The sequence below is a fragment of the Oncorhynchus masou genome, chromosome 24 (genome assembly GCF_036934945.1).
Source record: "Oncorhynchus masou masou isolate Uvic2021 chromosome 24, UVic_Omas_1.1, whole genome shotgun sequence".
NCBI lineage: Eukaryota > Metazoa > Chordata > Actinopteri > Salmoniformes > Salmonidae > Oncorhynchus > Oncorhynchus masou.
Window position 1 is genome coordinate 92,778,969 of NC_088235.1, and position 72,089 is coordinate 92,851,057.

The 72,089-nt window shown below is 41.1% G+C and overlaps 3 protein-coding genes across 3 annotated transcripts in view; all 3 read right to left on the reverse strand.

Moving 5' to 3' along the window:
• Nucleotides 1–12,702: 12,702 nt before the first annotated feature.
• Nucleotides 12,703–23,488, reverse strand: LOC135513042 (regulator of G-protein signaling 5-like). Its single transcript, XM_064935694.1, has 5 exons — nt 23,347–23,488; nt 20,738–20,851; nt 19,459–19,520; nt 14,766–14,932; nt 12,703–14,655 (listed from the first exon to the last, which is right to left on the reverse strand). The coding sequence occupies exons 1-5, from the start codon at nt 23,388–23,390 to the stop codon at nt 14,494–14,496; spliced, it is 549 nt and encodes a 182-aa protein (XP_064791766.1). The 5' UTR covers nt 23,391–23,488; the 3' UTR covers nt 12,703–14,493.
• Nucleotides 23,489–56,040: 32,552 nt separating this feature from the next.
• On the reverse strand, nt 56,041–58,153 carry LOC135513043 (regulator of G-protein signaling 5-like). Its single transcript, XM_064935695.1, has 4 exons — nt 58,042–58,153; nt 57,620–57,765; nt 57,053–57,219; nt 56,041–56,890 (listed from the first exon to the last, which is right to left on the reverse strand). The coding sequence occupies exons 1-4, from the start codon at nt 58,083–58,085 to the stop codon at nt 56,690–56,692; spliced, it is 558 nt and encodes a 185-aa protein (XP_064791767.1). The 5' UTR covers nt 58,086–58,153; the 3' UTR covers nt 56,041–56,689.
• Nucleotides 58,154–68,905: 10,752 nt separating this feature from the next.
• Nucleotides 68,906–72,089, reverse strand: part of LOC135511757 (regulator of G-protein signaling 8-like) — an 18,974-nt gene continuing 15,790 nt past the window's right edge. The window contains exon 6 of the mRNA XM_064933231.1: nt 68,906–71,395. Coding sequence (XP_064789303.1) covers nt 71,201–71,395 — 195 coding nt within the window. The 3' untranslated portion in view covers nt 68,906–71,200. The remainder of the gene's footprint in view (nt 71,396–72,089) is intronic.

The window sequence follows — 72,089 nt, forward strand, 5'->3', positions numbered from 1 at the left end:
TAATGAGTGGTTTGGAAGGAATCAGTGGCTAACTGCAAGCATTGCAAAGCAATCACTAGTCTGCTATTCGGTGGAGTGGATGTGAATACATGATTTAATATGCCAGGGAGATGTATACTGTAGCTAAGAAGGTAATACTAAGTGTATATTGTGTAGTAAGATATTAGCAGCCCATGTCCCTCACCCTACTAATTGGGTCCCTTTTCCCTTATATTTTAGCCTATTGTTCTGACTTGGTGGTGCACATGTAGCCTATAGCCTGTTTTAGAGAAATGTCATCATTGAATACTGTAAGAGCTTTCATTGTCTGCTTATATGCCCCCTTTATTTATCCTACGGTTCTGAATTGGTGTGCAGGGAGAACACTGTAAGAACTGCCCATGTTCTGAATTATGTTGTTGTACATTTCAAAAGTGCTGAACAAATAGTTATATAGACTACATCCGTCCTAGCTCGCTCATTAATGTCGTAATCCAAATAACGGATTGCCTCATTTCCAATCATCGCCCCCTAATGTCATAGTTTGTACATCTCAATTGTCAGTAAAAACCACATTTGTTTAAGCAAGTCAGTCATATCAGCTACATTTTTTAAAAAGGCAGTAAAATGAGGCTGAATGAACTGTTTCGCTGCCAGACAAAGCTTTGCTGATAGCCAGGTATAACAGTTGTAAGGTGTTGGGACTGCTGTTGGGACTCTGCTGTTGGGACAGCTTTATGTAGGCCTTAACAGTTTGTGGGCACAGTTTGTCACCATTATAGTCAAATTAATGTATTGTTTAGTATTGTGTTGTGCTGTGTAGTGGCTTTGCGGGCATGCATAAAAACAGACATATATTTATTTCCACCATGATTTACATGCTAAAACTGTCACTTGACTTCTACAATGTTCCCAGAACATTCAGAAAATGTATGGTACTGCTTTCTGTCAGTTCTGGCAATATTCCTGGAATGTTCTAAAAAATGGAATTCCACACATTAACATCAATAAGCTCAGTGCCCACACTTGTTATTAAAGAAGTCTCTAGGATTTGCTCACCTGAGGTAGAGTACCTTATGATAAGCTGCAGACCAACACTATATACCAAGAGGGTTCTCATCTATATTATTCGTAGCCATCTACAGACCAATGTTGGCACTAAGACCACACTCAACCAACTATATAAGGCCATAAGTAAACAAGAAAATGCTCACCCGGTGTGCTCCAGGTGGCCGGGGACTTTAATGCAGGCTAACTTAAATCAGATTTACCTAATTTTTACCAGCATGTTTACATATGCAACCAGAGGAAAAAAACTCTAGACCACCTTTACTCCACACACAGAGATGCATACACAGCTCTCTCCCACCCTCTATTTGGCAAATCTGACCATAATTCTATCCTCCTGATTCCTGTTTACAAGCAAAAACTAAAGTAGGAAGTACCAGTGACTCAATACGGAAGTGGTCAGATGACGAGGATGCAACACTACAGGACTGTTTTGCTAGCACAGGTTGGAATATGTTCCGGGATTCATCAAATAGCATTGAGGAGTACACCACCTCGCTTCATCAATAAGTGCATCGACGACGTCGTCCCCACAGTGACCGTACGTACATTTTCCAACCAGAAACCATGGATTACAAGCAAATTCTGCAGAGCTAAAGGCTAGAGCTGCCGCTTTCAAGAAGCGGGACACTAACCTGGACGCCTATAAGAAATCCCTCTTTGCCCTCAGACGATCCATTAAGATTGAATCCTTCTACACCGGCTCTGATGCTCTTCAGATGGGGCAGGGCTTGAAAACTATTACGGACTGCAAAGGGAAACCCTGATGTGAGCTGCCCAGTGACGCGAGCCCACCAGACGAGCGAAATGCCTTTTATGCTCACTTTGAGGCAAGCAACACCGAAGCATGCACGAGAGCACCAGCTGTTCTGGATGACTGTGTGATAACGCTCTCGGTAGCCGATGTGAGCAAGATCTTTAAACAGGTCAACATTCACAAATCTGAATGGCCAGATGGATTACCAGGACATGTACTCAAAGCATGAGTGGAACAATTGGCATGTGTCTTAACTGACATTTTCAACCTCTCCCTGACTGAGTCTGTATACCTACATGTTTCAAGCAGACCACCATAGTCCCTGTGCCCAAGGAAAAGAAGATAACATGCCTCAATGATTACAGCACCGTAGCACTCACGTCGGTAGCCATGAAGTGCTTTGAAAGGTTGGTCATGGCTCACATCAACAGCATCCTCCCTGATACCCTAGACCCACTCCAATTTGCATACCGCCCCAATAGATACACAGATGAGGCAATCTCAATTGCACTCCACACTTCCCTTTCCCACATGGACAAAAGGAACAGATATGCTGGAATGCTGTTCATTGACAGCTCAGCGTTCAATGCCATAGTGCCCACAAAGCTCATCACTAAGCTAAGGAGCCTGGGACTAAACACCTCCCTCTGCAACTGGATCCTAGACTTCCTGACAGGCTGCCCCCAGGGGGTAAGGGTAGGCAACAACACTTTTGCCACACTGATCCTCAAGGCTGGGTGTGTGTACTTAGTCCCCTCCTGTACTCCCTGCTCACCCATGACTGTGTGGCCAAACACAACTCCAACACCATCATTGAGTTTGCTGACGACACAACAGTGTTAGGCCTGATCACCGACAACGATGTCAGGGAGGTCAGAGAGCTGGAAGTGTGGTGCCAGGACATCAACCTCTCTCTCAATGTAAGCAAGACAAAGCAGCTGATCGTGGACTACAGGAAAGGCGGACCGAACAGGTCCTCATTAACATCAACAGGGATGTAGTGGAGCGGGTCGAGAGTTTCAAGTTCCTTGGTGTCCACATCACCAATGATCTATCATGGTTCAAACACACCAAGACAGTCGTGAAGAGGGCATGACAAAACCTTTTCCCCGTCAGGAGACTGAAAAGATTTGGCATGGGTCCCCAGATCCTCGTAAATTTCTAGTGCTGCACCATTGAGAGCATCCTGACCGGTTGCATCACCGCCTGGTATGACAACTGCTCGGCATCTGAATAAAAGGCGCTATAGAGGGTAGTGCGTACGGCCCAGTACATCGCTGGGGTCAGGCTTCCTGCAATCCAGGACCTATATAATAGGCGTGTCAGAGGAAATCCCATAAAATTGTCATAGACTGTTTTCTCTGCTTCCATACTGCAAGCGGTACCGGAGCTCCAAGTCCAGGACCAAAAGGCTCCTTAACAGCTTTTATCCCAAAGCTATAAGACTGCTGAACAATTAATCAAATGGCCACTGGACTATTGCATTAACCCCCCCCTCCAATTGTTTTCTACACTGCTGCTATTCGCTGTTTATTGTCTATGCATAGTCACCTCACCCCTACCTACATCTACAAATTACCTCAAAGCTGTACCCTCACACACTGACTCGGTACCGGTACCCCCTGTATATTGCTTCGTTATTGTTATGTTATTGTTTTACTTTCGATTAGTTTTTACTTTAGTTTATTTGGTAATTATTTTCTTAACTCTTCTTGAACTACACTGTTGGTTAATGGCTTGTAAGTATGTAACAAATAAAGTTGATTTGATTTATTGAGAAGTGCCTGTTACTTGAACTCTGTGAAGCATTTATTTTGCCTGCAATTTCTGAGGCTGCTAACTCTAATGAACTTATCCTCTGATGCAGAGGTAACTCTGGGTCTTCCTTTCCTGTGGGCGTCCACATTAGAGCCAGTTTCATCACAGCGCTTGATGGTTTTTGCGACTGCACTTGAAGAAACTTTCAGTTCTTCAAGTTCTTGAAATGTTGTCGTAAAGTGATGATGGATTGTCGTTTCTCTTTGCTTATTTGAGCTGTCCTTGCCATATAATACAGACTTTTACCAAAATAGGGCTATCTTCTGTATACCACCCATACCTTGTCACAACACAACTTATTGGCTCAAATGCACTAAGAAGACACACCTGTTAATTGAAATGCATTCCAGATGACTACCTCATGATTGTTGTTGAGCTGTCATCAAGGCAAAGGGTGGCTACTTTGAATAATCTCAAATATAAAATATGTTTTGATTTGTTTGGCACATTTTTGATTACTACATGATTCCATATCTGTTATTTCATAGTTTTGATGTCTTGATGGGGCCTAAACCCATTGCTGTGTGAATGGAATATGAATGAGAGTACATGCTGTATATGCTGTAATAGAAATAAGGCCATGGTCTTGAAAAAATCACTCTGACATCAATGCAAATGTAATTGAAAATCTAATCAAACACTTAATCAGAGCCCATGAGTTCATGTTGCGCAACCTTTCTATAGGCTATGCCTGCAGGGGTACGCGCAGTTCCATCGGGGGTACGTCAAATAAAAATGGGATTCACATTTTCAAACAGTCCGTTTAGATTTTCCAATGGGGCTATACATTTGCGTGATGTTTTTTTCTCACCTGAGTAGCCTCGTTTCACTGCCAAAAATGAAATTAAACCATCTAGTGTTGAGCAAAATAGGTACAGTAGCCTAGTCAAATAAGTAACATCCAATCACATTAACCGTTACTCTCTCCCGGGAATTCCACTAACGGCCGTATGTAGCCAAACGTAGCTGCTGCTCATTCTATTTGCTCGAAAATGTTTAAAAAGAAAATATTTTGAAAATAGGGCCCTTGTCCATAGAGACACATACCAGCTGTTCTGGTAGTACTGCTACTACCAGCAGTACTACACCTGCACCTGTTGATGACACAAGTTGTTCTGCTTCCACGAGCACATCCAATGCTATCATCAGTAATTCTACATTTGTTGCTAGCCCAGCTAGCAAGGACACTGACAGTTGTGAATCTGATGCAGCTGAAGAGCTACTGCCCCCTTACCCCGGGAAGCACGGAACAACAGACAGGGATGTTGGACCATCGAAGAGGCGCAAATATGGTTAGAACTACATTGACTCACAACTCGATGAAATCTTCACTCTTGCGCAGACATTTAGAAACAAAACATGACAACTCGGAAAATAAGGAGTTTTCTGAGCGAGAATTAAGACAACTTTCGAGTAGTAAGACATGTATAAAAGCAACAGATACCATTAATAAGAAGGGTCTAGAATCGTCTTATATGGTGAACTAATGAGTGGCTAGGACAGGCAAGCCCCATACTATTGTGGAGGACATAATTCTTTCTGCTGCCGCGGATAAGGCTGAGACAATGCTGGGGAAAAAAAAAACTACACAGACAATGCCTTCATCAAACAACACTGTTTCACGACGCATCAGGGACATGGCAGGAGATGTTTTAAAACAATTATTGCTTCGCATACAAGCCAGTGATTTCCATGTGTTACAGCTGGATGAGTCAAAAGATGTGGCGGTTCTGGCACAGCTCCTGGTATATGTTTGTTACGTTTATGCGGGGTCAATTAAGGAAGACATCCTCTTCTGGAAACCACTGGTAACCAGGACAACAGGAGAGGATATTTTTAAAGAACTGGACATCTTTGTGACATCAAATGAACTTTGATGGTCAAGATGTGTTGGTATCTGTACTGATGGCGCAAATGCCATGACAGGGAGACATAGCGGAGTGGTAACCAACCAGCAGTTGCTCCTGACGCCACTTGGGTACACTGCAGGATCCACCAAGAGGCTCTTGCTTCCAGGGGAATGCCTGACAAATTAAAAGACGTTTTGGACACTACAGTGAAAATCTGCCAGGGGAATGCCTTACAAATTAAAAGACGTTTTGGACACTACAGTGAAAATGGTTAACTTAGTTAAAGCAAGGACCCTGAACTATCGTGTATTTTCTGCATTATGCAATGATATGGGCAGAGGCCATGTAACGCATTCCAACATATAGAAGTGCGCTGTTTATCAAGAGGCAAAGTATTGACATGTTATTTTGAAATGAGAGATGAGCTTAAAGCTTTCTTTATTGACCATAATTTTCACTTGTCTGACCGCTTGCAATGATGACGAGTTTCTCACACGACTGGCCTATCTGGGTGAAGTTTTTTCTCGCTTGAATGATCTGAATCTAGGATTAGAGGGACTCTCCGCAACTATATTCAATGTGTGGGACAAAATTGAGGCTATGATTAAGAAGTTGGAGCTCTTCTCTGTCTGCATTAGGATCGGTGTTCCGCTAGCGTGCCACTATGACAACATCCGGTGAAATTGCAGAGTGCAATTTCAAAATACAAAAATCGTAATATTAAACATTAATGAAAATACAAGTGTCTTACATCGTTTAAAAGCTTAACTTCTTGTTAATCCAACCGCGTTGTTAGATTTAAAAAAAAGCCACATCAAAATACTTTTTCAAACCAGCAGAGGCGTCACAAAATCACAAATTGTCACGACTTCTACCGAAGTCGTTGCCTCTCCTTGTTCGGGCGGTGCTCGGCGTTCGACGTCACCGGTCTTCTAGCCATCATTGATCCATTTTTCATTTTCCATTGGTTTTGTCTTGTCTTCCCACACACCTGTTTTCAATCCCATTCATTACCTGTTGTGTATTTAACCCTCTGTTCCCCTCATGTCTTTGTCAGAGATTGTTTTATTGTCAGTGTAGTTTTATGTTGTATAGGTGCGCGTCGGGTCCTCGTACCCATGTTTGTTTATGTATGTACCTTTTAGTGTTATGGAGCATGTTACGTGGACTTTATTAAAAGACTCCATTTTACACTCCGTTTGACTCTCCTGCGCCTGACTTCCCTGCCACCTATACACCTATGCCTGACACAAATAGCGATAAAATAAATCACTTACCTTTGAAGATCTTCCTCTGTTTGCAATCCCAAGAGTCCCAGCTAAACAATGAATGGTCGTTTTGTTCCAAAAATGTCAGTTTAGTTTGCACCATTGATTTCAGTAATCCACTCGTTCAACATGCATACAAACTAATCCAAAAAGTTACCAGTAAAGTTAATCCAAACAAGTCAAACGATGTTTCTAATATCTAAATAAATTATACAATTTAAGACGGAGAATAGTATGTTCAATAGGGAAGATAAATAACGAAGGGCGCACCTCATTCACGCGTGCAACAAGACGACTTTTCTAATGAGGGACACCTTGGAAAAACTACAACTACTCATTTGTTTTTCAAAACACAAGCCTGAAACGCTTTCTAAAAACTGTTGACACCTAGTGGAAGCCACAGAAACTGCAATCTGGGTCCTACATATTTGTTCTCTCAATAGGTTAGCATTGAAATGGCCTGTGACTTCAAAAACATTTTCCTGATGGATTTTCCTCGGGTTTCACCTGCCATATCAGTTCTGTTATACTCACAGACATTATTTTGGCACACCTGTATTTGGAGAGTTTCTCCCATTATTCTCTGCAGATCCTCTCAAGCTCTGTCAGGTTGGATGGGGAGCATCGCTGCACAGCTATTCTCCAGAGATGTTTGATCAAGTTCAAGTCCAGGCTCTGGCTGGGCCACTCAAGGACATTCAGAGACTTGTCACGAAGCCACTCCTGCAGCATTGTTATGTTTGTGTGCTTAAGGTTCGTTGTCCTATTTGAAGGTGAACCTTCGCCCCGTCTGAAGTCCTGCGCTCTCTGGAACAGGTTTTTATCAAGGATCTCTCTATACTTTGCCCCATTCATCTTTCCCTCAATCCTGACTAGTTTCCCAGTCCCTGCCACTGATAAACATACCCACAGCATGATGCTGCCACCACCATGCTTCACCGTAGGGATGGTGCCAGGCATCCTCCAGACGTGATGCTTGGCATTCAGGCCAAAGAGTTCAATCTTGGTTTCATCAGACCAGAGAATCTTGTTTCTCATGGTCCGAGAGTCCATTAGGTGCCTTTTGGCGAACTCCAAGCGGGTTGTCATGTGCCTTTTAATGAGGAATGGCTTCCGTTTGGCCACTCTACCATAAAGGCCTGATTGGTGGAGTGCTGCAGAGATGGTTGTCCTTCTGGAAGTTTCTCCCATCTCCACAGAGGACCTCTGGAGCTTTGTCAGCATGACCATCGGGTTCTAAGTCACCTCCCTGACCAAGGCCTTTCTCCCTTGACTGCCCAGTTTGGCTGGGCGGCCTGCTCTAGGAAGAGTCTTGGTGGTTCAAAACTTCTTCCATTTAAGAATGATGGAGGCAACTGTGTTCTTGGGGACCTTCAATGCCGCAGTACATTTTTTATTACCCTTTCCCAGATCCCAGGCCTGTAATTTTAATCATAGGTACACTTCAACTATGACAGACAAAATGAGTAAAAAAATCCAGAAAATCACATTGTAGGATTTTTAATGAATTTATTTGCAAATTATGGTGGAAAATAAGTATTTGGTCAATAACAAAAGTTTATCTCAATACTTTGTTATACACCCTTTGTTGGCAATGACAGAGGTCAAACGTTTTCTGTAAGTCTTCAAAAGGTTTTCACACACTTTTGTTGGTATTTTGGCCCATTCCTCCATGAAGATCTCCTCTAGAGCAGTGATGTTTTGGGGCTGTTGCTGGGCAACACAGACTTTCAACTCCCTCCAAAGATTTTCTATGGGGTTGAGATCTGGAGACTGGCTAGGCCACTCCAGGACCTTGAAATGCTTTTTACGAAGCCACTCCTTTGTTGCCCGGGCGGTGTGTTTGGGATTATTGTCATGCTGAAAGACCCAGCCACGTTTCATCTTCAATGCCCTTGCTGATGGAAGAAGGGTTTCACTTAAAATCTCACGATACATGGCCCCATTCATTCTTTCCTTTACGTGGATCAGTCGTCCTGGTGACTTTGCAGAAAAAAAGCCCCAAAACATGATGTTTCCACCCCCATGCTTCACAGTAGGTATGGTGTTCTTTGGATGCAATTCAGCATTCTTTGTTCTCCAAACACGACGAGTTGAGTTTTTACCAAAAGTTCTATTTTGGTTTCATCTGACTATATGACATTCTCCCAATCTTCTTCTGGATCATCCAAATGCTCTCTAGCAAACTTCAGACGGGCCTGGACATGTAATGGGGCACATGTCTGGCACTGCAGGATTTGAGTCCCTGGCGGCGCAGTGTGTTACTGATGGTAGGCTTTGTTACTTTTGTCCCAGCTCTCTGCAGGTCATTCACTAGGTCCCCCGTGTGGTTCTGGAATTTTTGCTCACCATTCTTGTGATCATTTTGACCCCACGGGGTGAGATCTTGCGTGGAGACCCAGATCGAGGGAGATTATCAGTGGTCTTGTATGTCTTCCATTTCCTAATAATTGCTCCCACAGTTGATTTCTTCAAACCAAGCTGTTTACCTATTGCAGATTCAGTCTTCCCAGCCTGGTGCAGGTCTACAATTATGTTTCTGGTGTCCTTTGACAGTTCTTTGGTGTTGGCCATAGTGGAGTTTGGAGTGTGACTATTTGAGGTTGTGGACAGGTGTCTTTTATACTGATAACAAGTTCAAACAGGTGCCATTAATACATGTAACGAGTGGAGGACAGAGGAGCCTCTTAAAGAAGTTACAGGTCTGTGAGAGCCAGAAATCTTGCTTGTTTGTAGGTGACCAAATACTTATTTTCCACCATAACTTGCAAATAAATTCATTAAAAATCCTACAATGTGATTTTCTGGATTTTTTCCTCATTTTGTCGGTCATAGTTGAAGTGTACCTATGATGAAAATTACAGGCCTCTCTCATCTTTTTAAGTGGGAGAACTTGCACAATTGGTGGCTGACTCAATACTTTTTTGCCCCACTGTATATGCAGTCAGACAAGTGTGGATACAATTTCATTGCTTTAACTAATTATGACAAATGTTAAGAAAATATTGAGCAATGTAATAAAGTAATGACTTTTCAAATAAGTTACGTTACGTTGGCTGCCAATTTGTTAGCAAAGCTACATTATCCTTACCAACTGCAGCCTATCATTACAGCAGACTTTCCCCCCATTTTTTTCTCTCTCTATCCCGCTATTCTCTCTTTCTCTTTATCTCCCTTGGTTCTCTCTTCCTCTCTTTCTGTTCTCTCCCTCTGTTTCCTCTTCTCTCTGTGTCTCTGTAGCTGCAGGCAGGACAGGAGCCATGCATGTCTGGTCTTTACAGAGTAACAGAGAGGACCTGGTGTTACTAATGTCATCACACTGAGTCCTCCAGGCTGCAGCTCTGCATTTAACGTTTGCCACAAGCCACCTGGGAGACACACCAAACATTTGGAAGAAGGTGCTCTGGTCAGATGAAACCAAAATTGAACTTTTTGGCAACAATGCAAAACGTTATGTTTGGCGTAAAAGCAACACAGCTCATCAACCTGAACACCCTATACCCACTGTCAAACATTGTGGTGGCAGCATCATGGTTTGGGCCTGCTTTTCTTCAGCAGGGACAGGGAAGATGGTTAAAATTGATGGGAAGATGGATGGAGCCAAATACAGGACCATTCTGGAAGAAAACCTGATGGAGTCTGCAAAAGACCTGAGACTGGGACGGAGATTTGTCTTCCAAAAAGACAATGATCCAAAACATAAAGCAAAATCTACAATGGAATGGTTCAAAAATAAACATATCCAGGTGTTAGAATGGCCAAGTCAAAGTCCAGACCTGAATCCAATCGAGAATCTGTGGAAAGAACTGAAAACTGCTGTTCACAAATGTTCTCCATCCAACCTCACTGAGCTCGAGCTGTTTTGCAAGGAGGAATGGGAAAAAATGTCAGTCTCTCGATGTGCAAAACTGATAGAGACATACCCCAAGCGACTTACAGCTGTAATCGCAGCAAAAGGTGGCGCTACAAAGTATTAACTTAAGGGGGCTGAATAATTTTGCACGCCCAATTTTTCAGTTTTTGATTTGTTAAAAAAGTTTGAAATATCCAATAAATGTCGTTCCACTTCATGATTGTGTCCCACTTGTTGTTGATTCTTTACAAAAAAATTGAGTTTTATATCTTTATGTTTGAAGCCTGAAATGTGGCAAAAGGTCGCAAAGTTCAAGGGGGCCGAATACTTTTGCAAGGCACTGTATATATTTTATATACCCGTGCGGGGCTTTAAGAAGGAAGTTCAAGTGTGCTGTTTGTTCTGTCTATTATTCATTGTTTTTTTACCATCAGTCTTTAAATCAAAAATATTTTCAGAGAATTCATGAGAAAGTTCTGGAGTTATTGCCACAGAGTTATTGGGTATGAATGACCTCAGTGTGTGTGTGTCTGTGCCTGCATATGTTACAGGCTATGTCAGTGAAAGGGACAGAACATTCCAGTCTTTAAAGTGGAGCCAAGTGAGTAAGAAGCTCACAATGCTCTCAGAAAGCTATTGTGAACATCAATCATTTTGGTCACACTTTATTTTAATAGTTCATCTGTAGATGCTCTACAGATGGTCATACTATCAACCAACTATCTGTTGATAAGCAACTGCTTGCTGAGTTTATGGTTAGGGTTAAGTTTAGGGTTAGGATAAGGGTTAAGGTTAGCGTTAGTAGAAAGTTAGTTGAAATGTCACTGATAGTCTATGGAGCATCGACAGATGGGCTATCCAAATAAAGTGTTGACATTATATAGAGCTTTAGGATCACCATCCATCAGTGGGATCTGAACTTAGAGACCCTAGGAAGTGTAACAGTATAACTTTAGACCGTCCCCTCGCCCATACCCGGGCGTGAACCAGGGACCCTCTGCACACATCAACAACAGTCACCCACGAAACATCGTTACCCATCGCTCCACAAAAGCTGTGGCCCTCTTTTTAATCCACAATCTCTTCTTGTTGCATGGTATAACAATATAACAGATGACCATAAGAAGCATTGAGGTGCTATCTGCCTATCTACACAGTGTGTGTGTTGTCATCTCCGGGCTAGCATTGAGTGTACTCTCTGGTTATATATTTGAACATAAGGCTAGTGGCCTGCATGGTTCATGGAATTGTAGTGGTGTTTCTTGGCCAGGCAGTATAAAGAGATATCAGCTATTTCTTAACATTATAAAGTAATGTTGTCTGGTCTGGCTTTTAATAGTATTTACACCCCAAGGGGCCATCACAACCCTTCTGTGATTCTAGGAACTGTGACCGTAGTAAGGAGTGAGTACATGTTAGGACTTGACACTGTTTGTGTTGGCTGTATCTCCCAGAGTGCATCTGCTTCCTTTCTGTTTCCCCTCGCTACTCCAACATTTTCATTTGCTCGCCAGCAAACGATGCACTCCTCCGGGGTCCGACTGACGCACTTTGTTCTGAAGAAGAAAAACACCCTCACTTGTCGTGTGGGAAAAAGAGAAGTCAAGAGTAAGGACGTTAGCTAACTCAGCCTCATAAAGCTGCGTGTTTTGTTGTTGGAAAATTTCCTAGTGGGTGTTTATTTTCAATGAGCTTTATCATGCTCAAGGTTTAAAATGTTTTATTTTTATTCATTTTGTATATGTATCTGTTTAATAAATATCCCTTATGTCATCACACAAAGACACATAATTACTTATCATGAAACACTTGTTTATAAGATACAAATATGCTTGTGTAATCCTTGAGTATGCCTTCTCTTGGGTACTATGTTGAGAGATGTTTTCAGTTTAATGATAAACTTGTGATCACAAAAAGGGGAAAAAAATCCTCCGATATTGGATAATAAAAACAGAGTGACAATAGATAGTCTGATGTTTTCTCTTTTATGACAATGAAAAGACAGACCTCACCTAGATACTCCTGGACCCTGGTGCTCTCTTGGCCACAACTCCCATTCATTCCAATGGGGTAGTCATGAATAACTTAATCAACACAAATACTACTAAATACTGGTAGATACTGTATTTACAGAGAAAATAAATACATCTTCAGGAATTTAATGTATTGATGCCTTTTATGTGGGTGACTACAAATAATACATGCACAGACTGTATGAGTCAGATATTAACTTAGCACCACATAAGTCCTTACTGATGTTTTCATCAAGTGTTTTCACTAAAGGCATGACACCTTGGGCAATAGCAGTAGATTGGCCAATCTATGCAACTGGATACCCTTATCAATGACACTTTAGAAACATGTTTTTTGTGTTGGTATTGTTACTAAACTTTAAATTACTATATGATGTCAAGTGATTACAAAGTATGTGATCTAACATTTTGTCACTTTAGCTTCAAGTGAAAATAAATGGGAAAATTAGTTAATTGAAATGACCACAATTGTCAACTCCTGACCTGCAGTGTTGCAGAAAGTCAAATAATACTGTATTGGGTAACAATAAGGACTTATTAAGGTATTGAGTATTTGTGTAATAGTACTTCAATGATATGGCTATGACAGCTGCACTTCTTAAATACATAAAAACACAGAAGAGCATTATAAAAACACACTGTAAGGTAGTGATATATTATTGCTACATGGGACTGAGAGAACCTTTGCATAACCAAAGACCTCCACCCTCAAAACCATATACTTCTCTGACTATAAAAGGTGTGAAAGCTAGTTATTATAGTGAATGGTTAGTGACAAACAGAAATGCTGAAAGCTGTATTGAAATACCGGATAAGATTAGTTAGTCAATAATGGAGTGCATATCTTTCTCTACGGTTAGGTTAGTAAAGTCCCTAAACATTAAAATGTTATTGTATTGCGTGTCCTTTCCTCATCTCCTTTGCTTCATGACCATCTGTAGGTAAAATGAATGGCTGAAATGACCTAAGATGGAATAATTTATGCCTACTTAGTTCAAATGGGTAAAAAATAATTATCTGGAGAAAATACTGAGTTATTTTCTTTTCTGAGATCCACCCCTACTTGGTATTCCCATTTTAGCAACTTACAACGCAGTGGCCCGTGAACCACTGAACAAACTGCCTACCACTGATCCCAAGGATGGCCTGAGAGCATGTTGGAGCCAACTCACAGCTACTCAAGACACTTGGTCTCTATATCTGTTGTTTTTAAACTGTTTATCACTTGGCTGTGTGAACGCTAGTGTGGCCAAGTCCCTCACCCGTTCTCCCCTATTTAGAACACTTGATGGGTACTGGATGTGTCACTAAGAGTCTCAAGGCAGAGGTCAGATTGTTCTCTCCAGAAACTCTGAAAGCCACTTCAGTTTTTTTTCTGGGAAAGCTATGATGTACAAATATGGTGTGTCTATTTGTCTGTCTAGGATCTTCCTTTTTATTTAGACTATGGGACAAAATGATTGCGAGAGATTTTGTCTGCAATATTTATGACCTTTGGTAAATCTTCCCAAGAGATTGTGATTTTCCAATGTATTTGTTTAAATCACTGTTTAATTGATTGTTGCTTAGTTTGTCTATCATTGAACAAATACTGTCATGATGCATGTTCCACACTCTACTTTTTGAATTGACATGTGACATTTTGATTGGCTGCAGGTAGATAAGACAAATATAGAAGTAATTTGAAATATATATTTAAGTTGGTATAGAATGAGATAAATCTTTATGATGGCCCTTAGTTATGAAGACTGCAGTCTCGCTTGTGTCAATTGCATCAAATTATTTAAAAAAGGCCTAATTCCATCCACTTCAAATGACATCCAATTGGTTATTATTTGGAATTGACCCTTATTCTGTGATCATCTCCTTATTTGACCAGCTCCTGGTACTGCTCAGATCTCAGGAAGCGGCCAAAGGAGTCCTTCTCCATCAGAGCATAAATTCTCTTCTGGGCCAGGTCAAAGGTGACAGGGGAAAGATCAACCAGGTTCCTCAGGGTCACATCCTTGGTGTAATGATCAATGTTCACCTGGAGGGAGGAAGAGAGAGCGAGAAAGAGACACAGAAAGGCAGGCAAAGGTAAGTCTGGGCTTCCACAACAAATACAACAACAGATTTGATGGCCACATTTTTTGTCACCTCTCTGGGTCCCTCGGTCTGGATGAAGTCCTCATAGATCTTCCTGGCCTTCACAGCCATCTTCATGGGAGACTTGGTCTTCTTGAAGTCCTCGCAAGCCACCCAGAACTCAATGTTCTCCTCACTGAATTCAGAGCGCAGGAAGCTACGGAACATGGCCAGGCCATCTTGGAGATAAAGAGATAGATGGAGAGAGAGAGAACAAGTGGTCCCATATTTTCCTGCCACACAGAGAGCATTTCTCCAATCCTCTAACATCTCCCATGAGACCTGAATTCCAGAGACAAACTGCCACTGTGCCTCTGTTTTAAACTGTTAGATGATGTGATAGGACTAGCTCTGATAGCTTATGTGGTTGGTACAGTAGCACAGTGTTTACAACAGCAGAGTTTAGGTTGGATTCTTATATGGCCCGCTAATCCTCAATATATGTTGCTGTGAGTCATTTTGTATAAAAGTGTTTGCTGAAAAGAGAACATTATACTGGGCCTGACTATATATAAATAAATAACCAGCATCCAGATTCAGCCAGTACACTTTATTTATTTCCATCAAATGTGATTGTTTGATGGTTAGTTCTTGGAACTCCTCATCTGTGCCAAATGTTCTTTAGTGTACACTTTAAAGTAAAGGTTATTTGTTGCTTGTGGGTCCCAGGCAGAATTCCCACATTGAATGTGAAAAGAAACTGTACATGTATCATTGCCACACAGGAAGCACTTCATGTCTAAATTAAAATGCACAGGAAGTGCATGGCGGCCATAAACATTTTCAAGAGAAGTTTTGGAGAACAAACAAATGATTTTTTAAAACCTGAAACTGCAAAACAAACATTAGGAAATTATTTGTTTTGTTAACCACTCCCTCCAATGTCACAAACAAAAATTTATACAATTTAGCAAATGAAGGAACACTCAGGTAGTGGTTCAAAGGTCCTATGTTCATTTAGATTTTGGCGCCAGAGGGGCAACGGGGAAACTGAGGAACCAATAAGTGGAAACCTGTTTGAGAAAGCAATTTAGCTAGCGGATGTGAGGAAATCGAATATTTGACACATTTTACATGACTTGGTGGTTACGTTTTTCTCTAGCTAGCTAGTTAAATAAGTAAGCTAACCTAAATGCTAGCTAGCTAGCTAACATTTTCTGATATCCCCAGAGGACTAGAGTTTGAAGTGTAGCTAGCTAGCTTGGTTGCCTGAATGCAAGATAGTAGCTTAGTCTTGAGTCAAATGAGGAGGTAGCTAGCTACCTAGATATTTTACAGCCTGTTGTTAGTTGCTTTTGCCAGAGTACCTGTTTTGTATAAGTTATGTGTGTTCGCGCGGGTGCCTTCATGGCCTTCCAGCAGGACGCCAATATTATGAATGAGTGTGAATTGTGAATAAAATTTGGAAGTTCCTTTATGAATGAGTTCTGATTATGATTGTTTGCTTAACACTAATATGTGATTAAGGATTTTGAACTAGGCCTATGCCTTTTGCATTTAACACCAGTTACAGTATGTGGCTTATTTGTCATTTCGAAAGCGGTATGTCCCAAGGAGGGGCAGAGGGAATTTAAATTCCTGGTTTTGGCTTCTTTGGCAGAGTGATCTTGGTAGTTGTAAGGGGAGGCTTATGTAAGCCTGGTATACCCCCAACCTGAGTCTTTATGGAATAGACAGGTTGCCTGCAAGGTATTTCTTTTCATTTAAATAAATGTAAATTTGATTATTTTGTAAATATTTCAGATTGTGGGTCTAGACCACATTGGTGTCACCTTGTCAGTCAGTATGTGTTATATCTGTGCTGGTTTCCATCTCGTTAGTAGGAAGGTGTTTCACCTGTGTTGGCCCAGGTGCTATTCAGGAGTGGCTGGCCGAGTGCTCCAGTTGAGCATGAGAGATGTTGGGGAGAGCTGCACTTTATGTCAGCTGTGATGCGATTTCGAGCACACCTTATTTAAGTTTGAAAGAAGCCAGAGTTTTGGTGTTTCCCATGTTTGTTTTGCTCCATATTGTTTTCACTCTCTACCCTAAGTTGTTGTGGGTTTTTCTTTCAGTTGGTCTTTCCGGAGGCAATCCAAGTGGGCATCCATGGTGGGTGTCTTTCAGAACCCCTTTTGAATGCCTTTCTCTTTGTCAATCATTTTTTTGTTATGTCCCTTTGTTGTGAGTGACATTTTGAGTTTGTCTTGGTGGAACGTAACACTTTAGAGTAAGTGATGTGGCTGTATGAGTGTTTACAGTAATACAGTAAAGCATTTGGTTGAGAATAAATATGGAACATTGAACAACACCTATTTAAACCCCATGAGGGAAACTCAGGGGGAATCCATATTAACTGAACTATTAATGTCAAAGTTCTTCATTAGACAATCAGAGCACAGCAGTTTCCAGTTCCCGGGTAATTAATCACTTTAATTTTGAGCTGAGCTCTATCTTGGGATGTTACAATAACATCCCTAACCTCTTATAGCTACTCTACAAGCTATGAGTTTTGCTGGAGCGGAGACTGATGGGGCTGCTCAGAGGAGTTGCACCACTGGGTTAATCTGATGGTTGTGTGTGTGTGTGTGTGTGTGTGTGTGTGTGTGTGTGTGTGTGTGTGTGTGTGTGTGTGTGTGTAGGCTACTACCATACACTAAGATCAAAGCATGTGGAACCATTACAACCCACTAAATCATGTATTTATGTACGTAAGCACTGTACATATCTGATCCCAGATGAATATATGATTTACACATGTACAGTGCATTCGGAAAGTATTCAGACCCACTTTTTCCACATTTTGTTACATTACAGCCTTACTCTAAAATTGATTAAATAAATGTTTTTCCTCATCATTCTACACACAATACCACATAATGACAAAGTGAAAACAGGTTTTTAGGAAGTTTTACAAATGTAATATAATGTATGTATACAGGTATATATATGTTCATTCATTCAGACCCTTAGCTTTGAGATTCAAAATTGAGCTCAGGTGCATCCTGTTTCCATTGATCATCCTTGAGATGTTTCTACAACTTAATTGGAGTCCACCTGTGGTAAATGCAATTGATTGGACACGATTTGGAAAGGCACACACTGGTCTATATACAGTCCCACAGTCGACAGTGCATGTCAGAGCAAAAACCAAGCCATGAGGTCGAAGGAAGCCTCCGTAGAGCTCCGAGACAGGATTGTGTCAAGGCACAGTGGCCTCCATAATTTCTAAATGGAAGAAGTTTGGAACCACCAAAACTCTTCCTAGAGCTGGCCGCCCAGCCAAACTGAGCAATCGGGGAGAAGGGCCTTGGTCAGGGAGGTGACTTAGAACCCGATGGTCACTCTGACAGAGCTCCAGAGGTCCTCTGTGGAGATGGGAGAAACTTCCAGAAGGACAACCATCTCTGCAGCACTCCACCAATCAGGCCTTTATGGTAGAGTGGCCAAATGGAAGGTACTCCTCAGTAAAAGGCACATGACATCCCACTTGGAGTTTTCCAAAGGGCACCTAATGGACTCTCAGAACATGTGAAACAAGATTGTCTGGTCTGATGAAACCGATATTGAGTTCTTTGGCCTGAATGCCAAGCATCACTTCTGGAGGATACCTGGCACCATCCCTACGGTGAAGCATGGTGGTGGCTACATCATGCTGTGGGGATATTTTTGAGTGGGGGGGACTGGGAGACTTGTCAGGATCGAGGGAAAGATGGAAGTATAGAGAGATCCTTGATGAAAACCTGCTCCAGAGAGCTCAGGGGCTCAGACTGTGGTGAAGGTTCACCTTCCAACAGGACAACAACCCTAAGCACACTGCCAAGACAACGCAGGAGTGACCTGAATGTCCTTGAGTGGCCCAGCCAGAGCCTGGACTTGAACCCAATCAAGACCTGAAAATAGCTGTACAGCGACACTTCCCATCCAACCTGACAAGGCTTGAGAGGATCTGCAGAGAAGAATGGGAGAAACTCCCCAAACACTGCTTGTAGCGTTATAACCAAGAAGACCCAAGGCTGTAATTGCTGCCGAAGGTGCTTCAACAAAGTACTTAGTAAAGGGTCTATTTTTATACATTTTCCAAAAATTCTAAAAAAACGTTTTTGGGGTTGCCATTATGGGGTATTGTGTGTAGATTGATGAGGGGGAAAAATAACTATTATTTTTTCTTAATCAATTTTAAAATAAGTTTGTAATGTAACGAAATGTAGAAAAAGTCAATGGGTTAGAATAGTTACAGAATGCACTGTATGTTATGAGTAAGGAGAGATTCCTGGCATTCACACACACACACACACACACGCACGCACGCACGCACGCACGCACGCACACACACACACACGCACACACGCACGCACACACGCACACACGCACACGCACACGCACACACTGGAACATTTAGACCAGGCCTTTGAGGAAGGCATATTTAACAGCTGTTTAATTCTAGACGCAGGTTTAATTTATTACACAATATAGACATTATGCCCACAGATGGATTATGAAATGTTACTTCTCTGGATCTGGATAACAAGAGTGAATACCATCAAAGTTACTGTAATCTTATACTAGTCTGTCTGCTCTGTATTTGGCATGACTCGTAAAGTTCAATACGACGGGGTGAAGAAACATCGTTTTACACAAGACCTCATGGCTTTTCGTAAGGACTTATTTGTTGTGTGTGTGTGTGTGTTTGTGTGCACATGCCTGTAGATCTGGGCATACTCACAACTGTTGGTCAGCACATGGTCCAGGGACTCACGCCACTGAGAGGCCTCCTCAGGAATGGGCCTGTACAACACACAAACACAATACAACACTCACATATTATAGTCAATCACCGTAAACTTGATTTAACATGAGACAAGCAAATGAGCACGGTCAGTCCTTACTAACCAAAGAAGGAGAAGAACTTACGTATCTACTGGAAAGCCCAAACAATATTAGCCTTTGATTGGACTATATTTCCTGCCTATGCATCTTCACCAAGTTAGCCCATTATCAGAAGGCCATGTTGTTAACAGCTGGATTCAGAGAATCCCACTCGGAGTGTTTCAACCCCAGGGTCAGAAGTTTGTCACTCACAGCTTCTTCATACTGCTCCATGTAAGGTCATTGAGGTCCTTGATTGCCCTCCCCCTAACACACGCACACGTGCACGCGCACACACGCACGCACACGCATACGCACACACACTAGTCAGAGAGAGAGCCCTTCAGCATCTCATCTTTATTGATGGCTGTTCTACTGAGCTAGTGGGGGAAATAGCTTGCAAACATCCATTATCTAAGAGGTTACACAATTAAGTGGAAGACACAGCCTGCAGTATGCAATGCTTTTATGGTCAATTTGGAAATGATTTAACATGTAAACATCACTGTGACACTTCACAGGATGTTCTCTACCCCTCATTCTCTCTCCCCTGCATTCTCTTTCTCCTCTTCCTTCAACACTCACTTTCTGTAATCATACATACAACTGATTATTTCCCTGTAGAAGGTAGTGCATGATAAACTGCAGAGACTGAACACATATAGTACAGTATATACATTTTTGTGATAACAACCATTATCTTGGTCTGGTCAGTTCCAGTGCCTGGGATGGAGATGTCTCAACCTTTGAACTCTTCATTTGATACAGTACATGCAATGGTCTCTGTCCATGCACGGCTATCAATTATGAGGCTAACGTGCATACTGACATTCCACAGGCATGGAGAACGGCTCTCCCTCTCTTTCTAAGTGAGATCTGGAGATGAAAGCCAAGCAGTAAATCATGGAAGCAATTTACAATTGTCTATTTTACACTGTTTGAAGTAGAGTAAGGCCTAAACGTTTCACTCCATTGAGGAGCACTTGAAGTAAAATTATCACTTGAAAATTTACTGAATCTGAGTCAGGGATATAACTGACAGACCATGTTGCGATAAGGTGTGTTCACGCACTCACGCGAGAGAGAATACGTTCCTGTTAATCTTTGTGTGTGCGAGGACTGTCTGTGCTACTCACTTCTGAAGCTTCTCTGGCTTCTTCTCTTGTTTCTCTGGGTATGGGATGATCAGGTCTATGCCATTCTCAGGCTTCTGGAGGAGAACCCCCAACTTAGACTTGATCTCTTTAGCCCTAAGAAAGGAAAGTCATGAGGAAATAAGGCCATTTAGGAGCATGCTGTAATGTTTTAAATGGCACACATTCATGAGTTAGAACAGTAGTAACACTAGTAATGACTTTGGCTAATGCAGATTGTATTCAGAAAAAGTGAGACACAGATAGCTATAACTAATCAATCAAGTTCAATATAATACAAGTTGAACAGCAATCAGCAACAGAGCAAAATACATACCAAACCTCAAAAAGGAGGGACTAATCATAAACTAGGCCTTCACATTAATTTATTTGGATCTTAAATGTACCCTTTCAGACCCAGGATAATACAAACACATCCTCAGATGAATCAGACCCATTAGTAGAGGTCCTGTGATGTAGCTTTTGTTTTCAATGGCACAGTGTCAGGAGTTAGATTACACTATAATGTAACCATAACGTATTTAAGGGCTAAAAGGTTATGTCATTTTCATAATATAACTTTCATTTTCATCTTCAATCAGCTTATTATGTTAACTATTAATCATAATAATCAAAAGATCCACTTCTAAGCCACTTCTAAGCCATCCAAAATATTTTGTGGACACAATAACACACTAACAATTTTACTTGCCATTTGCAAAAAGGCAATAATCAAACATTTATTTTTTTACAAAGAGGACATTTAAGTGAGTAAACCAAAAATACTTTGAATAGAATTACCCACCTTTATCATTATCTACTGCTCCCATTACTCAGGTTAGAAAAACAGCAGAGACAACGAAACAAAACAAAGTCTGATCAATAATTTATGACGTGGTGAGCCGCACGTAGTTGATTCCTCTTTTTTACTTTCATCGATCCATATAGTCAGCGATCAATAGATGGGCTAAACTAAAACCACAGCTACACATGCAGACACACGTGCAGCCTCTTGTTAGCAAGACAGACCTTGTTGTTCCTGACCGGGGATGACACCCAACTACATCTACACTCTTAGAAAAAAAGGGTTCCAAAAGGGATCTTTGGCAGTCCCCATAGGAGGAACCCTTTTTAGTTCCAAATATAACCCTTTTTGGTTCCAGGTAGAATATTTTGGGTTCCACGTAGAACCCTCTGGTGAAAGAGTTCTACATGGAACCCAATAGGGTTCTACCTGGAACCAAAAAGGGTTCTTCAAAGGGCTCTCCTATGGGGACTGCCAAAGAACCCTTTTAGGTTCTAGATAGCACCATTTTTCTAAGAGTATAGATCCCAGGTAGGGTTGCAAAATTCCAGGAACTTTCAATCAAATCCCTGGTTTTCCAGAAATCCTGGTTGGAGGATTCCAGATATCCTGCTTATTTCCTCCTATCTCCGGGATCTTTCAAATGCAATTTCTGGAAAACCCAGGAATTTAATTGAAAGTTCCAGGAATTTTCAACCCTAACTACGACAGACCACACATTTCCATGGGTTTCTACAGAAGATTCATTCTAACCAGAGCTGTAATTAAGAGATTGCCCAGGAGTTCAGGGCATTGAAGTTTTAAATCAGGATAGCCCACATGAAGAAGAAAATAATGTGTTACGATTTTTAGACGTGTTAGTAGCATTGGTCTAGGTAACTTTTTTTAGGACATCTCCAAGTAACGATGTCTAATTAAAAAATAAATCCCCCATGAAAAGGATAATATACTGCATCTTAAATGTTGGGTTTTTGATCAACTGGTAACTGTTCTAATTGTTTGACTGATGAGCGGCTTTCAGGGAATGCCTGTTTGAAAAACAGCCCTGTGTTATTGCCATAAGTTATTTATGAACTTCCTACTATTTCAGAAAATACCTCTCCAGATAATAGTCTGATTTAGGAAATCCATAACTCAATATAGAAGTATACATCATATGCATGAATACTATATTAATCAACCCATTAAACTGGAATAGGGCAGTGCAGTATATCATACTGATTCCACTTTCCCATTTGGCTGCTTATGCTGTCTTATAAATTCATGATCAGAGGATGACAAAGAGCAGATAGTGAACCTCTGTTTTGCTTTTCAGCTTGGCTAAATATTCCTGTCTTGCATGTGGATGCAATTGACCTGCAGCTGAGTTGGTGCTGCAAATGGGAGTAGTGTCAGCATAATGCTATCCTTCAGGTATTAGGATCATGAAACAATACCATTTATATCTGCAACTGGAAATGTGTAACTTTTTGGACAGTTAAAAATGTTTGATCAAGTATTTAAATCAACTTTAAACTTACCACTTGTCTTAAAATGAAGAGCATACAATATTCACAATAATCGAGATTACCATAAAGCATCTTTCAATAATTTAAACCATACTAAAAACATCTCAGCATTTTTACAAAATGAGAAAAAAAAACTAGAAATACAGAAATCAGATTTTGAATATAGGTCAAACAGTTTCTGACTAAGAAATCAACTCATAAATGTTTTGAATGTAATTTCTCTGGGCTTATTTCAGGCAAAAATAGGAGAGATTACCCTTTCAGAGAAACAGAAGAGCATACTGCTTTTGGTATCTCACCTTATCCGACATGTTTGGGGCAACGCAGCTAATCCTTTACACATTTTATTAAGTTTTCCTTTTTGATGTTTTGTTGAGTGAGTCCACCACCGTAAGATTCAGAGTCCCTTTTCTTTTTGACTTTGTCCTTCAGCACTCTTGGGGAGTTTATATACAGAGAGCCTATTGGCTTTGGGACAAGAGCATTAGCCAATGAAACGGATGTCTGCGACTGCAGGCAGAGGAGTCAGGGTCGACTGCATGAGAAGTGGTCTGCTAGAACTGGTATGGCTGGAAGTAGAGGTTAATCCCTAACCACAGATCTGTGATCAGATATTTACATTTACAAAGATAAAAAAGTTGCACTGAACTCAGCCACTGATCAAGTGGTGAAAGATACATTTGTTAAGTAATTTATTAGATAAATACATGCTAGTAGATACCCATAGACTTCCATTCATTGTACTAACTCTATTAGATGTAATTCCTCGAGCCAATTCTAACTTCCTTCATACTGGACACAGAGACATGAAAAGTATATCCACGAGTTCATCTGACTCATTGCCAAAATCCAAAAGTATCCCTTTTATTAACACGCAAATCAAGATCACTTTAGTAAAACTTTATTTAAAGGGTCCTTAATAACAAAAAGGCATTTATAAATTGTGTTCACCATTTATTAATAATTACTCCCACGTTTATAAACCATTTACTAATCATTAGTAAAGTATTTTTGCAGTCCCTAATTGAAAGTGAACTCTATCTATACTTTATAAATAGAGAAAGATGAAAGACTGGCATGCCATTGCTAGACATTCCTGTGGTACCTGGTAAAACAATTATCACACAAAACAGGATGTTTAAGGAAATATATATATGTGTGAATAATTAACAGACTAATATTTACAAATGTTGGCGTAATGATTTAATAAATGATGAGCAAACTGTAAATGCCTTATATATGATTTATTATGGACCTTTAAATAAAGTGTTCCAATTCCTTTTGATTACCTTTCTCAATTAGAAAAAACAGTTGTGAATTCAAGTTTGAGTATAGACTGCAGACAGGGGGTCCCAGGACTCGCCCAAACTCCAGTGGAGCTGGAGAAACATGTTTTCAGATAAACATGAACTATTTGTGCAATGTATGCTATGCCTTTTCAACCATCACACAAAGCAAACATCATTAGCTATAAATAGGAAACGTTTAGTCACAGATATCCCATCTACAGCCATTTAAGAAAACAAGGTGAAAGACCAAACCTTCTAATCCATATGGGAGTTAGAGACAGTGAGTTTTTGTTCATATACAATTATTACAAGAGGACTGGACCTCATGTTAGAAGAAGTTCATAAAATTATGGAAATATAACAATGTAAAGTAGTTGTGTGTTGAATTGTTTGCAACATTGTGTTGATTAGACAGTGTGACAAAGGTACCTGACAATGTTGTAATCAAGAAGACAATAGTAAACAGTGATTGCATTTCCCCATTGACAAGTAATTGTATGCGTAGACATAAAGGCCACACCCACACTCTCCAGCTTTCTTTGGCACTCGTAGACTGAGGTTTGAACTTGGGATGTTAAGTTCCCATTCCCATATAGCTGATAGCCATTGCTACTAATGCACAGTAATGCAAAAAAGGCTTGTTCACTTTGGAGGTTGACTTTCCCATGCCAACTCTGTCATGAACTACTCTCAGTAGACAGAGGCTTGAACTTGAAGCCTTAAAATGTACATTATTAGCCCCCACAATAGTATAGGCATTGGTTGAAGCTCAATGTTAAATTAAATTCTCCCTACCATCATGCTTAAGCCAATATGACACCAACCTTTATGAAAATTTGCAAATCAACTTGACTGGAGGTACACAACACACTCCCCGCATCTCGTCATGAGCCGTCCAGCCATTCCCGAAAACCACATTCCAGATTTTTTTAAAGGGTTGTTAGCAATTGAGCTTTCAGATTATTTTCTGCTCCTACCTCCTAGCTCAACTTCTAAACGTTGGATAAAAACAAGACTATAGCGTCCATAAAGGGACCATTGGACTCATTTCTGTCCATTAAGAACCAACTATGTGCTACCTTTTTGGAGCATTTTTGACAATGCTAACATCTTTTCAAATAAATCACAGAGTTCTAAAACCAGGACCAGCCATTTGGTTGCTGCACAACAGCAGCTGTAGCTAGCTAACACCAGTTGGATGAGAAGCAAACTACAAGCAAAGGAAGCTAGCTAGCTAGGTATATTTGGCTATGGAAATCAGGTTCATTTTCAGGTCTAATTGAATGTTAAAAATACTTTCTCTTTTTTTGTGGAACTGCCTGGGGTCCCCATGGAGAGGTTTGAGAGCCTCTACTGTACTGTCCAAACTTGTGAAACATAGATGTCTATGATTGGTTCATATTTGGTGCAATCAGGACCAAATCTGCACCAATTATAGATGTCTATGTTTGGACCACATATAGGCCGGACCGACGACTGTGGACGTTGAACTAAAGCCCGCACCGCACCAAATCTAAACCAAATCTAGATGTCTATGTTCTGAAAACGCTCTCCTAGCCTGCTACGAAAAGTAACATCTATCGAAGTGCCGTGTTTTTAGGGAGTCCCGTCTGTGGAGTTTGAAATCAAGGATGGTCCGGACCGCACCAAAGAAAAAAAAATGGCTGGTCAGGACAGGACCAAAAAAAGACGTCCAAAAGACCTGGGCCTCACCCAGATTTTGAGAGGGATTTCTTTCCAAATGCTCACTCAGCCAACTTATTCAGTACTTTAAGAGTCACTTACAGGAACTGGTATGTGCTTAATACACTGCTCAAAAAAACAAAGGGAACTGTAACGGTTTTCTATATGCGAAAGAGAGTCGGACCAAAATGCGGCGTGGCTATTGCGATCCATGTTTAATGAAAACGAAGTAAACATGAATCAAATACAAAAACAGTAAACGATACACGAAAACCAAAACAGCCTAATACTGGTGCAAACTAACACACAATAGAAATAAGGACATAAGGACAATCACCCACAAAACACTCAAAGAATATGGCTGCCTAAATATGTTTCCCAATCAGAGACAACAATAAACACCTGCCTCTGATTGAGAACCACTTCACTTGTAGCTGGAAACGGCAGATTTTTTTATGGAATATCTACATAGGCGTACAGAGGCCTATTATCAGCAACCATCACTCCTGTATTCCTGTAATCTTTTCATTTTATTGGCCAGTCTGAGATATGGCTTTATCTTTGCAACTCTGCCTAGAAGGCCAGCATCTCGGAGTCGCCTCTTCACGTTGACAATGAGATTGGTGTTTTGCGGGTACTATTTAATGAAGCTGCCAGTTGAGGACTTGTGAGGCGTCTGTTTCTCAAACTAGACACAAGTTTTAAGCCCAGGCCCTGTCCCCGCAGGAAGCCTTTTGCCTTTTGGTAGGCCGTCATTGTAAATAAGTATTTGTTCTTAACTGACTTGCCTAGTTAAATAAAGGTTAAATAAAAATAAAAAATGTAACTTCTGACAACTTCTCACACAGTAACCATGGCTGACATCAGCATGGTTGGTTGGATCATGGTGCTGGCATTTTAGAGGTTAAATTGCCACAAGTCCAACATATATTCAATAAATGTTAACCGTTAGTTGCTTTGAACATATTACCATGATGCAGTAAATCAGTTCCTTAGTACCATTTATGCTTCATCTGCATGTTTACAGTACATTGAAAGTAAACAATCCCTCCAAATCTGATGTGAGGAATCCTCTGAGAAGAACATGGGGGAAGAAAATACAACAAATGTCAAAAACAAATGATGAACAAGCTTGGAAAATTGCAATTACACACTCATGATACTCAAAGAACAAGTAAACATGACATACAGTCTGATCCTTCTACTGTCTGAAGAACATTCTGTGTACAAAGAAAAAAAGAGAACCCTTCATTTGGCTCGGAGATGCTGGAGAGCATCTCTGAATAGGATCCAAGACAGGAACTAAAACAATACCATTCTCTGGTCGACGGAACATGATTTACAGCCGGTAGCCATGCTATAGAGACCAGGCTGCTTGGCAGGGAGGGATATTTGGAGAGAGCACAGAAAACAGAGGCCAGTTTCCTGAATAGGAGAAGGTGCCGTTCCTGTCCCAGACAAACCAGGACCACACCAGTTACATAAACAAGGGCCTTAACATTGTTCTACTGAAATATCAAACTTTCTTGATAACGTTTTCCCCTGAGTTACCAAAACAAAGGTCAAAGAATTAATATTTTGACCAGATTCGTTGAGACTTGCTAACTTGTCTTTGCTCCTTGTGTGCTGTGTTGTCTATAGAACATGTAGGCTATGGATCTAATCTGTAGACCCCCAGACATCAACAGTGACATATTGGACTATTGACAGATAATTTGTTTGTAGAAATGGAAACCGAAGAGAGGTAAATTGGCATGTTTTCAAGTGGACCATAAAGGGGCACTAAGCAGCTCGTCTTATCTTGATGACATGGTAAACAATACATTTTCCCCAATTTGCACCGCCTCAGTGGAACAGCAGCACTGTGTCAGGCAGATGGGGGGTTGAGAAAAAAAAGCAAAATAACTTTGTTAGTGGCAGCTCCATCAAAAGCTAACATGTTTGGAAAGTGTTTGTGTGCTCTAGGCAGCAGCATCAGTGGTAACGGATCAGAGACCATGTAAGCATACAAAACCACAAAAGCTTTGTTTTGATTACAGACTTTACTGGAAGCCCAAACTGCCAAAGACGATCGTTATAATGCAGTTCAAATAAACATGGACCAGTTGGCAGCCGGGCAGTTTGTTTGTTCCATGGACATATGTTCTGTGCTCAGCTTAGAGATGTAATGACCCAAAGAAAGTCTGCCAAGGGAAAACACTGCCATGCAACCCCAATGGCTGGGATGTCATTGTTTTTGTTGTTAGTTGTCATTTCACATACAGTTTGTGCTTATATGGAGAGCAATTAGACAGGATTCTATAAAATGGTCCAGATGCGTTAACTATTTGGTCGTAATGAATAAGTGGTACTACAAATGGTGTTTTTACATATTAACTATGTATTAACTATGTACTACATGGTAGTTAGTTAAACTAGCAAATACATGGTCTCGTAATGTAAAGCGAGGCCAAGTATTTCAACCCTCACATTACGCTCTATCACCAAGATGAATATTCAATAACTGTAATGTTGGCACCAGGGGATCTGAACTTCGGTTACATCATGTGAATGAGGGCATATGTTTTATTACCGCGTTATTGATTTCAGTTTGGATGAAATCTGACTTTAATCTTGGTACAATATTTGGAATGCCATTCCAATCACACTTCAGAGAGTAGGCAGAACACCTGCGTGGAAATTGTATAGCACAATAGAACTATTTCTATAATCACCTAACCTCTAAGGGATCTGAAGAAAGAACAAGTTGTCCAGTTATAATTTCTAAGACCCTTTTCCAAAAATGAAAGAATCGTTCAAATCTCCCATCTCCACTTAACATGACTAATCATGTTGTTATTTGGTCGTTTAAGTGCAATAAGCCATGGTATTTGCCATAATCACTGGTTTCCTGGGAAATCAGAATATATCAGGCTTCCTGGTGCCAGAGTGTTTGACGAAACAGGAAGGCGAGTGTAATCTCACATTGACATTTCTCCAAAAATACCACAGAGCACCAATCCTGCTGTAATCTCTGTGCTTTGTTATGACTCCTTGAGTGCCTTAGCGCGGCTCTCAGACTGCCCCTCTGACGTTTTACTTCCTCCTTGGCAAAGGTCAACAGCAAGAGAGGCTGATAAAGCAGATTACCATAGAACAAGCATCATTATGGAGGCTGTATGAATGAAACAAATGGAATGGAGACTAGGCTTGATCAATGAAACCAAATGGGATGCCAAGGAAAGGAAAGGATTTAGCTGGTCATTTTTGAACATTTGAACATCTTGGCCATGTTCTGTTATAATCTCCACCCGGCACAGCCAGAAGAGGACTGGCCACCCCACATAGCCTGGTTCCTCTCTAGGTTTCTCCCTAGGTTTTGGCCTTTCTGGGGAGTTTTTCCTAGCCACCGTGCTTCTACACCTGCATTGCTTGCTGTTTGGGGTTTTAGGCTGGGTTTATGTACAGCACTTTGAGATATCAGCTATATATAAATAAATTTGATTTGATTTAACCCAACTCCTCTGAATCACGTTGTTATTTCCAATGCTATCTCCACCAGCGGTGTAGCACAGTTTAGCAAGGAAACCCGCAATTTCCAAGCAGAGAGAAAAATGTGCAGTTTTATAGCTAATCTCATGCTATTTTAGTCATTTTGCAATGAGGTCGAGTGAAGATGTTGTTGTTTTAGAGTATTTTCTTGCTATTCTACACATTTTGCCATGAGTCTAAGAGAAAATGTTGCAGTTTGAAAGTACATTTCCTGTAATAGAATAAATAAAAACATACGTGTCGACCCCGGACTGGGGACCCTCGCTGCGGGCCCCGGACTGGGAACCCTCGCTGCGGGCCCCGGACTGGGAACCCTCGCTGCGGGCCCCGGACTGGGAACCCTCGCTGCGGGCCCCGGACTGGGAACCCTCGCTGCGGGCCCCGGACTGGGAACCATCGCTGCGGGTCCCGGACAAGAGAGCGTCGATGGAGGCTTCGTGCCATGACTCCTCACTGGAGGCTTCGTGCCATGGATCCTCACTGGAGGCTTCGGGCCATGGATCATCACTGGAGGCTTCGTGCCATGGATCATCACTGGAGGCTTTGTGCCATGGATCGTCACTGGAGGCTTCGCGCCATGGATCATCACTGGAGGCTTCGTGCCATGGATCATCACTGGAGTGAGGAGACGTATGGGCAGCCTGGTGTATGGAGCTGCCACAGGGATTAACCAGGCTGGGGAGACACACAGGAGGCTTGGTTCTTGGCGGAGGCACCAGATACACTGGGCCGTGGAGGCGCACTGGAGGTCTCGAGCGTAGAGCCTGCATAACCCGTCCTGACTGGATGGTTTTCTTCGCCCTGCAAATGTTGGGTGCTGGCACAGGACGCACTGGGCTGTGCAGACGCTTCGGAGACACAGTGCGCAGAGCCGGCGCAGGATATCCTGGGCTGAAGAGACACACTGGAGACCAGGCACACTGAGCCAGCACCATCTGTCCTGGTTGGATGCTCACCCTAGCCCGGCAGATGCGGGGAGCTGGGATGTAGCACACCGGGTCGCTCGCTGCCTCCGCTTTCCTAGCTGCTTCCACCTGTTCCCATGGAAGACGATCCCTTCTGGCCAGGATCTCCTCCCATGTCCAGGATCCTTTGCTGTCCAGGATGTCCTGCCATGTCCAGTCCTCCTGAAGACGCTGCTCCCCCTTACCACGCCGCTTGGTCCGTTTGTGGTGGGAAGTTCTGTCACGGCCGTCGTCGGAATGAGACCAAGGTGCAGCGTCGTGAGCGTTCATTTTCTTTTATTTGTTAATGTCGCCAACAAAAACAAGAAATAACAAAAACGACCGTGAAGCTTACAAAGGCTATAGTGCCCCTAACAAAGACAACTTCCCAAGACAAAAGGGAAAAAGGCTGCCTATGTATGATTCCCAATCAGAGACAACGATAGACAGCTGTCCCTGGTTGAGAACCATACCCGGCAAAACCATAGAAATACAAAAACATAGAAAACAGAACATAGAATGCCCACCCAAATCACACCCTGACCAAACCAAATAGAGACATAAAAAGGCTCTCTAAGGTTAGGGCGTGTCACTGAAAAAGATGAAGATGATCATGATCATGTGATCTAAACCAGTGATCTCAACACTTTTAAACTGTTCCAAACTGGACTGGACTTGACCCAGGACAGGCAGGCCTGCATGGATTCCTACAAAGGTGTCATGTTTCTCCAGAATGCTATCACAGGCCAGAAGAGAGAGGAAATTAAATGGCTTTTCCCACAGCACCATAAATTGCTTAGATAAAGGAGGTTTATTTGCAAAGGCTTTTCCGGAGAACCCGCCTGCTTAAAATTATTTGCTTTTAAATTACAATGCCTCTCTCTCTTTCCCATTATGCAAGTGTACCCGAAGCTAAATACAGGCCAGGAGATAAATAGATATGTGAGTTATCATTCCTCTCCTTAGAGAAATAAATGAATCCTCATTGAGAGAAAATTTAGTTTCCACCACAAATGAAAGGACGATGTCAGTCTAAAGGGTTTTAAGTGGCTCTATAAGATAATTTTTATAGAGATGTACAGTGCCTTCGGGAAAGTACTCAGAGCCCTTGACTTTTTCACGTTACAGCCTTATTATAAAATGTATGAAGTTATTTTTTTCCCTCATCAATCTACACATAGTAGCCAATAATGACAAAGTGAAAACAGGTTTTAGAAATGTTTACAAATAAAATCTGAAATATCTTATTTACATAAGTAAGTAGAAATTGAGCTCAGGTGCATCCTGTTTCCATTGATCATCCTTGAGTTCTTTCAACAACTTCATTGGAGTTGTAACGGCTTTCTTCATGTGAAGGAGAGTCGGACCAAAATGCGGCGTGGCTATTTAGATTAATGTTTAATAAAAACAACTAAACACAAACACTACAAAACAAGAAACTTAACACGAAAACCGAAACAGCCTATACTGGTGCAAAGTAACAGAGACAGAAACAAGGACAATCACCCACGACCCACTCAAAGAATATGGCTGCCTAAATATGGTTCCCAATCAGAGACAACGATAAACACCTGCCTCTGATTGAGAACCCCTTCAGACAGCCACAGACTAAGCTAGAAAACCCCACTAAGCCACAATCCCAATACCTATGAAAAACCCCAAGACAAAACACACCACATACCAAAACCCATGTCACACCCTGGCCTGACCAAATAAATAAATAAAACACAAAATACTAAGACCAGGGCGTGACAGGAGTCCACCTGTGGTAAATTCTATTGATTGTATATGATTTGGAAAGGCACACACCTGTCTATCACACCTGTCTATATAAGGTCCCACAGAGCAAAAACGAAGCCATGAGGAATTGTCCACAGAGCTTCGAGACAGGATTGTGTCGAGCAGTTTGGATCCACCAAGACCCTTCCTAGAGCTGGCCACCCGGCCAAACTCTGACAAAGCTTCAGAATTCCTCTGTGGAGATAGGAGAACCATCCAGAAGGACAACTATCTCTGGAGCACTCCACCAATCAGGCCTTTATGGTAGAGAAGCCTCTCCTCAGTAAAAGGCACATGTCAGCCCGCTTGGAGTTTGCCAAAATGCACCTAAAGGACTAAAACCATGAGAAACAATATTCTCTTGTCTGATGAAACCCATATTGAACTCTCTGGCCTGAATGCCAAGCATCACATCTGGAGGAAACCTGGCACCATCCCTACGGTGAAGCATGGTGGTAGCAACATTATTCTGTGTGTGTAACGGCTGTCTTGGGTGGAAGAAGGTGAGGACCAATGCGCAGCGTTGTACGTGTTCATCTTTTTAATAAAGTAAACTGAACACTGAATAACAAAACAACAAAGAAACAACCGGAACAGTTCTGTCTGGTGTAGACACACTAAGACTGAAAACAACCACCCACAAAACACAATGGAAAACAGGCTACCTAAATATGGTTCTCAATCAGGGACAACGATTGACAACCATACCAGGCAAAACACAGAAATAGAAAATCATAGACAAACTAACATAGACAACCCACCCAACTCAGGTCCTGACCATACTAAGACAAAAGACAAAACAAAGGAACTAAGGTCAGAACGTGACAGTACCCCCCCGCCCCCAAAGGTGCAGACTCCGGCCGCAAAACCTTAACCTATAGGGGAGGGTCTGGGTGGGTGTCTGCCTGCGGTGGTGGTGGTGGCGGTGGCGGCTCTGGCGCGGGACGTGGACCCAACTCCACCATAGTCCTTCTCCGCCTCTCTACCCGCCTCCGTGGCCTCTTTAACGCGGCGACCCTCGCCACCGACCTCAGACTGAGGACCCAGACCACGGTCCCGAATGGAAGGGAGATTCCGGCAGCACCGGACATGCGGGAGACTCCGGCAGCACTGGAGTGAAGGGAGATTCTGGCAGCTCCTGGCTGACTGACTGCTCTGGCAGCTCCTGGCTGACTGACTGCTCTGGCAGCTCCTGGCTGACTGACGGCTCTGGCAGCTCCTGGCTGACTGACTGCTCTGGCAGCTCCTGGCTGACTGGCGGCTCTGGCAGCTGAGGACAGACTGGTGGCTCTGGCAGCTCAGGACAGACTGGCGGCTCTGGCAGCTCAGGACAGACGGGAGACTCTGGCAGCCCAGGACAGATGGGAGACTCTGGCAGCCCAGGACAGACGGGAGACTCTGGCAGCCCAGGACAAACGGGAGACTCTGGCAGCCCAGGACAGACGGGAGACTCTGGCAGCTCAGGACAGACGGGAGACTCTGGCAGCTCAGGACAGACAGGAGTCTCTGGAAGCTCAGGACAGACGGGAGACTCTGGCAGCGCTGGGCAGGAGGAAGGCTCTGGCAGCTCTGGACAGGCGGGAGCACCTGTAAGAAGGAGACTGAGAGACATTACATTACATTACATTTAAGTCATTTAGCAGACGCTCTTATCCAGAGCGACTTACAAATTGGTGAATTCACCTTCTGACAGACTGGTGCGGGGGGCTGCCACCGGAGGGCTGGTGCATGGAGGCGGCACCGGATAGACCAGACCGTGGAGGCGCACTGGAGGTCTTGAGCACCTAGCCTGCCCAACCCTACCTGGCTGAATGCTCCCCGTAGCCAAGCCAGTGCGGCGAGGTGGAATAGCCCGCACTGGACTGTGCTGGCGAACCGGGGACACCATGCGTAAGGCTGGTGCCATGTACACCGGCCCGAGGAGACGCACTGGATATCAGATGCGCTGAGCCGGCTTCATGGCACCTGGCTCGATGCCCACTCTTGCCCGGCCCATACGAGGTGCTGCAATGTACTGCACCGGGCTATGCACTCGCACCGGGGACACCGTGCACCTCACGGCATAACACGGTACCTGCCCGGTCCCTCTCTCTCCACGGTAAGCACGGGGAGTTGATTCAGGTCTCCTACCTGACTTAGCCACACTCCCCATGTGCCCCCCAAATTTTTTGGGGGGGCTGCCTCTCGGGCTTCCAGCTGTGCTGCCTCCTCATACCACCGCCCCTCGGCTTTCGCTGCCTCCAGCTCAGCCTTGGGGCGGCAATATTCTCAGGCCTGTGCCCAGGGTCCCTTGCCGTCCAAACTCTCCTCCCATGTCCAGGAGTCTTGCGATTTCGGCCGCTGTTTGACCACTGCCTCTGATTGAGAACCATACCAGGCCAAACACAGAAATAGAAAATCATAGACAAACTAACATAGACAAACCACCCAACTCACGCCCTGACCATACTAAAACAAAAGACAAAACAAAGGAACTAAGGTCAGAACGTGACAGTGTGGATGTTTTTCAGCAGCAGGGACTGGGAAACTAGTCAGTATCGAGGGAAAGATGAACAAAGCAAAGTACAGAGAGATCCTCGATGAAAACCTGCTCCAGAGCAGTCAAATCAAACTTTATTTGACGGTAAGTGTAGAGCTTACCGTGAAATGCTTACTTAAAAGCCCTTAACCAACAGTGCAGTTCAAGACGAGTTAAAAAAACATTTACCAAATAAACGAAAGTAAAAAATGATAAATCAATAACACAATAACATAACAATAACGGGGCTATATACAGGGGTATCGGTACCGAGTCAGTGTGCGGTGTACAGGTTAGTTGAGGTAATTTGTACATGTAGGTAGGGGTGAGGTGACTATGCATAGATAATAAACAGTGAGTAGCAGCAGTGTACAAAACATATGGGGGGGTATCTTCTGTATACCACCCTTACCTTGTCACAACACAACTGATTGGCTCAAACGCATTAAGGAAAGAAATTCCACAAATTTACATTTAACAAGGCATACCTTGCAAAGCATTCCAGGTGACTGCCCCATGAAGCAGGTTGAGAGAATGCCAAGAGTGCGCAAAGCTGTCATCAATGCAAAGGATGGTTACTTTGAAGAATCTAAAATCTAAAATATAATACTGTTCAAAGTTTGGGGTCACTTAGAAATGTTCTTGTTTTTGAAAGAGAAGCACATTTTTTGTCCATTAAAATAATATCAAATTGATCCAAAATACTGTGTAGACATTGTTAATGTTGTAAATTACTATTGTAGCCGGAAATGGCAGATTTTTTTTATGGAATATCTACATAGGCCTACAGAGGCTCATTATCAGCAACAATCACTCCTGTGTTCCAATGGCACGTTGTGTTAACTAATCCAAGTTTATCATTTGAAAAGGCTAATTGATCAATAGAAAACCATTTTACTGCAATTATGTTAGCACAGCTGAAAAATGTTGTCCTAATTTAAAAAAGCAATAAATCTGGCCTTCTTTAGACTAGTTGAGTATCTGGAGCATCAGCATTTGTGGGTTCGATTATAGGCTCAAAATGGCCTGAAACAAAGACCTTTCTTCTGAAACTCGATAGTCTATTCTTGTTCTGAGAAATGAAGGCTATCCAATGCGAGAAATTGCCAAGAAACTGAAGATCTCGTACAACGCTGTGTACTACTCCCTTCACAGAACAGCGCAAATTGGCACTAACCAGAATAACAAGACGAGTGGGAGACCCCGGTGCACAACTGAGCAAGAGGACAAGTACATTATAGTGTCTAGTCTAAAAAACAGACTTCTCACAAGTCCTCAACTGGCAGCTTCATGAACCTTTCAGCGCACAGTCTACTTTCTTGAATTTCCGCCTGTCTGACATGCTCAAAGTAAACTGCCTGTTACTCAGGCCCAGAAGCTAGGATATGCATATTAGAGATCGGCCGATTAATTGGAATGGCCGATTAATTAAGGCCAATTTCATGTTTTCATTCCAATCGCAAATCAGTATTTACATTTTTTTACACCTTTATTTAATATTTATTTAACTAGGTAAGTCAGTTAAGAACACATTCTTATTTTCAATCACGGCCTAGGAACAGTGAACAGAACGACAGATTTTCACCTTGTCAGCTTGGGGGATTCAATCAAACATCATTATTTATTTGAGGCTTAATTGATTTTATTGATGTATTATATTAAGATAAAATAAGTGTTCATTCAGTATTGTTGTAATTGTCATTATTACAAATGCAGACTTCTTTGTCTGCGTGTTGAACGGGTGGATTACTGAACTCAATGACACCTACTAAACGGACATTTTGGGAAATAAAGGACTTTATCGAACAAACCGACCATTCATTGTGTAGTTGGGACCCTTGGGATTGCCTACAGAGGAAGATCTTCAAAGGTAAGTGATTTTATTTTATCGCTATTTATGATTTTGTGACGCCTGTGCTGGTTTGAAAAAAATGTTGTTGTGGGGCGCTGTCCTCAGATAATGGAATGCTATGCTTTCGACGTAAAGCCTATTGTAAATCGGATGGTTTGATTACCAAGATTCTAAGCTAAAGAATCATGTATGACACTTGTATTTTCATGAATGTTTAATTTTAAATTTTGTATTTTGAATTTGGCGCGCTCCTATTTCACAGGATGTTGTTGAATTTGATCCTGCTAAGTTCAATTGTACCAGCAAAACACCAGTCTCAACGTCAACAGTGAAGAGGCGACTTCGGGATGATGGGCTTCCAGGCAGAGTTGCAAAGAAAAATCCATATCTCAGACTGACCAATAAAATAAAAGATTAAGATAGGCAAAAGAACACAGACACTGGACAAAGGAACTCTGCCTAGAAGGCCAGCATCCTGGAGTCGCCTCTTCACTGTTGACGTTTAGACTGGTGTTTTGTGGGTACTTGTTTCTGGCCATTTTGAGCTTGTAATCAAACCCACAAATGCTGATGCTCCAGATACTCAAATATTCTAAAGAAGGCCATTTTTATTGCTTTTTTAATTAGGACAACATTTTTCAGCTGTACTAACATAATTGCAAAAGGGTTTTCTAATGCTCATTTAGCCTTTTCAAATGAACTTGGATTAGCTACCACAATGTGCCATTGGAACATAGAAGTGATGGTTGCTGATAATGGCCCTCTGTAGGCTTATGTAGATATTCCATAAAAATTATGCCATTTCCAGCTACAGTAGTCATTTACAACATTAACAATGTCTACACTGTATTTCTGATCAATTTTATGTTATTTTAAAGGACAAAAAAATTTGCTTTTCTTTCAAAAACAAGGAAATTTCTAAGTGAACCCAAACTTTTGAACGGTAGTGTATTTAGATTTGTTTAACACTTTTTTGGTTACTACATGATTCCATATGTTATTTCATAGTTTTGATGTCTTCACTATTATTCTACAATGTAGAAAATAGTCAAAAATAAAGAAAAACCCTTGAATGAGTATGTGTGTCCTAACATTTTACTGGTACTGTATGTAAATGTGATATTTCTGTATTTTAAAAACCTGTTTTTGATTTGTAATTTGGGGGTATTATGTGTAGAGTGATGAGGAATAAAAACAATAGAATACTTCTTAAATTAAGGCTGTAACGTAACAAAATGTGAAAAAAGTCAAGGGGTCTGAATACTTTCTGAATGTAAGTAGTAAGCAGTTCAATGTAAGTAGTTTATAGATGCCATTAGGCGCTATTTGATTTGTTCCGTGGAGCACTTTGTCAGTAGTATAAATATGAACTTTGTTCCACAGGCATAATGTATAAGCGTGTGTATACAGTTGAAGTCGGAAGTTTACGTACTATTAGGTTGGAGTCATTAAAACTTGTTTTTTAACCACTCCACACATTTCTTGTTAACAAACTATAGTTTTGACAAGTCGGTTAGGACATCTACTTTGTGCATGACACAAGTCATTTTTCCAACAATTGTTTACGGTCAGATTATTTCACTTATAATTCACTGTATCACAACTCCAGTGGATCAGAAGTTTACATACATTAAGTTGACTGTGCCTTTAAACAGCTTGGAAAATTCCAGAAAATGATGTCATGGCTTTAGAAGTTTCTGAGACAATAGAAGGTGTACCTGTGGATGTATTTCAAGGCCTACCTTCAACCCCAGTGCCTCTTTGCTTGACATCATGGGAAAATCAAAAGAAATCAGCCAAGACCTCAGAAAAAAATTGTAGAACTCCAGAAGTCTGGTTCATCCTTGGGAGCAATTTCCAAATGCCTGAAGGTACCGCGTTCATCTGCACAAACAATAGTTCGCAAGTAAACACCATGGGACAGGTAGAGACGCGTTCTGTCTCCTAGAGATGAACATACTTTTATGCGAAAAGTACAAATCAATCCCAGAACAACAGCAAAGGACCTTGTGAAGATGCTGGAAGAAACAGGTACAAAATGATCTATATCCACAGTGAAACGAGTCCTATATCGACATAACCTGAAAGGCCGCTAAGCAAGGAAGAAGCCACTGCTCCAAAACCGCCATAAAAAAGCCAGACTACGGTCTACAACTGCACATGGAGACAGAGATTGTACTTTTTTTTAGAAATGTCCTATGTTCTGATGAAACAAAAATTGAACTGTTTGGCCATAATGACCATTGTTATGTTTGGAGGTAAAAGGGGGATGCTTGCAAGACGAAGAACACCATCCCAACCGTGAAGCACGGGGGTGGTGGCATAATGTTGTGGGGGTGCTTTGCTGCAGGAGGGACTGGTGCACTTCACAAAATAGATGGCTTCATGAGGAAGAAAATTATGTAGATATATTGAAGCCACATCTCAAGACATCAGCCAGGGAGTTAAAGCTTGGTCACAAATGGGTCTTCCACATGGACAATGACCCCAAGCATACTTCCAGTCGTGGCAAAATGGCTTAAGGACAACAAAGTCAAGGTATTCGAAAGCCTTGACACCAGCTCTGTCAGGAGGAATGGGCCAAAATTCACCCAACTTAACGTAAGCTTGTGGAAGGCTACCGGAAACATTTGACCCAAGTTAAAAAATGTAAAGGCAATGCTACGAAATACTAATTAAGTGTATGTAAACTTCTGACCCACTGGGAATGTGATGAAATAAATAATTCTTTCTGCTATTATTCTGACATTTCACATTCTTAAAATAAACTGGTGATCCTAACTGACCTAAGACAAGGACTTTTTACTAGGCTTAAATGTCAGGAATTGTGAAAAACGGCGTTTAAATGTATTTGGCTAAGGTCTATGTAAACTTCTGACTTGAACTGTAATTACTGTATATTTGGTAGGCACTGATGCTGTTTATTGCAGTAGCAATCATGAGCAACAACCAAAAATCAAGCATACAGGGTAAGAAACAGGAATCGCACCACCTGTATTACTTAAGGAACCTCAACTTATTTTCCATGTGTTGTTATCAAGGACAAAATGCACTAACGATAATCAGATGTCTCTCCACATAATAATGAGGATGACTATGGCAAAACATTCAATCTGGGCCTGAAGTCCCGATGTGTTTGGTTTAGCAGAAGAAGCAGGATTGGCCATGCACGCCTACAACTCAATCATCAAGTTTGCGGACAACACTACAGTGGGAGGCTTGATGACCAACAAAGACGAGACGGCCTACAGGGAGGAGGTGAGGGCTCTCGGAGTGTGGTGTCAGGAAAATAACCTGTGGACTGATTGTGGACCTCAGGAAACAGCAGAGGGAGCACCCCCCTATCCACATTGACGGGACAGTAGTGGAGAGGGTAGTAAGTTTTAAGTTCCTAGGCGTACACATCACGGACAAACTGAATTGGTCCACCCACACAGACAGCGTTGTGAAGAAGGTGCAGCAGTGCCTCTTCAACCTCAGGAGGCTGAAGAAATTTGGCTTGTCACCAAAAGCACTCACAAACTTCTACAGACCACAACCGTAAGGCTCTCCAGAGGGTAGTCAAGTCTGCACAACACATCACCGGGGGCAAACTACCTGCACTCCAGGACACCTACACCACCCGATGTGGTGTAGGAAGGCCATAAAGATCATTAAGAACAACAACCACCCGAGCCACTGACTGTTCACCCCTCTATCGTCCAGAAGGCGAGGTCAGTACAGGTGCATCAAAGCAGGGACCGTGAGACTGAAAAACAGCTTCTATCTCAAGGCCATCAGACTGTCAAACAGCCACCACTAACATTGAGTGGCTGCTGCCAATATACTGACTCAACTCCAGCCACTTTAATAATGGAAATTGATGGAAATTGATGTAAAAATGTATCACTAGCCACTTTAAACAATGCCACTTAATATAATGTTTACGTACCCTACATTACTCATCTCATATGTATATGTATATACTGTACTCTATATCATCTACTGCATCTTGCCATCTTTATGTAATACATGTATCACTAGCCACTTCAAAACTATGGCACTTTATGTTTATATAACCTACATTACTCATCTCATATGTATATACTGTACTCGATACCATCTACTGCATCTTGCCTATGCCATTCTGTACCGTCACTCATTCATATATCTTTATGTACATATTATTTATCCCTTTACACTTGTGTGTATAAGGTAGTCGTTGTGGAATTGTTAGGTTAGATTACTCGTTGGTTATTACTGCATTGTCGGAACTAGAAGCACAAGCATTTCCCTACACTCGCATTAACATCTGCTAACCATGTGTATGTGACAAATAATATTGGATTGGATTTGATTTGATCAGACTGCTTGACCTTAATGAGGCGAGTTAGAAAACGGCCAAACCAACCTAAAGTTATAATGGAAAATGGCTGTAGTCTGAGGTGACCACTTGTGTGATCTTGGAGATGGTGAGAGCAACAGAAGGCTGAGTTGTGCTTGTGAAACATCCCCTTTGTGGAATTTTAAATACCCTGTAGCCTATTGAGCTCACTGTAATCTATAGTGTTTGGCTGGCTGACAGGGAGAGGGAGGAGGGGGTTCACACAGAGGAACACATCTAACAGAGATTTGACTAAATTGACCGTGTGGGCCTGAACTGCATACTTTTTGGACTATGGTTGGTCAGATAAGATCTGAGGTATTGAGCAAAATCATATTTTTACAGGAGAGATTTCACCCTTTATTTGGCCTGCAAGACTTGAACACATTAATGTAGTCTCTCGTTATTCTCCCTATTGTAGAGATGTACAGTACTATAGCTATCAAAGCTAGAAATCCCGATTCTCCTCTCAATATGGTGTCTTGATTACCAGGACCTCTTGTGTAGAAATATGTCAAGCATTCCCTGGTATCAGAATTTAGCAGATTAGGCCTGATCGTTAATTTTCTCAGTCCTATGTGAGTTACATTCAAACATGGAGCAACATGCAAAGAACGCTGTGATTAATTTCGGAGAGCTAAACAACAAATAACCTGCTGCTTGTTTTGTGCAGTCGCCCAGAAAGCATCAGTCTGTTTCTTACTTCATATTCATCACTATGTTCCTCATCAAGGGTGCCTCTATTCAGAGGGAACAGAATGTTCTCAGAGGAGCGCAGAATGGATTTCTCACGCAGGTACAGAGTGCAGAGGAGAGGAATAAAAGCAGAGAATGTGAAGGTTGAGGCTCAATTAGTGTTAGTTGATCTTAGAGAGGAGAGGCCAAGTCAAAGCTTTGCTGAGGTCACAGCAGTCCAGTCTCCTGCCACTCTTCATCTAACATTGAGCCCGTGGATTGAGATAAGGTTAGCCAACACGTTCAGGTTAACAAAAATTAAATACACATTTTCTTGAATTAACTATCAACAATTTTTATGGAAGGTTTTTGCATTTCGTATGTTGTGAGTGGGCTTATATGGAACATATCTGTGATGAACAGGCACTCAGTAGGAAATCATACATATTTGAGTATTTTCTTTGTCTTATGGTGAGTTGAATGAAATAACAGAGAAACGGCCTATGAGATGGTCTCTGTGATCCACAGAGGATAGAGCATCTAAACCCCATGGAGACCAAGGTCAGGGGATAGCACAGTTTTCCCTTTCCGTTAGGGACACGCAACAAAACATTTCCCACGCTTTGAGTGTCACATGCAGTTGCGTCTCTCTTTTTCTCTTGCTCCTTCTCTCACACCCTCTCTCTCTCTATCCTCCCTAGTTGAGGTTAGATGTAACAAAATTGGATCTCCATTTAACCTCAGAAGTATTTAAACTCAAGGGACATCAACGCCCCCCCCCCCTCTCCAAAAATCCCTCCCTAGCAGTTATTGGAAAATATGGACCCCCCCTCTCTCCCTCCCTCTCTCCATCTCCCCAACATCTCTTTCTCATAACTTATGATAACATACTGTATGTCACCCTGCCAAAATATTATGGAAAGTACAGTATTTGTTGGGGGTTAGAGAGAGTGGTGGGAGGACGACGGCCTCAGAGCTTGGGATGTGAACAGGCAGATGTTTCAACCATAACCACAGGTGGAAGATGACAAAATCTAATTTTATTGGTCACATACACATATTTAGCAGATGCTATTGCAGGTGTAGCGAAATGCTTGTAAACAACTGTAGCTTAGTCTGATAACAAGTTCCTAGCCCAGGTGTATTTATTTACTAGCCCTTAAATTAAATAAAAACATTTAAATGCTGGCTGGAAAGCATTCTTTTAAAAATAATTCCCCCCCCCCCCCCCAGTCTATTAGGAGGGAGGAGAAGGGGGGAAACAGAACTGGGCTCAATGCTTCTTTTTTATTTAGAAGCCTAGTACCCCCACTGGTGGTTCCCCCATAGAACTTCCGCCTAAGTGGAGAGTGACCGCCCCCTATCATTGAAGCCATGGAAGTTCAAGACCAACGGCCTACTGCAGGAGTTGCTTTCAGAAAACAGGATCCCCCATTATAGTGAATGAAAAAATGGCAATCTTTGTGTAAATAAAAACATGTGTCCAAGACAATAAAGGTACCAATAATTGTTTCTACTACACCAGATGTATATCCTTGAACCGATTATCTAAAAATCACACAGAAGAAGTTATGAGGATAATTGACTTGCCAATGGCAGCCTGCAGTACCCCGGTTGGCCTTCAACTGGAGTTATTCAATAAGAGGGGCTGCACTGAGCTAGCCTGGAATGTCACTTCCTGGAGTAGCTCAAACTGCGCATTTCATATCTCCATGAGAAGCCATATTAACCAACTTCCTTTGGCTTCAATGCACTAGTGAGTCTTCACATAGGAATGAATGGTGTCACGTGATTGATGGCCTTGTCCATTCATATATACAGACTACAAGTTATTTCTCCCTCGCCCATTGAAATAAACATACATTTATTTTACTAGCTTTACACCGATCTGCATTAGAATGGTTGGCGTCTCCTGCTACCTGACCACCTTGAGTGACCAAAAATTAAGGAACTCTTTGACTATGTACAGACTCAGTGAGCATAGCCTTGCTGTTGAGAAAGGCCGTTGTAGGCAGACCTGGCTCTCAAGAGAAGACAGGCAATGTGCACACTGCCCACAAAATGAGGTGGAAACCGAGCTGCACTTCCTAACCTTCTGCCAAATGTATGACCCTATTAGAGACACATATTTCCCCCAGATTACACAGACTCACAAAGAATTCGAAAACAAATACAATTTTGATAACTACCATATATATTGGGTCGGCTATTCCCAAACTGGGGAGCGCGCAATGTAATTCACATTTTAAAACAGTACATTTAGATTTTCCAACTGGGCTATACATTTGGGTGAGTAGACTCGAGTATACCTGAGTAGACTCGTTTCACTGCCAAAAATCAAATTAAACCATCTAGTGTTCAGCAAAATAACAACACAATGTCAAATACAGGTAGCCTAGTCAAATAATTTATTAATAAGACATAGTGGAGTGGTAACGCTCGTGCAGGCAGTTGCTCCCGACGCCAGTTGGGTACACTGCAGCATCCACCGAGAGGCTCTTGCTGCCATGGGAATGCCTGACAGCTTGAAACACGTTTTGGACACTACAGTAAAAATGGTTAACTTTGTTAAAGCAAGGCCCCTGAACTCTTGTGTATTTTCTGCAATATGCAATGATATGGGCAGCGACCATGTAATGCTTTTACAATGGTTATCAATGGGCAAAGTTTTGAAACGTATTTTTTAATTGAGAGACGAGCTTAGTTTTCTTTACTGACCATAATTTTCACTTGTCTGACTGCTTGCATGATGACGAGTTTCTCACACGACTGCATAATCTGAGGGACGTTTTTTCTCTCCTGAATGATCTGGATCAAGGATTACAGGGACAAAATTGAGGTTATGATTAAAGACATTGGTGCTCTTCTCTGTCTGCATTAACAAGGACTACACACAAGTCTTCCCATAATTGTATATATTTTGTGTGCAAATGAACTCAAGCTTACGGACAATGTCAAATGTGATATAGCGAAGCACCTGAGTGAGAAATGGACAACCAAAACAACTGGATTCGTTATCCCTTTCATGCCCTGCCTCCAGTCCACTTACCGATATCTGAACAAGAGAGCCTCATCTAAATTGCAACAAGCTGTTCTGTGAAAATTGAATTTAATCAGAAGCCGCAGCCAGATTTCTGGATAGGGCTGTGCTCAGACTCTCTCCTATAACACCCAACAGTGCAGGGGTATGTGCATCCTTTCAAGCATACCCTTCTCATTAACCTGTGGTGAGTTATTCACAATTTTTGATTAACAAATAAGGTTTTATATGTAAGATGGCTAAATAAAGAGCAAAATGATTGATTATAAATATATTATTATTTGTGCCCTGGTCCTATAAGAGCTCTTGGTCACTTTCCATGAGCCAGGTTTTGACAAAAACTAATTCTTATGTTTAATAAATGTATTGTATAGTGTGTGTGTGGCAGGCGTGCAATGATGTCAAAAAACAACATTTGAGAGTGCTCTGAACCTGGTGCTAGAGGGGGTACGCAGCAGGAGGTTGAATGTTTGAAGGGGTACGGGACTATAAAATGTTTGGGAACCACTACATTGGGTGAAATACTGCAGTGTGCGATCACAGCAGCAAGATTTGTGATCTGTTGCCCCTAGAAAAGAGCAACTGGTGAAGAAAACACACCATTGTAAATACAACCCGTATTTATGTTTATTTATTTGCACATCGTTACAACACTGTACAAAGCCATAATGACATTTTAAATGTCTCTATTCTTTTGAAACTTGTGTGTAATGTTTACTGTTCCTTTTTGATTGTTTTATTTAACGTTTGTTTATTATCTGTTTTAATTGCTTTGGCAATGTAAACATGTTTCCCATGCCAATAAAGCTCTTTGAATTGAGTTGAAAGGATGTTGTGCTGTATCAGTTTATTCCCACATGGTGGCAGTACTCTCCTGTGAATGTTATCCCGGTGGTCGACCTCATGCAGGGGGCTCTTGGTTACATACACTACACAACCAAAAGTATGTGGACACCTGCTCGTCGGACATCTCATTCCAAATCATGGGCATTAATATGTAGTTGGTCACCCCCCTTTGCTGCTATAACAGCCTCCACTTTTCTGGGAAGGAATTCCACTAGATGTTGGTACATTGCTGCAGAGACTTGCTTCCATTCACCAACGAGCATTAGTGAGGTTGGGCATTGATGTTCAGTGATTAGGTCTGGCTCACAGTCAGCGTTCAAATTCATCCCAAAGGTGTTTGATGGGGTTAAGGTCAGGCCTGTGTGCAGGCCAGTCAAATTGTTTCACACCGATCTCAACAAACCATTTCTGTATGGACCTCACTTTGTAGACAAGGGGCATTGTGATGCTGAAACAGGAAAGGGCCTTCCCCAAACTGTTGCCACAAAGTTGGGAGCACATAATCATCTAGAATGTTATTGTATACTGTAGCCTTAAGATTTCACTTCACTGGAACTAAAGGGCTTATCCCAAACCATGAAAAAAAGCCCCAGACCATTATTCCTCCTCCATCAAACTTTACAGTTGGCACTATGCATTGAACAGGTAGCGTTATCCTGGCATCCTCCAAACGCAGATTTGTCAGTCGAACTGCCAGATTGTAAAGCGTGATTCATCTCACCAGAGTATGCGTGTCCACTGCTCCAAAGTCCAATGGCGGCGAGCTTTACACCACTCCGTCCAACTATTGGCATTGCGCATGGTGGTCTTAGGCTTGTGTGCGGCTGCTCGGCAATGGAAACCAATTTCATGAAGCTCCCGACGAACAGTTATTGTGCTGACGTTGCTTCCAGAGGAAGTTTGGAACTCGGTAGAATTGGTATTTTTGTATTTACTATGGATCCCCTTTAGCTGCCAAAGCAGCAGCTACTCTTCCTGGGGTCTAGCAAAATTAAGGCAGTTTATACAATTGTAAAACATTACAATACATTCACAGATTTCACAACACACTGTGTTCCCTCAGGCCCCTACCCCACCACTACCACATATCTACAGTACTAGTGAGAACTACAGTATATGGGCAATAGGTAGGCTGTGAATGTGATTTTCAATTGGGCTGCCCACCTGGGACCAACCTGGGTTTGTTCTCAGTCTGCATGTAGGAGCCAGATACTGCTGCCCAAGCAAGCTTTCTTAAGAGATGACTAAAGCAGTTCTTTGTAAAATAAATAAATGTTTATTTATAGTACATGCTCAGATCAAATACAATGCAGGAACTCTGAGTAAAGCGATAGTTCAATCAAAATTACAAAATGTACACATTGGTTTCCTCACCCTGTATACAATCCCAAAAATGTGCATGTCAGTAGTGAAGTTCTCAAGCTAGAGGACTTTCAGTACACCAGTGTTCCTCAATCCTGGTCCCAAGGGGTGCACATTTTAGTTTTTGCCCTTGCATTCACATGCCTTATTCAATTAAAATGTTTGATGATGAGTTGCTTAGTGAAAGGAAGTGTGTGAATGTTACGGCAAAAAACAAAAATGTGCACCACTTTGGGTCCCTAGGACCAGGATTGGGAAACACTGCAGTACAAAGCAAGTGTGATGCAAATCATATAGAACAATCATGTTGGTAATTTGCGTATAATTTGCAACATCACACTTTTTGCCCTGTACTTAAAGAACTCTATCGTGATTGTGTGATTGCTAACATGCAACATTTATATAACATACAATATTACAATAGTTTTTTGTTGCTGTTGTAAAACATCCCTTTCATAGCACCTACCACTCCATTCAGGAAAGCTGTAACTTTTGCTCCATCGCCTCCACATTTATGATAGTATTCATAGGGAAATCAGCCCCTCGAGCAGTGCTGCTGTTGCTGTTTTACCACAGACTCTTCTTCATCCATGTCTGAGAGTCTGCAGATCAGAAGTCTCCTCTGCCTTTTTAAGTTTGATCCAGGCCTGTTCATAGGTAGCTGTGAAAAGAAAACATAACCTATTTTAGGTTACTGATCTAGTGCAACATTTCAATCTTTACCTAAGGGCTCTAAATGGTCATCTTAGCTGGTACTGTAGCTAGTTGGGTTAACCTTTTGGCCAGACATGGATAAGACATGTGGGCTACATGAGCCCCTTTGGCTGAATTTACACAGGCAGCCCAATTCAGTTTCTTCTTTCCACTAATTGGTCTTTTGGCCAATCAGATCAGTTCTTTTGCCAATAATTGGGCAATTATTGGCAGAATGACAGATTTGTACCTTGTCAGCTTGGGGGTTTGAACTTGCAACCTTCTGGTTACTAGTCCAACACTCTAACCACTAGGCTACCCTGCCGCCCCAATTGGGCTGCCTGTGTAAACGCAGCCAAAAGAACCCTTTACCACTTATGTGCTTATGATTACATAATCTTAATATTTTTGACCATTGAAATTTCAGAATCAATTCCAAAATCATATTTAATTTCAACTTTTCTGATCAGCCTGTTCTAATAAACTGTGTTTAGCCAGCTCAATAATTTAACATTATATTTATTTTATTTTAGTTAGTGTAGGAGGCAAAGTTTCTAATTTCAGTTTTGTTTTGGGTTCGTTTTCTTTTATTAAACTACTTTTTTACAACCTTTATAAAATTAAAATTAAAAATCCACAAAAAAATACTTGAGTCCTTTAAATCGATTCCACAAAAAAAGGACTTGATTCCTTAAAAATAATACATTCCCAACACATTATAGCATGTGAACCGTGAACAATTCATCAGCATTGTGCAACCAAAATGGCTGCTGCCATTTAATACAGACTGTCAAACATGACTTGCACCGAGTCGGCCAACAGTAGATAAATACAGCGAAGGCCGTATAATTAGCTACTGAGAAATGTTCACTCACAAAGAACGACAAAATCAACTCAATCAAACACAAGTTTTTTGTTTACTACTAATGCAAGCTTGTTCAGCAAGCAAACCATGTTCAAGTTTAAAGTTAGGTCCAATGCAAAACTAGCTAGCTAACCAATGTTAACTAGATAATTCAACAATAGCACAGATCGATGATACAGATATTTCACTGCATGTATAAATGTGAGACATCCGGTTGGTGTTTCCTCTCACTACCAAATATGGAAGCCCAGTGGACGGCAGTGGGAGAAGCTAGATGGATTTTTGCAACACAATCTGCACATTTTCTCATAAATGAAACATTTGATCTCCATACAGTTTTCTGTTTCCAAAAATAGAATCTATAAGAAACAGAGTGCTCTAAGTTAGGTAGACTTGACGTACCTAATTGTTTATAGAGATTACTTTGTTAAAAACGTCTTATGGCTGCAATCCCGTTAACGGGATTGATATGACAACAGCTAGTGAAAGTGCAGGGCGCCAAATTCAAAACAACAGAAATCTCATAATTAAAATTCCTCAAACATGCATGTTTTAAACATACTGTTTTAAATGTAATCTTGTTGTTAATCCCACCACAGTGTCCGATTTCAAATAGGCTTTATAGCGAAAGCACCACAAACGATTATGTTAGGTCACCACCATCACAGAAAAACACAACCACTTTTCCAGCCAAAGAGAGGAGTCACAAAAAGCACAAATAGAGATAAAATGAATCACTAACCTTTGATGATCTTCATCAGATGACACTCATAGGACTTCATGTTACATAATACATGTATGTTTTGTTTGATAAAGTTCATATTTATATTAAAAAAATCGGAGTTTACATCATCATAAATGTAGATGATAATACACATTATACACATGGACTTATAGATATACCTCTCCTTAACCTGTCTAGGACATTCGGAATGCAGAACCCCCATCCCCCCCCAACATTCCGCTGAAAAGGCAGAGCGGGAAATTCAAAAATATTTGTAGAAGTATTTAACTCGCACACATTAACAAGACCAATACAGCAAATGAAAGAAAAACATCTTGTTAATCTACCCATCGTGTTCGATTTTTTAAAATGTTTTACAGCGAAAACATGACATATATTTATGTTAGATCACCACCAAATCCCCCAAAACACACAGCCATTTTTCCCAGCCAAAGATAGAGTTACAAAAGCAGAGATAGAGATAAAATGAATCACTAAACTTTGATAATCTTCATCAGATGACTCTCATAGGACATCATGTTACACAATGCATTTATGTTTTGTTCGATAATGTGCATAATTATATCCACAAATCTCGGTTTACAATGGCGCCATGTTCAGAAATGCCTCCAAAATATCCGGAGTAATTATAGAGAGCCACGTCATATAACAGAAATACTCATCATAAACTTTGATGAAAGATACATGTTTTACATGTGATTAAAGATACACTTGTTCTTAATGCAACCGCTGTCAGATTTAAAAAAAAACTTTACGGAAAAAGCATTCCATGCAATAATCTGAGACGGTGCTCAGAGGTACACAGCATTTCTGCGCCATGTTGGAGTCAACAGAAATACGAAATTATATCATAAATATTCCCTTACCTTTGATGATCTTTCATCAGAATGCAGTGCCAGGAATCCTACTTCCGCAATACATAATTGCTTTGTTCGATAACGTCCATTACTAGTGTCCAATTAGCTACTTTTGCTAGCACGTTTAGTTCACATGTCCAAACGCTGGCGCCAGTCCAGGCGAACTCGGACGAAAACTTCAAAAAGTTATATTCCAGGTTTGAATAAACTGTTCAAATTAAGTAGAGAATCAATCTTCAGGATGTTGTTATCATATATATCCAATAACGTTCCAACCGGAGCATTCGTTTTTGACGACAGAGTAATGGAACACATGGCGATATCATGAGAAATGCGCATGACCAGGAACTGGCATTCTGCCAGACCACTGACTCAAATAGCTGCCATCCGGCCCCACATCACACTAGAGGCTTAATTCCACGTTCTACTGACTGTTGACATCTAGTGGAAGGCGTAGGAAGTGTGAACAGATCCACATCTTACTGGGATGTGAATAGGCGATGAGTTGAAAATCAACCAGCCCCAGAATTTCCACTTCCTGTTTGGAAGTTTGCCAGCCATATGAGTTCTGTTATACTCACAGACATAATTCAAAAGGTTTTAGAAACTTCAGAGTGTTTTCTATCCAATAGTAATAATACTATGCATATATTAGCATCTGGAACAGAATAGGAGGCAGTTCACTATGGGCACGCAATTCATCCAAAGTGAAAATGCTGCCCCCTATCCCTAAAAAGGTAATGCAACCGCTGTGTCAGATTTCAAAAAAACTTTACGGAAAAAGCAAACCATGCAATAATCTGAGACGGCGCTCAGAAAAATAATACAATTATCCGCCATGTTGGAGTCAACAGAAACCAGAAATCACATTATAAATATTCCCTTACCTTTGATGATCTTCATCAGAATGCACTCTCAGGAATCCTAGTTCCACAATAAATGCTCGATTTGTTCGATAATGACCATTATTTATGTCCAAGTAGCTACTTTTGTTAGGGCATTAGGTACACATATCCAAACGCTCGTGCAGGTCCAGCATAACTTCGGACAAAAACTTCAAAAAGTTGAAGGAACATTTCAAACTAAGTGTAGAATCAATCCCTATCATAAATCTTCAAAAACGAGAATTCCTTTGTTTCTAGAGAAGCCATGGAACACAGGTCGATATCATGTGAAATGCACGTGACCAGGAAATGCCTCTCTGTCAGTAACCTGACTCATTCAGTTCTTATTCAGCCCTACAACACAGTAGAAGCCTCATTCAAGTTTCTAAAGACGGTTGACATCTAGTGGAATCCATCGGAAGTGCCACTTCATCCATATCCCACTGTGAATTCAATAGGGCCTGGGTTGAAAATCGACCAACCTCAGATTTCTCACTTCCTGTTTGGATTTCTTCATATGAATTCTGTTAACCTAACAGACATCATTAAAACAGTTTTAGAAACTTCAGAGTGTTTTCTATCCAATACTAATAATAATATGCATACATTAGCAACTGGGACTGAGGAGCAGGCCGTTAAATCTGGGCACCTCTGGGCACCTTTCATCCAAGCTACTCAATACTGCCCCTGCAGCCATAAGAAGTTAATTAAGGACGAGTGCACTAGATAGTGGGCGTTTTCCTAATGAACTTTATGCATATTCAGCAAGGCACAAATGGTCTTCATTCTCTTTGGCGGTGGCTAGCTAGCTTGTCCCAAGTAGATATTTGGCTAGCTAATTCACAATTTTTTTTTTTAAATACGCACATTTATTTGCAAGTTTCCAGACTAATATTAAGTTACTCCTGTGAATCAGTTTTTTTTCACGATAGAAACATATCTCATCAACAAATACCTTGTTTACTGTAAAATGGAAGGCTGTTACATCCTTTCCCCAGTTTTCAACAGACGTTGAAAGGTATGTAATAAACAATGAGAAGATGCATTTGGAGTAATTATTGCATGGTGAGTCACGCGTCCTTGGCTGTGTAATCAGTAATGTGCTGTATCCATGACTACCCATCGAATCAATTGGCTAAGCAATGATCACTGATAGATAAAACATGCTAGCTACCAGTAATGAAACACATTTATAGCTGGGTTTTACACAACTAAGTAAACTCACCCCATTCCGTACAAATGTGCGCAACCGCAACATTCAAACGAGGCTACAAAGAAAACTAATGGGACTGTGTTAACGTCAAAATCAGGGGTGTGAACTAGGTTTCTATTCAAGCGTTGATCAACATGGTAATGGCTCTATAGTATTGGAGAAAAGTTGATAAAACTGACCCTCCGTTACATCTTGACGTGTCATGTCGTAACGTACAACACGCATAAAGCAACTATTTCTGTCTTACAATCTCTCTCCACCAGGTGTAGCACTTCTATCATACTTTAAAAACAATAAATGGACAGTGACGGGGGTAAGGGGGGATACTTAGTAATTGTTTTGTCATCATTGCATGCGATCATCATTCTCAAAGCCACTGTTTACTTCTAGGATCACTTTAGCACCACCCTAAAAAACCCGATTCAAATTCGACACAAACCTTCAAATAGGTATGTAATGACACATTATATAACCTCTTTATAGTGTTTTATTTACTTTTTAGAGGTGATAAGGTGATAATTTGGACAGATCGAGTGAAAAAAGCAATTGTCCCACACAACATCTTCTCACTATCACGCATTAGTTCCGCTTCCCCACCCGCCATTTTTTTTTTAAACCGACAGGGCTCATTGCCTGCTTGAATTATGCAGAAACGGGCAACGTGGGGGTCATGTAATTGATTCTGTTGGAAAGGGGAGTAATTGTGCTTTATAATTGTATTGACATTACAGTTGATCTGGAAATATGACGTTTTTGGGGCACTAAAATAAGGGCAAGCATGAGGCAGCATTTACCAATGTGCCCAGCCATATTACTAATCTGTAATGAAACAGGGAGGAACCCATCTGATTTACTTCTGATAGACCAATAAACGCGACATTGAAAAACCCATCTCGACACTTGATCCCACCAACTCGGCTCACTTGCCTTCCATTGAAAACGATAGGATGTAGTCATTAGATAGGCGTGTCAGTCACGCCTATCTAGCTAACTCGACAACACACATCAATTCGCTCAACAACAAGGCTAGCTAGCTAACTGAACAACAAGGTGACTCTTTGAGCGAAGTTGCTAGCTAGCCATTGTATTTCAGCCCGCCTTGAGTTAGCTAACGTTACCAAATAGCGTTAACTAGCAACCATGCCAAACATTAACTATAACGAGTCTGCAGTCAGGCAGCAGCAGAAGATACAAAAAACGATTAGCTTACAACACAAGCAAATATTACATTTAGTCAGTTCCACTTACCGGTTGAATAACTAGATTTCCAGCTCCCGTTGTCTTGCCTGGACATCTCCAACGTTAAGCGCCTGAATTAGAAATTCTGTATTGTGCCCAATATTGTATCCGTATGCGCCCCAGGTGGTATACGCAACTGGGTCCCAGAGACAACCTCTGACCATATTCACGCCAGATAGCCCACTGGGGACCTATGTTGCCAACATGGGTTTGCCTGTGTGTGACCAAACTGGTTAACCCGACTAAGTTCCAATCATAATTCCTGAAACAATAACACCAGATGACTAAGTTACAGCCCATTAAAAAAATATTTTTTTGAGGCCCATTTCTGGCCCAAAATATTAACCAGTTAAGATCATCATTAAACCTTTTACTGCAGTGGGCTAAATCAGGGTCACACAGAGTGTTTATTTGTAGCCTTAAACAAATCTACTTTGAAACAAAAATATACACCTCAAACACATGGTTATGGGCCTGAAGAAAAGAAGACACCTGTACCATGTCAGATATAGAGCTCAGTTTTTATATTTGTTACTTCTACCTTCGAGGTCAAACAACCATTATCTCTGGTTTGGAACATTGCTTTCCCGGTCAGAACATGGCCTGGTGCTCCACTAAAGGGAATTTACATCTGTGAGTCCATGCTGAAGAGGCTTCATCAAAATAGTTCCGAGTGCCCCTCTTCAGCATCCCCAATGCATTGAACAGCTCTCAACATTTGCCTACAAACTAGCTTTATTGATACTCCTCGACTGGGACTAATGGACATTTTGTTCCAAATAAGATCAGATCTAAGTTAAATACAAATTCAGCAGCTCTGAGTTCCACCTGCGCTACGTCCACTCCTCACTGATGACATTTAAATAACCATGACTTGGACACTTGTCATGAAGACATTGGCTGATTAAAAGACATCTTCAAAATTACATTTTCTAAATCAGATAATTATTCTTATCACATGTGTAGTGGGTACTATGCAATATTGTGTAGTCTACCAACAGATTCATTACTTGAATAGTTACCATGTCGTTACGTTGCATGTATTAGTGACAGTACTTTAAAAGTGTTACCTCAACATTATCTAAATGAAGTCATACAACTGGTTTTACATAATCTCAGCAGGATTATGAACCATTGTGGATATGTTAGATGGCTGACGTGGTTGTAGAGGCTGAGGAGTGTCAATAAAGCTAGTTCGGTAGGGATATGATATATGCTGAGAACTGTTCTGCCACAATGCTAGTTTGATTTATATCATTGGTTGCAAACATAAATGACTTGATCAAACAATAATAACTAACAAGGCTTTATGACTCTATATTACGTAGATGCTCTCACACTATCTCTCTTTTATTTCCTGTTTCCAAGAACTAGCTTCCAGTTTACACCATATGAAACAAAAGCTCAGATAGTCTACACAATGCACATACAATGCACAGTTATTAGCTGGCAGGAACATTTGGTGTTCCTGGTGATTTGGAATACATCCCAAAACGGTTGCCTTGGTGACCCAATTAGTGTAAAGTTAATGTCACTGCCGATTGGGTTTAATGAAAATAATCCCAGCCTCATAATAATCATAGGAATGATAGAGTATGAGCAAACATGTTCTATCATCATCCAAAGATGACTGTTGTATTGCATGTCTGATATCCTGTTACACTGAAATGGATGTTGTCTAGCTTCGTAAGGAGAGGCTCTGATCGGTATTATGAATAGTAAATATATAGAAAATCATCGCTAAATTACATATTTTGTGCTACTTAGTTATTAACTACAGTATATAGTGAACATTTTATTAAATGGCACGTTGCCAGTGTTGTACTACGCAGGCATAATCATGTACTGATCACCACAGTTGGGTAGGTTACTTTATGAATGTAATCCGTTACTTTTTGCTGGTAATGTAACTACTGTAGTTACCTGTCCAAAATTGTAATCAGTACCATAACTTTTGGATTAGCCAAATTTAGTAACGTAATCTGATTACTTTCAGTTCCTTTGGGATTACCTTCTGTCTAAGAAGTATTAGAAGAAGACTAAAAGGATCCATCAAACACATTTGATGTGTCATCACAGTGGTCAGACTCACTGAGGTGGAGCAAACTTAAACTTGTGCCTTCTGTAGTGTGGCAAGTAGCCTAGTGGTTAGAGCATTGGGCAAGTAACCGAAAAGTTGCTGGTTTGAATACCTGAGCCAACAATATAAAACATCTCTTTATGTGCCCTTGAGCAAGGCACATAACCCTAATTTTCTCCAGGGGTGCAGTACAACTATGGCTGACCCTGTAAAACAACAACCTATGTGGTGTATGTGACAATAAAGCACAATTTATTTTCAATGCTGAATTGAATGTCATTGAGAAAACATAAAGGTGTTCATGTATTTTTTTCCACATACATTACCAGCAAAGGTATCTGTAATATGATTACCATAATTTTGCTGGTAACGTAACTGATTACAGTTACAGTTTTTTTGTAGTCGGATTACTCCCCAACCCTGCTGATCACAACCTACTATTCAGTTCACTCATCAATATAGTCAACTGACTCAAAAGTGATATTGGAAGTGATATTAGAATAAATTATAAAAGAGAAATATGACATACACTGTTTTAATATTGTGGTTTTGTTTTTTATTCAAATAACTTATACTTTTTTACAGTAAAAAACATCACAAATCAGATAACAGTAGAAATATATTGCACAGTTTTTCATCATTTGTTGGTCTTGTCATACAGAATATTTAACACAGAGACAACAGAACAGAGTAGAAACAAATCAATAGAATAAATACTCAGTTCCCATTTAAAAAACATGTAGAAAACATGCCTAGTCATGAACACAGTGTTAGACATTGATGCAGTAGACTGGGACACTATAACAGTGTGTCTTTGATTGCAAATATCCAACTTGTCAATGCATCCTTTATCACCCTTCCTTCAGCCCACTCTGTGTCTCTGTACATTCACTGATGATAGTCGACATCATGTGTTGATATTGACATCACAGTTCTTGTTCAAGTCTCATCTTCCATCCTCATGGGGTATCACTTTTCTCTTTCTCTCCTTCAGAGCTTTATGGTGATTGACTCTCATCATCTTTCAGAGTAGCTGGCACCAGAACCTCTGGTTCATGACGAGACATTCGTCCATCTGTACAATTCCCGTCTTGAGGCTTCACGCACGGTCAATGCTCATGGGCGATGCATTCATTTTCTTATTTAAAATTTTAGATGACCACAGTAGGTCCTCTATTACTAATTCACGCCTCCTTGGAGATGGATGTGCACTTTGGACGGAGCTGGCTGATCAGGTCTTTGTAAGCTGGGGAACGAAGGAAGCGAGGGTAGCAGTCCTTGGCCATGAGAAGGTAGATCCTATGCTGGGCCATGTCGAAACAGGATGTAGATGGATCTTTCAGGTTGGCCCTGGTGATGTCACGAGTCTCGTGGTCAATGTTCACCTGGAGAGAGATAATGGAGAGAGGGAGGTTAGTCATCTGCTGCAGTTTGAATGAAGGTTTTTTATTTTCACTTTTGAGTTATAATTAAGATTATTGAATGTGGGATGCTATGCAAATTCCCTAGTTGAGGGAGAGTAAAGTAAGCTGTTGAGGGATGCATACCTCTCGGGGTGCGTCGGTGCAGATGAACTCATCATAGATTCTCTGGGCTTTTGCCGCCAGCTTGGCAGCAGACTTAGTGCTCCTGAAGTCCTCACAGGCAACGTAGAATGCAATGTTCTCCTCACTGAACTCTGACACCAGGAAAGCTGTAAAGGCCATCAGTCCGTCTGATGAAGAGAGAGAGAAAGAGCGAGAGAGATTTATATTGGTACAGTGCAATAACAATGATGCTGTGCAGTGGGCTATCCTAGCATCTGTGTCCTTGCATTATCTGCTGTGTGTCTGTACACGTGTATGCATGTGTCTATATCTTGTGGTATAGCCACCAGCACAGTGTCAGCACGTGTGTTCTAATCTACAGTAGCGGCTGTGTGATGTGGTGAGGATCAAGTCTTCTCTTATCTTCGTAATTAGCGAGCTCCCAGTAATACTGGGGCTAAAATCTGGGGCTAAAATTGGACAAAATGTCCCACTCTAATCTTAAAGGACTATTTATGTTGGAACTAGGCTAATCGGGTATATGTTTGCATGTGTTTTTGCAGTGTCTTCAGAGTAAGGTTTACTTACGTTTACTGGACAACAGCTTTTCGAAAGACTCTTTCCACCTCATACATTGTTCCAGAGTAGGTCTAGTTTTGCCTATTTTGCAGCTTGCTAGACTCCAGTCGGGTTTTTGCAGAAAGCTGCCCAGCTTTGCTTTTAGTTCCTTGGCCCTAGAGAAAGAGAATAACATCATAGGTTAGATAAATACTCCACAAGCCCTTGAATTGTGTCCTTGTTCAGCACAATATTTTGCTACAAACTAGTCATACAAAAATCTAGACACGTCTCCGCGCTGCAAGGTCTAAATTTAGATCTACCAAAACCGCCTTTACTTTCACCATTACAGAAGCTACATCACCCAATAATGATCCCCTTTAATCCTCTAATCCAAATGCCAGCGACAGCAACAGTAAACCTGTGGATAGTAACAAAATGGTTCTATATACCTTTCCAGGCAGGTGGTAGGCAGTAATGCTAGTCCTTTGCACATAGTTGCTGTGGATGGTAGGGAGCGATAGCAAGATAGATAGATGTGTAGCAGCTGAACTGATATCAACAGAGTGTGTCTGCAGTGAGGGAGCAGAGAGCTTTTATCCTCCAGCCTGCGACTCATCATCAGCCTGCTCAGCCAATGACACGGCCTGAGGACTCTGCGTGTGTGAGTGAGAGAGAGAGAGAGATAGGGAGAGAGAGATAGGGAAGGAGGAAAACGAATAGGAAGGGATGGAGGGTGGAAAGGAAGGAAGGAGAGAGAGAACGAGAGAGGGATAGAGAGGAGAGAAGGAGCGAGAGATGGAGGGAGGATGAAGCTGGGAAATGACTGTGTGACCTAATGATAAAAGCTTCTGATATTTTTTTATATATATTTTTCGACATCCGTGAAATCACACGTCCTTCATGTTGTTTGTTTTCTTTCTGCTCCCTGAAAACATGTTATTGTCTAATTGGACAAAATTAATCTCCCACTTACATGGGCCAGTGGGTATTTGTGTGTGTGTGTCCATTTCAGGGTGTGTGTGCATCCATTCATGTGTGTGTGTGCATTGGTTCAGTTCATGTGTGTATGTGTGGCAGTGCTTACTAACCATAAGGAAGAGGTGCCAACATGTGCACTGTTATATCCGCCACCTGTTGGATGTCAGCACAATTATTATGCTCTTCCTTTGTCTGCTGTATTTTTGTTAACCTTTATTTGACTAGGCAAAGTCTGGGGCAGCTGTTTTGTCTGCTGTTAATGATCACTGCTTGGACACAAACAAACAGGAGATAACAGGGGAGATAAGATGAGAATAGAGTAATAATACTACATCTTACAACGGTAGGAATTACCCCTCAACAAAGATGATCTCATAGATATAAAAAGTCCAGGGCCTGTTTCAGGGAAGGAAATGTGGTTTGATTATTTTGTCAAGTTTAATGCTCATCACACAATTTCATTGGATAAACAATACCAGTAAAAAAGATTTTTACTGAGCATACCATGGATCATTTTGTTGTTTGATTTAGAATTTTTGGACCCATGTAGGTATCAATTTTTCTTACTTTCTTATTTGATTAAACATTGAATTTGAACTTACTGCTATTAGCCCATAGAAACACATTGAATAACATATTTAGACATGGCAAACAGATAGTCAAAAAATAGATCAGAAAGAAGTTTGTGTGGAAGTGTCTCTCCTATATCTGAGCGATATAAGTCAGGAAACAGACTGAAATGTTTTGGCATGGGTCCTCAGATCCTCAAAAGGTTCTACAGCTGAACCATCGAGAGGAAGGCCCGAAAATGTCAAAGACTCCAGCTACCCTAGTCATAGACTGTTCTCTCTGCTACCGCATGGCAAGCGGTACCGGAGCGCCAAGTCAGGGTCCAAAAAGCTTCTTAACAGCTTCTACCCCAAAGCCATAAGACTCCTGAACAGCTAATCAAAGGGCTACCCAGACCCCTCCTTTACGCTGCTGCTACTCTCTGTTTATAATCTATGCATAGTCACTTTAACTCTACCTACATGTACTGTACATATTACCTCAATTACCTCAACTAACCGGTGTCCCCGCATATTGACTCTGTACTGGAACTCTCTGTATACAGCCTCGCTTGTTATTTTACTGCTGCTCTTTAATTATTTGTTGCTTTTATTTTCTATTTTCATTTTTTTTTACTTAACACTTATTAAAAAAACTTCTTAAAGCATTGTTGGTTAAGGGCTTGTAAGTAAGAATTTCAATGTCAGGTCTACGACACCTGTTGTATTTGGTGCATGTGACAAATAAAATTGGATTTGATTTGATATGTATATTATTCGACCCATGTTTAACCCCTTTTTGGGGGCACTAAACTACTTCCATATAATATAATTCCATAAATTGTTTTAACTGGTACTAGGCCACCTTGTGAGGCTTGTGGGCGTCTTAGAGCAAAACAACCAACACGTACTGTATGTGTTCATGCGAGACTCATCTTTCCATAGAGGGGACATATTAGTTTGGAGCGGTTTGGAGCTTCAGACGTTTCTGTGAAAAGACCAATTTTCGGGACATCTCCTGCTCTGACAAACACTGCTGTTGTCACGCCCTGGTCGTATTATATTGTGTTTGTCTTCATTTATTTGGTCAGGCCAGGGTGTGACATGGGTTTATTGTGGTGTGTTTCGTCTTGGGGGGTGTCTAGCATAGTATATTGCTGCCTTAGGCGGTTCTCAATCAGAGTCAGGTGATTATCGTTGACTCTGATTGGGAACCATATTTAGGCAGCCATATTCTTTGAGTATTTCGTGGGTGATTGTTCCTGTCTCTGTGTTTGTTGTCACCAGATAGGCTGTATAGGTTTTCACGTTCCGTTTGTTGTTTTTGTATTATTCGTTTTTTCGTCGTCATTAAACATGTATCAAAGATACCACGCTGCATTTTGGTCCGACTCTCCTTCACCAGACGAAAGCCGTTACAGCTGTAGCTCTTGCACCGTCCACTGCAGATGCAGAAGGCCGACATCGGCGGATGCGGTGGATTGAGATGCAGCCCATGCAAATCAACAGATATCTCTAGCTGCCTCTTAGATGTAAGGTCCCCTTTTTAGGGGATCTGCGTGGTTCTGGTACCGGTTCCGACTGACCAACATTTACGCTTACAAATTGATCTGTGCATTATAAATTGATCTGTAAATCGAAATGGTTTGCATTTAGCGATAGCCCATGTTCCCATAGACTAGTAGTCTTTTTTTCTGAGCCTGTGTGACATAAGATGTGAAATCTGAAACCACTTGAAGCTGGCATGTCCCTCCTACCATTTTGTTTGCTCTTCCAACTGTCCATGAACTCCTGGCTGAACCCTACAACACAGCAACTGACAAAGCACATACCTGCAATCGTTACATCGTAGCAAGAGAGTGTGTTTTCATCATGATAGCACATTCATGGATCAATTTATAGCCATTAATCAAAAATAATTAGTAGATTGTAAACACAAAAATGGAAGACGAGTTCCTAGCGAGTTCAGGAAGCAAAGCAGGAGCTCTGTGGGATGTTCACAGCGATGGGGAAGACATTTTGATCAAGACGGAGCTTTAGAAAATATGCAGATTTTCTCTAACTGAACATAAAATATGTATTTTACAATTATAAGTAAGGTGAAATCTTATTGTCGTTTTATAATTTGATTATGCTATATTTAGAAAGTGACTACACCTCAGCAATATATTACTATTTTTTTTAAATCAGAAAGGTGATATTTTAACCTTTCTTTGAGTATGCAGTATTGCTAGTTATTGTTTATGGCCCTCTCATGATAAATTATTCCTTTTGGGGATTACGTAGATTACATTTTCGATTACATTTAGTTACGTTTAACTGGTTTAAAACCGATGGATATAGATGTTTTTTTTAAATTATTATGCTAATTAGATTTCCGTATTGACTTTAGGGGGTTTCAAAAATAATGCTCAGGCACTATTTAAAAGAAAGTAAAAAAATATCATAAAAAAAGCTTCAGAAGGGTTGTAAGTAGAACCTTCTTGCCTTCCAAAAATCATCAAAGAACCCTTTCTTCCAAAAATGGTTCTTAGGATTTTAAAGGTTCTAGGTAGAACCCTTTGCCTTACAAAGAACACTACTCTTCCAAAAAGGGTTCTTCAGATAAAAATCGTTCTTGGTAGAACCCTATCCCTCCGCAAAGAACCCTTTTGGAAACACTTATTTCTAGGAGTATCTTCATAATGTCGTCAGATAGATGCATCATTTGTATTACCCATCCTTCTTATACGATCGTAGAGAAAATAAACATTTGACTGTGCAATACACAAACATAATGACTGCACAATGCACAAATGCCATTTTTTATTGCAGCATTAATCAAGGTTAGTTTGCATTGATGAGGATGATTCACCTCCATCATCAGTGTATGGCTCATAAAATAGACCATGGGGACTGTATGGGTATACCACGGGGAACATTCTGGTAAAAGACCATTCAATTTAATTTGAGGGAATAAAAGGTCTCTCCGGTTCCTAGAAAGGCCTGGGAGAACCTGTCCACACACAGACACACAGTTATCAATGTGATGTCATCACACACAAAGGCCTGTTTGTTCTAACATCGGAGAACGAAGGAGGGAAGAAGTGTCTGGAAGGAAATAATACTGTGCTTGTTGTGTAAGGTGTGGGAATTACAAAAGGAACTCTCCGGAAGCTGTGAAGAAGCTGTCCTTGAGGTCTGACGCTGTCTTCTCTAAGGTTGGAGTTGCCTGGGTGATGTAAGCTAGGGTACTCTCTTCTATTCTTTACTTGGGAGCTATTTGCTCAAGCAGGAGGTGTGGAGGGAGGACATAGCCCTCTGTATTTTCTTTCCAAATCTCTCTTTCTATCTGTCTTGCTGCACCTTCTCAGATGTATTTTTTGCAGGTAAATGTGCCAATTGCCAACATTTTGGCAATTTAATTGACACTGAAACATCACACTAGGAGAAACTACCAGACAATAAGAGTTATTCTTTCCCCTACAATGCATCTCCTCCTGTAACATACTCTACATAGAAGCCTACAGCACTGGCATATACACAAGTAATTCAAGATTTATGCTAGGATAATGGTTTCTTTATAGAGGTGAAGATCAGTTATTGGAAGGCAAACCATATAAGGGATGCTTTACCCAGGTCTCCTAGCAGTTCGTAGTAGCCTTTCAGTCTTTGGTTGGGATTCTGAAAATATACACAAGCAACTGATACTCTGCAACAGTTAGATGTTAAATATAACACACTCACAAAGATCTGATTTGTTAGAAGATCCCCTGATAAGGACCTATTCTGGGTATACAGTACCCTAACCCTGCAGACAAGCAGAGGAGTAGACAAGATGTGACCCAAAGATATACGTTCACAAAACAGACAGTCATTGAGAAGGACTGTCACACATAATTTCATGCCTCCAAAGGGAAATATTAATTGAAAGCATCTTTCTTCTTTTAACATTTCTGTTCTGGTCTTCCATGGAATGTTCTTGATAATCTCCTGACTTAGCTTCTCTGAACAGGTTTGCTGGCCTTTTGTAGTTTTCCTGTGTAGCAGCTGAGGGTGTTATTCTGCGCCAAATAACCATCTCTTTACCTAACTGTATATGTTCATCAATGCATTAATATTTTTTTATCATCCTGAAGTTTTTTGACACCGCAAAGCCGAACAACACTGCATAAAACCTGAATTGACATTTCAGTTCAGGGCTCAATACAGTATCACATAAGTTTTATCTGTGGTAATTCTTCTTCTCTCCTTGTGTGACACCATGAGGGGTAGCCGTTGAGGACAAGTACCTTACAGTACCTCTCTGTACCTTAGTCACATTTGGTCTCAGACCACCTGACCTCACCTTACTTAGGTGCAAGGTATCAACATTCTACATTACGCAGCCCATAGGTATTACAACATATTCTACGTTACCTACCCCTGGGTATCATAATTCTACATGACCTATCCCCTTGGTATAATTACTCTACCTTATGAAGCCCTTAGGTATCATCACTCTGCCTTATGTAGCCCATAGGTATCATCACTCTACCTTATGAAACCCCAAGGTATAATCACTCTACCTTATGTAGCCACTAAGTATCATCACTCTGCCTTATGTAGCCTCTAGGTATCCTCACTCTACCTTATGTAGCCCCTAGGTATCATCACTCTACATTATGAAGCCCCAAGTTATAATCACTCTACCTTATGTAGTTCCTTGGTATAATCACTCTGCCTTATGAAGCCCCAAGGTATAATCACACTACCTTATGTAGTTTCTTGGTATAATCACTCAACCTTATGTAGCCTCTAGGTATTATACACCACATATTATTATTACCTAACACAGCCCCACATAAAGTATCTCACTCTATCTTATGTAGCCCCTAGGTATCATCATTCTACCTTATGAAGCCCCAAGGTATAATCACTCTACCTTATGTAGTTCCTTGGCATAATCACTCTACCTTATGCAGTTCCTTGGTATAATCACTCTACCTTATGTAGTTCCTTGGTATAATCACTCTACCTTATGTAGTTCCTTGGTATAATCACTCTACCTTATGAAGCCCCAAGGTATAATCACTCTACCTTATGTAGTTCCTTGGTATAATCACTCAACCTTATGTAGTTCCTTGGTATAATCACTCTACCTTATGTAGTTCCTTGGTATAATCACTCTACCTTATGAAGCCCCAAGGTATAATCACACTACCTTATGTAGTTCCTTGGTATAATCACTCAACCTTATGTAGCCTCTAGGTATTATACACCACATATTACTATTACCTAACACAGCCCTACATAAAGTATCTCACTCTACCTTAACTAGCCCCTAGGGATAATCATTCTACCTTACCTAGCCCCTTGGTATCATAATTCACTCCAATGTAGCTCCTTGTATCTCATTCTATCATAGCCTTCTCCAGATCTCCCACTCGGCCTTATATGGCAGCTCCATTTGGATCCAGCTGGGAGGGATGCTTTAGTTATTAGGTATTGGATGGGCGGTCGAGACAAATTGTTTGATCACTGCTAGCTCATTCTGGGTCGCAGCTGAAGACAAGGCTGGAACGTTAAAGCATTTTTTGGTTTATTGGGTCATGAAAATATTATAAAGGCTTTTTGGACACAAATGGGGAGTGCTTTCATGAAGTCTAATGTACTTAATGTGTTTGTTACAGTCGAACCCCATTCAATATATATATTTTTCTTAAATTCAAAGTAAAGTTTTTGCTAGCAACATAGGAGAGTTTAGCTCCCTCTCCCTTGGACAACATATTTTTCTTTATGTGGCTCCAAAGGGGCTTCCGCTACACAAACATCAATAATTGATTGCATTGATGTTAACCAATCAGCATTCATCACCAAGAGTACTTTCTGTCTCTTCTCTATCAAGGGTACTTTCTGTCCTCGCATGGCCATTCAAAAAAAAATAACTGTCACTCACCTCAGCTAGAAACAGAAACAGTTCAGTGTTTCCATCTTAACACAGGTGTAACAAAATCCACAGGCATAATTTTATATAATAGTCTGTCTCTCTGTCTCCTGCAAAACCATGGTTTCCCTAGCAACTTGTGTGAATTGCCCAGTGGTGTGGTGAGTGTTCTGAAGGCCAGCAGCAGGCACCATAATGCCTGTGAAATCCGGTAAATAAGAAGTGTGTGTGTGGGGATATGTGTGTGTGCGTGTGTGTGTGTGTGTGTTTGTGTGTGTGTGTGTGTGTGTGTGTGTGTGTGTGTGCTGTGTCCGTGTCCTGGAATATAGTTCACTTCAGTTCAATGCCACCGGAAAGGCCCACAATGGTTCCCGGCAGCACAGACAATTTTTTAATGTTTGTTCGTTTTTGAGGACTTCTAGTCAACAGCAAGCAAAGGGATGGCTTGGTTAATATCATTGAGGCAGAATGATGATAGGAAAAAGAATTCTCAAGGTAATTGATGAATGCAGCCAGCTGAAGGAATCATTGAGAACACAGAAGGCTGCTGAGGGAATGATGGCTCATAATAATGGTTGGAATGGAGTGAATGGAATGGTATCCAAAACATGGTAACCATCTTTGATTTGTTTGATACCATTATATTTATCCTGTTCCTTACTATGAGGCTGTCCTACCCAATTAATGTGTGACCAGCCGCCAGTGCTTGAGACACATGGGAAGTTGCACCTCCATGAACCCAGAGTTGACGGAGTGGGATCAGCTAACCCTAACCCTAACCCTATTACTATAGAGATGTTGGACATGCTCTATGGCTCTGGGGTACATCATGTCAGTTCAAAACCTCTATAATTGCAACGTCCATGATTAGACAAAGGTATTCTATGCAGTTTGTTTTGTGCAAACGTATGAAAGGCATCATTGGTATGCGTATGCTTCTTGTATGTGACAAGTATTGGCAGCTCTAGTGTTGATAAAATCAAATATATGAATGCTGTGAAATCACAATCCACTGTAATTCCAAACTTCTACAGCTGCACCATTGAGAGCATCCTGACCGGTTGCATCCCCACCTGGTATGGCAACTGCTCTGCATCTGACCGTAAGGTGCTACAGAGGGTAGTGCGTACGGCCCAGTACATCACTGGGGCCAAGCTTCCTGCCATCCAAGACCTATATACTAGAAGGTGTCACAGGAAAGCCCAAAAAAATTGTCAAAGACACCAGTCACCCAAGTCATAGACTGTTCTAACTGCTACTGCAAGGCAAGCGGTACCGGAGTGCCAAGTCTAGGACCAAAAGGCTCCTTAACAGCTTCTACCCCCAAGCCATAATAATGCTGAACAATTAATCAAATGGCCACCCAGACTATTTACCTTGACCCCCATTTGTTTTTTACACTGCTGCTTCTCGCTGTTTATCATCTATGCATAGTCACTTCACCCTACCTACATGTACAAATTACCTCAACTAACCTGTACCCCCGAACATTGACTCGGTACCGGTATCCCGTGTATATAGCCTCGTAAATTGTTATTTTATTGTGTTACTTTTTACAATTATTTTTTACTTTAGTTTATTTGGTAAGTATTTTCTTAGCTCTTTCTTGAACTGCACTGTTGGTTAAGAGCTTATAAGTAAGCATTTCACGGTAAGGTCTAAACCCGTTGTATTCGGCCCATGTGACAAATAAAGTTTGATTTGATTTTGATTGATTTGAAACTAGTTTTCAATCGAATGCCATGCGATTAGTATCAGTGGAAATTACACATTTTTAGTACCAGAATGTTCCCCTCCATCTGTGGTGGCAACATGGCTCCATGTGGTGAGTTTGGGAGCCTTAGGTTGCTCATCTGTCTGATAGTTCCCAAGTGAAGAGGGGAAGAGCGAAAGGGATGAGGTGGAGGAGGGTTTAGCCCCGAGCCAACAGATGCTGCCCAGGCCTCGTTACACAATATTCACTGTACGACTCCACAGGGACAGGCAATCTAACCTCTCCCTATTGGCTCACAATGATTTGAGGGCCCGCTTCAATCAAACCCACTTTGTAGTGTACAGGAAGTGGCATGTGTAATACATGTGCTGGTAAATCACCAGGTTGACACCTGTGTATGCTTTCGGTATTTAGAAGATGCTTTGTGACAAAAAATTGCATGTCCATATGAATATATATAGACATGCATTAAGCAGCATTCCCATCATACATACTGAAAAATAACATCTTTTATATGTTGACATCACATGAACACTACAGACTTTAATATTACAATCAATCAAAAACCACATGATTCCACATTAAATTTCAGATGTAAAATCATGTGAAAACGTGTTTTTGGAACACTTCATATGTGATCACGTTTTCAGATGTGTAGTTTCATTTTATCACACGTTGCTTTACATGTTGTCACAAGTGATCACATGAAAACATGTACTTTTGGAACACTTCCACGTGTTCACATGTGAAATTCATGTGTTTTTTCAATAAGGGAGTGGCCGTCAATTTTCCTCGTTTTGTTTGTCTCCAACACCTCTTGTTGCTATGTACTTCCCTTGTGTTTGGCTGGTTCCTTCATAGCATATTGACTGGGCTGAGACAGTTGCTCAGTGACTGCATGTAATGTGATCACTGTTTTGTCTGTTTTATTGCCCTGTGATAAAACCATTTCACAGCTCCTCTGCCTCAGAGGAGGGACTGAGCGTGAATAATGTCCAGTTTATTGAACACTACACTAACAGAACCTTGAGGTGTTGACCACATGCTACCTATTGTTTGACTGGGTTTAACGACTGCATAGAGGTATCTCGCCTTTTGGCCATATGATCAACATAGACTGCTAACTGATTAACTCTAGCATGCTTAGATTTGGTGCTTATCTTTCACTACACAATGGAAGCCTGGGAAATAACATGTTGATCACAGGTGTCTTACTTCACTCACACCAATGTGCCATTTTAAGTGATTTTGACAATAACAATCAACATGTAAAGTCACCATCTTTTGGATGGAGGCATATGGGTTTCTACTCTCTGGGACTGTTGTTGTTGTTTCTCTGTAAATGTGATGAGTGAGGAGCAATCATAACCGCAGCAGGCTCTGGGCAGGTGATTGCGTTTGCTATTGATTAGGAAGCTACAGAGAGAGGAGAGAGACAGTGTGGCACGTTTGTTAGATTTCTCATTAGTGAAGTAGAACAAGTGTTGCCTTGCCAACAGTTTGCTTTGGAAATCTGTGCAGCTTGAGTGGGACATTTGTTTCTCTTTACGGCAAATAAATATAGAAAGATTTGTTACGTGGAAATAACATTAAAAAAAGGATCAGCCAAAAACATGATGTTGATGACTTATTTTATGTAAGAAAGTAGTACCATTACTACTGCTATTAGCAACATGCATGCCCATCATAATCATCACAATTACACAACCATCATCATCAATAATATCCAACTTAGCTCAGTGGGTGTGTTGTTTGTCTATTGACCTACAGCGGCCCATGTGCTGGCCATGTGCGGCCCGTGTACTGCTCGTGTGTCTACGAATGAGAACACTGGCCTACATTTCCCCTGGTCCTCTTCCCCACAGTGACACAACAACTTACATATACACAGCAGGCGAACTAAGTGGTGCAGTGAGCGAGACCACTGAGCACCTGGCCTACACATTCAAAGGGCACAGATCCCTCATGGCTGGCACAGCAAACACATATTTTTGACACCTGCACCTGTTTTGAGTTTTACTAAACCCCCTCCTTAATAACCAGATGCTGTCCCTGTCTTCTTTATCTTTATCTTCCCTCTCGCTCTTGCCCTCTCTCCAGAGGTGTTGTGTTCGTTGGTTTGGTCTGTATCTGTGTGCATTTTGCCTGTGTATAAAATTCAGCTTGACAACAGGTCATTTCATTTTTATAGAAAAAAACTCAAGAGGACATACTTTCAAGGTATGCACCACTATGAACAAACCATTGCAAATATGTATATTTTATATTTTACTCATGCAGTTTCACTGATCCACAGTAAGTTTAAATCATATCTTTTAAAGTGTGTATATCATCAATAATTCAAATATACTCTATATTCTATGTTCTATATTCAAATATTCTCTATATTCTATATTCTATATTCTAAGAATAATTATCGAAATATTCATAATCTGAAAGAATATTACAGTATATATAGAACATGACGTGCTGCAAAAGTTGAATAAAATTCCCAGAAACCTATCAACTTCAAAATGAGTATATATTGAGAGGATAAATACACATGAACAAAAACAACACATTGTCTAATAAGAATAATACAAGTATACACAGTACAAGGTCTTGTGCTATTTTGTTTTCTAAGTGCAAACTAGCTCGACACAATATCACGATATGTCTAAATTCTATGAATCCCTCTGTTAGAATCCTAAGTTGATACTTAAACTTAATCTTTTAACTTAAATTTTCACATGATTCACTATGTCAATTGGAGACTGAAATTGAGTTACGCACATATATCTCAAGTTAGGACTTGAGGAATAATGGTTACTTGTGTTCTTCTAACTACTGAAGAAGTGTGTGTGTGTGTGTGTGTGTTTGTGTGTGTGCGTGTTTATACAACGGGTGGGTCTAATCCTGAATTCTGATTGGTTAAAACAGCAATCCAGCCGGTGTCTATTCCACAAGTTACCACTGGCTAAATCTATGAACTTAATATGCCTATTTACTTAGTTCAATCTGACTGCGCAATCCACTGTCTCATCAGCCTAGCCAAGCAATTTATAAACTTTTATTTTTTTACCCCCTTTTCTCCCCAATTTCGTGGTATCCAATTGTTGTAGTAGCTACTAACTTGTCTCATCGCTACAACTCCCGTACGGGCTCTGGAGAGATGAAGGTTGAAAGACATGCGTCCTCTGATACACAACCCAACCAGCCGCACTGCTTCTTAACACAGCGCACATCCAACCCGGAAGCCAGCTGCACCAATGTGCTGGAGGAAACACCGTGTACCTGGCAAACTTGATTAGCGCGCACTGCGCCCGTCCCGCCACAGGAGTCTCTGGTGTGCGATGAGACAAGGACATCCCTACCGACCAAGCCCTCCCTAACCCGGACGACAGCTGGCGCTGCAGTACAGCGCCCTTAACCACTGCGCCACCCGGGAGGCCTTGCAATTTATAAACTTCATCTCCACTATAAAAAGCATCTAGATATTATCTCACATTTATTTTAGACTAACATTTTTGTTTTCAACAGAGAAGATCTGTATAAACCTTGCAGCATGTCTCTCTGACATTTACAACATTGTTTCAATATTCAATTTCGATCTCCAGCTGTCCCATAGTAATGAACGTGTCGGGAGTCGGAACGAGACCGACAGGCAAGCTGCGTTTCTCAGCCAGTTGAAATCATGAATCAGCTGGCATAATTTTTATGGATATATACAAAGAAATATCAATTTAAACAAGGTAACATGAAATGAAGTGCAGCTAGTTTGCATTCTTTCCAGCTTCAGTTTGAAGTGATTGCATTAGCTGTGTTGTTGGCTAACTCCTCTCAACGACTGTATCCTGACGAGTGAGCAGATGTTATATGCCAGGCGAAATTGCGCCTCACTAGCTCATTGTTATGGATGTATCCAAATAAATGTCACTAGAAAACAGCTTAAACAAATGCAAATGCTTGCTGTTGATCTGGCTGCACTTTTTGATGTGACTGTAAGTTAGCCGTAGTTTGCTAGCTAGCAAGCAAGGGATAAGAATGTTGCTAGCAAGTATGGCAATGGAATATTTAGAAGGAACGACTGTGTCGCCTCCATAGATAAAGAACAAAAAATCGGAATGACTGGGTCGCATCTCTAGCAAACCGAACCAATAGAATGAACAACCCGCCAGCTTGGGTAGCAACCCTAGATTTGGAACAATATATTGTGGAAGGATGAAATAGTATGAATACATTTATCAAATGAATGTTTTTAATGAAAATACGTCAATCATTATTTGAATATGTTGCTAACCCGTTGTATAAAAGTGATGATGCCCAAGAAGCTGATGTTAGGGGATATATTGGCACGGTTTGCCGACCCTCGACTTTGTCCCTGGCCTAGCAACACCCATGCCAATATATCCTCCAAACACTGGCTTCGCGGCATTATCACTTAAGTGTGCGTATATGTATCTGCGGCTGCACGTGTGTGTTCTTCAGACAGAGTTCCGTTGGCAGGGTGTGTACTGCGTTTTGAGTAAGTCCTGGTAGATCTTGGAGCGGAGGAAGCGTGGGTAAGAGTCTTTCTCCATGAGGCTGTGGACCCTGGCCTGGACCTCGTTCAGACTGGAAGGAGTGGGCTCCTCAAGGCTCTGTCTCGTCACCTCCCGTGTACGGAAGTCTATGTTTACCTACATTGACCAAGGGAGTGCAAAATAAACATTAGATATCTGAATCATCTAAGTGTGTCAATGTTCTATGAAAAACAGTATCAAAAATTGAAGACAGCATCAAAATTACTTTTATTCCATATAATCAAAGTATGTGTATTCATGTGAACCTATGTGTAATATTGCAGAGTTGTGGATTGTTACACATAGTAACTCCAGTTTAAAAACAAACACAACCCTTAGCATTGATACTTAAAGTAACTGTCCAGGAAAAACAAACTTTTAAAAGTTCATATTCTGTTAACGAGGACCCAAATGATGTTGATGACTCATCCTATACTCGTTTTTGTGACCAAAGCGTAAATTGGGGAGAAAAAAAAGTTTACAAAAATGCTTGCTATTTCCTGATGGAACATAGTGTCATGTTGGCTCATTGGCTGAGCTGGCCAATCAGCGGTCTACTCGCATGAATATGTTAAATGACCGGTATAACCATTCTGTTGGAGGATTAAATCTACACCGTTCCAACACAGAAAAGCTGCTTTATAACGTACTTTATGGTGACACGGGATCCAATATAGATGATTTACAGATAGGTTGTTGATAGTATGACTATGTTTTAATAAGCAATTGCCTGCAGAAGTTACAGTTAGGGTTATGTTTAAGAATAAGGTACTGTTAGTTAAAATGTTGCTGACAGTTATTGAACATTTAC

What these genes read in the sequence shown, in the direction of transcription:
- LOC135513042 (XM_064935694.1), bottom strand. Translation starts at nt 23,390, where the DNA reads ATGTGTAAAGGATTAGCTGCGTTGCCCCAAACATGTCGGATAAG. An exon ending in CCCCAAACATGTCGGATAAG is followed by an intron (nt 20,852 to 23,346) that starts GTGAGATACCAA and finishes TTCCTTTCTTAG; the next exon opens with GGCTAAAGAGATCAAGTCTA. An exon ending in AAGCCAGAGAAGCTTCAGAA is followed by an intron (nt 19,521 to 20,737) that starts GTGAGTAGCACA and finishes TGTGTTGTACAG; the next exon opens with GCCCATTCCTGAGGAGGCCT.
- LOC135513043 (XM_064935695.1), bottom strand. Translation starts at nt 58,085, where the DNA reads ATGTGCAAAGGACTAGCATTACTGCCTACCACCTGCCTGGAAAG. An exon ending in CCTACCACCTGCCTGGAAAG is followed by an intron (nt 57,766 to 58,041) that starts GTATATAGAACC and finishes CTCTTTCTCTAG; the next exon opens with GGCCAAGGAACTAAAAGCAA. An exon ending in AAAGCTGTTGTCCAGTAAAC is followed by an intron (nt 57,220 to 57,619) that starts GTAAGTAAACCT and finishes TCTCTTCATCAG; the next exon opens with ACGGACTGATGGCCTTTACA.